Source organism: Coregonus lavaretus, assembly GCF_964263955.1.
Source record: "Coregonus lavaretus genome assembly, chromosome: 25".
NCBI classification, from domain to species: Eukaryota; Metazoa; Chordata; class Actinopteri; order Salmoniformes; family Salmonidae; genus Coregonus; species Coregonus lavaretus.
The window spans coordinates 8,531,448-8,599,269 of NC_140012.1; the positions used below are offsets into that span (position 1 = coordinate 8,531,448).

Here is a 67,822-nt window from a genome sequence, read left to right on the forward strand (position 1 = left end):
CAGTGATGCTGTACTCGATGCTCACCTGAAGCAGGACCCAGATGCCAAGGTGGCCTGTGGTGAGTGGAGGAGCGCATCTCACCACTAGAGAGCAGCCGAGGACAAACTTCTCAGCCTTTGATCAGGGAGCGTAATATACACTACAGTGGCAAGAAAAAGTATTTGAACCCTTTGGAATTACCTGGATTTCTCCATAAATTGGTCATCACATTTGATCTGATCTTCATTTAAGTCACAACAATGGACACCCAGTGTGCTTAAACTAGTAGCACACAAATTATTGTGCTTTTCTTGTCGATATTGAATACATAATTTAAACATTCACAGTGTAGGTTGGAAAAAGTATGTGAACCCCTAGGCTAATGACTTCTCCAAAAGCTAATTGGAGTCAGGAGTCAGCTAACCTGGAGTCCAATCAATGAGACAAGATTGGAGATGTTGGTTAGAGCTGCCCTGCCCTATAAAAAACACTCACACAATTTGAGTTTGCCATTCACAAGAAGCATTGCATGATGTGAACCATGCCTCGAACAAAAGAGATCTCAAAAGACCTAAGATTCAGAATTGTTGACTTCCATAAAGCTGGAAAGGGTTACAAAAGTATCTCTAAAAGCCTTGATGTTCATCAGTCCACGGTAAGCCAAATTGTCTATAAATGGAGAAAGTTCAGCACTGTTTCTACTCTCCCTAGGAGTGGCCGTCCTGCAAAGATGACTGCAAGAGCACAGCGCAGAACGCTCAATGAGGTTAAGAAGAATCCTAGTGTGTCAGCTAAAGACTTACAGAAATCTCTGGAACATGCTAACATCTCTGTTGATGAGTCTATGATACGTAAAACACTAAACAAGAATGGTGTTCATGGGAGGACACCACAGAAGAAGCCATTGCTGTCCAAAAAAAACATTGCTGCATGTCTGAAGTTCGCAAAAGAGCACCTGGATGTTCCACAGCGCTACTGGCAAAATATTCTGTGGACAGATTAAACTAAAGTTGAGTTGTTTGGAAGGAACACACAACACAATGTGTGGAGAAAAAAAGGCACAGCACACCAACATCAAAACCTTATCCCAACTGTAAAGTATGGTGGAGGGAGCATCATGGTTTGAGGCTGCTTTGCTGACTCAGGGCCTGGACAGCTTGCTATCATCGATGGAAAAATGAATTCCCAAGTTTATCAACACCATTTGCAGGAGAATGTAAGGCTATCTGTCTGCCAATTGAAGCGCAACAGAAGTTGGGTGACGCAACAGGACAACGACCCAAAACACAGAAGTAAATCAACAACAGAATACGCCTTCTGGAGTGGCCTAGTCAGAGTCCTGACCTCAACCCGATTGAGATGCTGTGACATGACCTCAAGAGAGCGGTTCACACCAGACATCCCAAGAATATTGCTGAACTGAAACAGTTTTGTAAAGAGGAATGGTCCAAAATTCCTCCTGACCTTTGTGCAGGTCTGATCCGCAACTACAGAAAACATTTGGTTAGGTTATTGCTGCTAAAGGAGGGTCAACCAGTTATTCAATCCAAGGGTTCACATACTTTTCCCACCCTGCACTGTGAATGTTTAACACGGTGTGTTCAATAAAGACATGAAAACGTATAATTGTTTGTGTGTTATTAGTTTAAGCAGACTGTGTTTGTCTATTGTTGTGACTTAGATGAAGATCAGATCAAATTTTATGACCAATTTATGCAGAAATCCAGGTAATTCCAAAGGGTTCACACACTTTTTCTTGCCACTGTATATACAAACGTATGTGGACACCCCTTCAAATTAGTGGATTTGGCTATTTCAACCACACCAGTTGCTGACAGCCATGCAATCTCCATAGATAAACATTGGCAGTAGAATGGCCTTACTGAAGAGCTCAGTGACTTTCAACGTGTCACCGTCATAGGATGCCACCTTTCCAACAAGTCAGTTCGTCAAATTTCTGCCCTGCTAGAGCTGCCCCGGTCAACTGTAAGTGTTGTTATTGTGAAGTGGAAACGTCTAGGAGCAACAACAGCTCCGCCACACAAGCTCACAGAACAGGACCGCCGAGTGCTGAAGCACGTACCGCGTGATAATCGTCTGTCCTCAGTTGCAACACTCCCTACCGAGTTCCAAACTGCCCCTGGAAGCAACGTCAGCACAATAATTGTTTGTCGGGAGCTTCATGAAATGGGTTTCCATGGCCAAGCAGCCGCACACAAGCCTAAGATCCCCATGCGCAATGCCAAGAGTCGGCTGGAGTGGTGTAAAGCTCGCCACCATTGGACTCTGGAGCAGTGGAAATGCGTTCTCTGGAGTGATTAATCATGCTTCACCATCTGGCAGTCCGATGGACAAATTTGGGTTTGGCAGATGCCAGGAGAACGCTACCTGCCCGACTGCATAGTGCTAACTGTAAAGTTTGGTGGAGGAGGAATAATGTTCTGAAGCGGTTTCTCATGGTTCAGGCTCGGCCCCTTAGTTCCAGTGAAGGGAAATCTTAACTCTACAGCATACAATGACATTCTGGACGATTCTGTGCTTCCAACTTTGTGGCAACAGTTTGGGGAAGGCTCTTTCCTGTTTCAGCAAGACAATGCCCCTGTGCACAAAGCGAGGTCCATACATAAATGGTTTGTCGAGATCGGTGTGGAACAACTTGACTGGCCTGAACAGAGCCCTGACCTCAACCCCATTGAACACCTTTGGGGTGAATTGGAACGTCTACTGCGAGCCAGGCCTAATTGCCCAACATCAGTTCCCGACCTCACTACTGCTCGTGGCTGAATGGAAGCAAGTCCCCACAGCAATGTTAAGCCTTCCCAGAAGAGTGGAGGCTGTTATAGCAGCAAAGAGGGGACCAACTCCATATTAATGCCCATGATTTTGGAATGATATGTTCGACGAGCAGGTGTCCACACACTTTTGGTCATGTAGTGTATCAAGCATCTCTGAGTAGGAGTGCTGGTCTAGGATCAGTTTTGCTTTATAGATCACAATGACTATGAGCCCCCCTATTGTGAGACACTTGATACATACAGCCCCAGATGCTGTTGAAGTGCTTCAGTCTTTGGCCTGAGCATGGATTATTTACGGAAATGACGGACCGTCTTTCTATCGCAACGAAAATACTATTTTCAGTTAAATGAATGTTGCATGATGATAAGGGATATGGTTAGTATTCTAACCATTGTGTGTTGTGAACAGAGACTGTGTGTAAGACGGGCATGGTGCTGCTCTGTGGGGAGATCACATCTCGGGCCAACGTGGACTACCAGACAATTGTGAGGGATACCATCAGGGATATCGGCTATGACAACTCAGATAAAGGTATGGTTGGACTTGTATAAATCATTCCCCTACCCAAGCATATATTATGATATCGTTTTTCCACTACCTTTTTCTCTTTAGGATGAGTTATCATAGCCCAGGTGTGCACAATGTTTTTAATCCGGCACGCAAGGCAGTTATAGCACGTTTCTCTCCCCTCAGGTTTTGACTATAAGACCTGTAACGTGCTGGTGGCTCTGGAGCAGCAGTCCCCTGACATTGCCCAGGGAGTTCACATCGACCGGATGGAAAGTGACATCGGAGCAGGAGACCAGGTGATTAAACAGATCCTTCAACAATTGGGGTTTGAGACAGCAGTGTGAGGTGATATCATTCTAAACTGCCTGTGCTTGGTTTGCAGGGTCTGATGTTTGGCTATGCAACTGATGAGACAGAGGAGTGCATGCCTCTCACCATCGTCCTCGCCCACAAACTCAATGCCAAGATGGCTGAACTGAGGCGAAATGGCAATGTCCCCTGGCTCCGCCCTGACTCCAAGACCCAGGTATGATGATGGAAGATCGATATCGTTACACTCTGACTCGAGCTTTGAGTCATCCTTGTTGTCATTCCATTATACATCAGTTAGATGTTTCCATAAATGGCCACTGAACATGAACCCTCTCAAAGCAACAGGAGCTTCCGTCTTTTGGAGACCCACTCTCCCTTCCTTTCCAGTGTCCAGTCTTATCTAAGAACTTTCTGACCTTCCACACACACAAGTAATCCACATTCACGTGCACATTCTTACAAGTCATGGTGATCGACTTTCAAGTCAGATAGACTGGAAGCTGTTCTGGTGTTTACATTGAACCCAGTCATCGATATTGCTTTACACCAGGGTTCTTCAATTCCGGTCCTGGAGGGCCGAAACACCTCTGTTTTTCATCCTCTCCTTCTAATCAGGGGCTAATTCAGACCTGGGACACCAGGTGAGTGCAATTAACTACCAGGTAGAAATAAAAAACAGAAGTGTTTCGGCCCTCCAGGACCGGAATTGAAGAACCCTGCTTTACACCGTGAGCTTGATGACATAGAGAACATGGATTCCAAGGCCTGGAATCTTTCCATGGTCTGCTTTTGCTCTCCTCCCACATGTTCCCATGGACAACTCATTAGTCTTCAGGCGAGTCCACTGTCCACATGTCCCGCCCCCTGCCCTTTGGAAAAGCTCTAGCTCTAAAATCATTGGTCCTCTTTGGAAACAGAGAACTCTCTCAAGGTGCTATTTGGAGTTCCTGGGGTTCAGTAGCGACCAAAGGGAAGTGCCACATTTCATCTTGGCGCAGGAGATCTATCACACCCCTCAACCCATGACACATTCACAATACAGAACACAGGGGTCCTGAAGAATTATAGGGTGTGAAGGCTTTTCTTCCAGCCAAGCAGTAACAATGCTGTCTCACACCCATTCGGATAATATTATGATTTTTCTTGGTCCCTCCATTTCGTATGATATGCTATGTCCTCCAATTCGTAGGATATGTTACGAATAGTCCGGTGGTGGAATAGCGGTCCTACAGTATCATACGTCTTAGCGGTCGTACAGTATCATACATCTTGTTGCGTTAGTATTTGTGGCTAACGTTAGCTGGCTAGGTTAGGGGTTAGGATTAGGGTTAGCTAACATGCTAAGTAGTTGCAAAATGCTATGGTTGTGGTTAGCTAAAGTTGCTAATTAGCTAAAGTTGTCGCCAAGATGATTTGAACACGCAACCTTTGGGTTGCTAGACGTTCGCGTTATACGCCCACCTATCCTCCCAGAGTCCAACCAACCTCCCTACTTTAGTTTCTGTCTTAAGTAACCTTCTGTCTTAAGTAACCAAATAATTTTAACATATCATATGTTTTGGAGGTACCCCCAAAACAATGTACTATACTACTAGTCGAAGCATCCAAGCTAGATGTAACTAAGCAGCATGGTTCAGAATAAAGCTTGTGACTTGATTAGAGATTCTTGTAGAGGTGTGTTAGTGCTGGGCTGGAACAAAAGCTGGTTTGGAGAACTCGATAATGTAGTTCCCACACACTCACTCCCCCAGCTCTCTCGCTCTTCATTTAACCTTCTCTTCACCTCTCTCCCTTGCTCCCCTCCTCTCCAGGTGACAGTTCACTACACCCAGGAGAACGGGGCAGTGATCCCTCGTAGAGTTCACACTGTGGTCATCTCAGTGCAGCACGACGACTACGTGAGCCTGGAGGAGCAGAAGGAGATCCTGAAGGAGAAGGTCATCAAGGCCGTGGTGCCCTCCAAGTACCTGGACGACAACACCGTCTATCACCTGCAGCCCAGCGGACGCTTCGTTATCGGTGGGCCCCAGGTAACAATTGTCATTGTCTCATTTGTTAGCTCAACCTGGATTGTTAGAACCTATCTGAGCTATCAAAGGACCTCACCTTTTTAGGACTAAGTGGATGTTCCTCCCTCCACTGAGGAGGTCTGGCCGACTACTTTATATCTACTTCCAGTTTGCTTCCAGTTATCAGTAAGAGTTCCTTCCTCTCCAGCAGCTCAATTAGGAAGGACGGCTGGATCTTTGTAGTGTCTGGGTGGTGATTCATGTGGAATCCACAGCCTGTGAACACACTGTCTGCTTGAATCATTTGATTTTCTTGATAATTTTGTATGAGTGAAAGCTACAACCTCTGGTCTTTGTCCGCTTTCACACATTCACACATTTCTGTTTATGACAGGGTGATGCTGGGGTGACCGGTAGGAAGATCATTGTGGACACGTATGGTGGCTGGGGTGCCCACGGAGGCGGGGCCTTCTCCGGTAAGGACTACACCAAGGTGGACCGGTCTGCCGCCTACGCCGCACGCTGGGTTGCCAAGTCCCTGGTCAAGTCCAATCTGTGCAAGAGGGTGCTGGTGCAGGTGAGAGATTCAACCGTATACTTCTCTAACCTTTGGACACTGTCAACCGAACCGAAGTAAACAATGCCAGTCATTTCTATTGGAACTGATGAGTTGATATCCTGTGTTTGTGATCCAGGTGTCCTATGCCATCGGAGTGGCCGCCCCATTGTCCATCTCCTTGTTCACCTATGGTTCCTCCCAGAAGACTGAGAAGGAGCTGCTGCATATCGTCAACAAGAACTTTGACCTCCGGCCTGGGGTCATTGTCAGGTGGGACACAATTCTTATTATCTATTTCCACTTAGTCATACATAGGGCCAGGAGTTATTCCTGATCACTCAACCAGGCCAGGAGAAACTCTGGGCCTTAGTTATAAGCACCAAATCTTTCCTAATCAAGTCACATGCCAAGAAAATCTTATTGCCCTAGTCTCGTATATGTATATATTCCCTGACCTTCAACACTAAGTTGCAGCAATGAGATTTGGCAGGAATACCTTGTTGGATGTTTGTCCACAGAGACCTGGACCTGAAAAGGCCCATCTACCAGAAGACGGCCTGCTACGGCCATTTTGGCAGGAAGGAGTTTCCCTGGGAGGTGGCCAAGAACCTCAACTTCTAGTGTGTGGCGCGTTGAGCATGGGGCAGCGGTGACATGGGCAGCTGTCTGTCTTGCTGTTACCCAGTACGTGACAGCCAAGCCGGCAGCTGTTAGGGGTACGGGGAGGGTGGGCAAGGGTGGAGTAGGGGGGAGTGTACTCTCTCTCGCTCTCTCTTTGGGTGAAAACTAAAACCCCAAACATCTCGGTCATAAGACAGGGGTGCGGAAGGGGCAGTGGCTATGATTCATAACCCCCCCCCCCCGCTTCACCTCAATGGTCATCAGATATGTGAGATGGCTGTTTGGTATTTTTAACATACTGTACACATCTATACATGCGGCTTGTCTCACGCACACAACTTCCTTTTTGGTGCAGTTTTCGTTTTTGTTAAGTTTTTCTTTGGTTTCAGTAATGCCTAAAGCAGTAAACTGGATTAAATACATTGTGGGTTGACTCCACTTTAGGCTTTTTGTATGCGCTAAAACCGCCTTTTGTTATAAAGTGAATGACCAAATCTAAAGGTAGAATAGCCATACTTTACGTAGCAGTGACAGGACCGAGTTTGAGAAACCATGATCTACCTAACCATCTCTCTCTCTCTTATTACTTTTACTGCTCTAAACCATGTAAACTCAGATCCTTCAGATACAGTTTGTCAATACTGGAAAATGTAAATAGGCTTTTAAACAATAAAACATTTTAACAAACATGTCTTTTCATTAGTCTCCACAAGAGTTAATTCTCAGAAAATGTTATTATTCTTTGCTATGGTATTGATAATGCTTACTTTAAGATACAAAAGCACTTTGGAAAATTATGAATTAGAAAACAGGTTCTAGGTGATAAATAGACAGATTTAGATTAAGTAAAAAATAATAGTCTATATTTGCAATTATACCTGAAACATTGGAAAGCATACATGAAATAACATTGATTAAAATATTTATAATAACATTTCTCATTAATGTAATCAATTTGGATCAAGGACACACTTTCAACAGCAAAGTGATTCATTTCTCTGGTTTGCTTCCCTTAACTTAAGGAATAATATATTTTCCACTGTAAGGCTCACCTCTGTGTCCGATGACGCTTCAACAAAACCATTGATCAGGGCGCCCCCTACTGGTTTCAATGCGTTACGCAACATCAAGTAAAACCTGCATAATCCTCACAAAATTAAGTAACTAGGGACACTGCACCCGGACAGAACCTCCGATCACTCTATTTACCTTTCATACAGTACAACAATTAAACCTACAACAATACAACAATTAAATATCTCTGAGCACAGAAAATAACAATTCCATATTGTTTGACTTTAAGAATGCTTTTCCCTTTAAGGTCCAGTTAAAAGGCATTGAGCAACAGTTGGTGATTAAACAGATTTTCCTGAGTAGAAACAATGCAGAGTTCAGAGTCTGAATGGCCAAACATAATGATCACACATACCCATATTCTGCTTAGTCATGATAGCTTTACATTTTTTTGTCATTTAGCAGATGCTCTTATCCAGAGCAACTTACAGTTAGTGAATACATTATTTTTATTTCCCCTGTGGGAATCGAACCCACAACCCTTGCGTTGCAAACGCCATGCTCTACCAACTGAGCTACATCCCAGCCGGCCATTCCCTCCCCTACCCTGGGCCAATTGTGCACCGCCCCATGGGTCTCCCGGTCACGTCTGGCTACTACAGAGCCTGGATTCGAACCAGGATCTCTAGTGGCACAGCTAGCACTGCGATGCAGTGCCTTAGACCACTGCGCCACTCGGGAGGCTTTACAGGCACTCAAGACATCGGATTTGGTACAAGGCAAGCCAACAAGTTCTCGTAATTAAGAGTGATCACATAATGATGAAAGGAAAGGACAAGGAAGGTCTGTCTGTGTGTGTGTGTGTGTGTGTGTGTGTGTGTGTGTGTGTGTGTGTGTGTGTGTGTGTGTGTGTGTGTGTGTGTGTGTGTGTGTGTGTGTGTGTGTGTGTGTGTGTGTGTGTGTGTGTTGTGTGTGTGTGTGTGTGTGTATGTGTGTGCCTGCCTGTGTTCCAAAAGGCACTAGTAACATCACATGTTGGGCAATCCACCCTGTACTATCTGCTGCAACGCAGTACAAATATGGCAATAACATGATATTAGTCATTGGTTAGAAAAGCTTTGGGTACTTTAGCTATCTGAAATACCGAGCAGGTCCATTTGCAGGGTCCGTCGTCTTCATGACCTCTGGTGGACTATGATCGGTCAGGCATCCACTCTTCCCACTTCCACCCTGTTTGTGATTGGTCAGTGGCCCCGTAGCCTCGCTTTGATAGGCCTACAGCATGGCTATGCCATCTGGTTGGTAGTGGTGGTTGGGCCCTCCTGCCTCCTCAGCCTTGTGGTCACTGCTAGAGAAGCCCTGGACACCCCCTCCTCTGGCCAGCACCATCAGGGTGTCCCCGGACATGTCCCCAAACTCAAAAGCAAAGGTCCCAAAGAAGAGCATGATGATGATGCAGAAGAGCCACTCAAAGATGGCGGAGGCGTGCTGCAGGGCAAAGCTCTCCTGGATGAAGAAGACACCGCCTGGGAGGGACAGGGGTTTAAGGAGAACAACAGAACCTATCTAGACAGAAGGAGAGCTGAGAGATAGCATGTGAACACACACACTTGGTCGATGACAGAACATACCACCCTGCATCCCAATGCTGGCTTGCCTCTGAAGCTAAGCAGGGTTGGTCCTGGAGACCAGATGCTGCTGGAAGTGGTGTTAGAGTGCCACTAGGAGGCACTCTTTCCTCTGGTAAAAAAATAAATATACATCCCAATGCCCCAGGGCACATTCCCTGTGTAGGGTGCCGTCTTTCGGATGGGACGCTAAACGGGTGTCCTGACTCTCTGTGGTCACTAAAGATCCCATGGCACTTATTGTAAGAGTAGGGGTGTCCTGGCTAAATTCCCAATCTGGCCCTCATCATCCCCAGCTTCCAATTGGCTCATTCATCGCCCCCTCCTCTCCCCTGTAACTATTCCCCAGGTCGTTGCTGTTAATGAGAATGTGTTCTCAGTCAACTTACCTGGTTAAATGAAAATAAAATACAAATGCATATACTCATCTCGACAGCATGTATGCAAAACATGTATTTATCCAGCAAGGGGGCCATGTAACACATAACTACTGTACATCCTTCCTTCATGTCTCGCTCTCACGGTGACAACCAGCAGAAAGGATACCGAGAACCAGGGTGATGAAGGCTAGCAGGCTCATCCCGAGTCGCAGGTGGCCCACGTTGTACTCCCCCTGGGTCTTGGCCAGCCGGTAGGTCAGGGCTGACTGCAGACATACAAACAGTATACTGGTGGGAAAAGCCACCCCTGCACCCACGTAGTGTAGCACTTTAGCATAATCCACCTGCAAAATAAATTCATAAATGGACTCTCGCAGGCAGGTGGGCAAGCAGGCATGCACACACATACGTATGTATAGTACCAGTCAAAAGTCTGGACACACCTACCCATTCAAGGGTTTTTATTTGTTTTACTATTTTCTACATTGTAGAATAATAGTGAAGACTTCCAGCCTATGAAATAACACATATGGAATCATGTAGTAACCCAAAAAAGTGTTATATATTATATATTTGAGATTTGAGATTCTTCAAAGTAGCCACCCTTTGCCTTGACGACAGCGTTTCACACTCTTGGCATTCTCTCAACCAGCTTCACCTGAAATGCTTTTCCAACAGTCTTGAAGGAGTTCCCACATGTGCTGAGCACTTGTTGGCTGCTTTTCCTTCACTCTGCGGTCCAACTCATCCCAAACCATCTCAATTGGGTTGAGGTCGGGTGATTGTGGAGGCCAAGTCATCTGATGCAGCACTCCATCACTCTCCTTCTTGATCAAATAGCCCTTACACAGCCTGCAGGTGTGTTTTGGGTCATTGTCCTGTTGAAAAACAAATTATAGTCCCACAAAGCCCAAACCAAATGGGATGGCGTATCGCTTCAGAATGCTGTGGTAGCCATGCTGGTTAAGTGTGCCTTGAATACTAAATAAATCACAGACAGTGTCACCAGCAAAGCACCCCCACACCACCTCCTCCGTGCTTCACGGTGGGAACCACACATGCAGAGATCATCCATTCACCTACTCTGCGTCTCACAAAGACACGGCAGTTGGAACCAGAAATCTCAAATTTGGACTCATCAGACCAAAGGACATATTTCCACCGGTCTAATGTCCATTGCTCATGTTTCCTGGCCCAAGCAAGTCTCTTCTTCTTATTGGTGTCCTTTAGTAGGGGTTTCTTTGCAGCAAATAGACCATGATGGCCTGATTATCCTCTGAACAGTTATGTTGAGATGTGTCTGTTACTTGAACTCTGTGAAGCATTTATTTGGGCTGCAATTTCTGAGGCTGGTAACTAATGAACTTATCCTCTGCAGCAGAGGTAACTCTGGGTCTTCCATTCCTGTGGCGGTCCTCATGAGAGCCAGTTTCATCATAGCGCTTGATGGTTTTTGCGACTGCACTTGAAGAAGAAACTTTCAAAGTTCTTGACATTTTCCGGATTGACTGACTTAAAGTAATGATGGACTGTCATTTCTCTTTGCTTATTTGAGCTGTTCTTGCCATAATATAGACTTGGTATTTTATAAAATAGGGCTATCTTCTGTATACCACCCCTAACTTGACACAACACAACTGATTGGCTCAAATGCATTAAGAAGGAAATAAATTCCACAAATGAACTTTTAAGAAGGCACACCTGTTAATTGAAATGCATTCCAGGTGACTACCTCATGAAGCTGGTTGAGAGAATGCCAAGAGTGTGCAAAGCTGTCATCAAGGAAAAGGGTGGCTACTTTGAAGAATCTCAAATAAAAATATATTTTGATTTGTTTAACACTTTTTTGGTTACTACATGATTCTGTATGTGTTATTTCATAGTTTTGATGTCTTCACTATTATTCTACAATGTAGAAAATTGTCAAAATAAAGAAAAACCCTGGAATGAGTAGGTGTGTCCAAACTTTTGACTGGTACTGTATATATGTACTTCCAACGCATGCATGCATGCACGCACACACACACACACACACACACACACACACACACACACACACACACACACACACACACACACACACACACACACACACACACACACACACACACACACACACACACACACGACCCAACAACACTAGTCACTGTTAACAGAGTATTACTCTATTATCTGAGAGACTGACACAAAATAACTTGTTTCCAGGAAAAGAGAACAATCTGCAGCAGGAGGATCAGAATAACACTCTAAAACAGAGGAGCTTCAGTATAACAATACAAAACGATAGAGCTAAGAAAATACATTGTACAGTATTCTTTCAGTACAGTATAAGGAATGTACAGTATATAAGATTTGATAGTAAAGTTGGAATCAAGGTGGGTAACATTTCACAAGATACCACAGTAATATGAATCCTCAAGCTTAGCCTCCCACACCAACAACACTAACAGTTACACCTCAAAATCTTCACACCTTCTCAATGTTACTGAACTATAATTCTTGAATCTAAATTGCTGACTGTTTTAAACTTGGAACCACACCCCTGTATTGACCTTTGAGAGTCCTCTCCAGTATTATGATTACACAAACACAATAAGGTAAACTGTATGATAGGCTGAGGTGGTGGAGATGTTCAGACAGGTGTCTCCATAATCACACGGTGGGGAACATGTGCCAGTTCTAGAGTACAGACCTTTAGCTGGGAGACAGTCTGCCTTCACTTAGCAAGGCTCAAGCCACCTGAGAATACAGCTCTGTTCAACTTTCGTTTGGCTGTGTTTGAGAAGTATATTGTAGCGACCCTCAGGGTGGGAGACATGGATTATGATGCAGGAAACCAGTGTGAATGATGAGAATGCCCACTCGCGGTTGGGAAAGAAGGCACGAGGTGAATGCTGGAGCCAAGGAGTCGGAAATGGCGGCGAATAGTGAGGACGAAATGGAGGAAATGGAGAAAAAGTTGGTGAAGCAACAGCTGTGCTGGAATGCGAACAATATGTCAGTTCTGATGGTATGGAGAGTGTGGATGAGGGTCAAGGACCGGAATGGTCAGTAGTGGAAAGATATAGGAAGAAGAGAACGTATAGTAAAGAAAGCATAAAGAGGGCCAAGGTAGGAAGCAAGAGTAATGATGTGTTGGAGTGGAAATGTGATAGTGTTTGATGAGACCGCAGGGCCTCACTTACACCCTATCCGACTAACTAATGCCGTAGAGAAAGAGGTAGGTTAAGTGAAATTAGCTCGGTTCATTGGAAATGGTAGATTGTTAATAGTTTGTGGTAGCCAGATTCAGCAAGAGAAGATTCAGAAAATGGAAAAGCTTAATGGGAAGAGGATTAAAAGCCATGCCCCTGGTGCTTATGCTGGATTGAGGGGAGTCATCATAGATGATATTAAAGAAAATGTGAAGGGAGTAAGAGTGATTGAGGCCAAAAGGTTGATCAGTAGGAAAAAAGGTCAAAGAAGTGAAAGCCTATCAGTGCTGCTGAGGTTTGAGAAGGTTATGCCAGGGAAAGTACAGATAGGATTCCTTAGTTTCAATGTCAGAGAATTTGTCCCTTCCCCATTGCGGTGTTTTAAATGCCAAAGAATGGGACATGTAGCTGTTCAATGTAAAGGAAGGAAAAGGTGTGCCAAGCGTGAAGGGGATCATGAATACGGTGAATGTGGGAGCAATGTGAAGGATATGTGTCGTAATTGTGGGGGGAACATAGTGCAGCATTTGGTGGATGCCAGGTGCAGAGAGAGGCTAGAGAGTCTCAGAGATATAGAATGAGTCATGATGTATCATATGCAGAGGCTGTACGACAGATTGGTGGAACTACCGTGTGGAATGATGGAGCTTCCATGGCTGCTCCTGTAGTAAGTGGACCTAATGTCGGGGATGGTGCTTCTGCTGGTCCTGGCATGGTTTGGAGGCCTGTTCAGAAATCTTGCGCTCATGAATGTGCGGTGTTAAAGGACACTTTGATAATGAATAAAGTTGACTTCATAGCTTTTATTGGTAAGGTTATCAATACGACTCGAGTTGTGGAAAGCAGAAATGCCAGGTATAAGGTTATTGTGGAGACGGCAAAAGAGATATTGGGGGTAACAGATGTTACTGTTGAAATGGTTGTTGACATGCTGAACAATCCTAAGGGTGGAGTGTTTCAGCATGATAGAAAACACATGTTTTTTGTTTTGTTTTATCTTTTACCAGATCTACTGTGTTATATTCTCCTACATTCATTTCACATCTCCACAAACTTCAAAGTGTTTCCTTTCAAATAGTATCAAGAATATGCATATCCTTGTTTCAGGTCCAGAGCTACAGGCAGTTAGATTTGGGTATGTCATTTTTGGTGGAAATTGAGATGAAGGGTCCTATCCAGAAGTGGTTAACATGCGTTTTCTATCATTTAGATGTTGTCCACAACAGGGCAACAGTGTGTGTGCAAAGTTTCAGAGTGGTGCATTCAAGAATGAGAGAGCTACATATATTTAGTATGAAGTCTCCCAGGTGTCCCTCACGAGTTTGCCCAAATGTACCCAAGTGGCCTCCAAGTGGCCGAATTGGTCAATTGATACATTTTAACTATAGACAACTATACAGGGCGTCCTGTAGCTCAGTTGGTAGAGCATGACGCTTGCAACGGCAGGGTTGTGGGTTCGATTCCCACGGGGGTCCAGTATGAAAAATGTATGCACTCACTAAAACTGTAAGTCACTCTGGATAGAGTGTCTGCTAAATGACTAAAATGTAAATGTATAGAGAACATACAAAAATGCTATGGTAATAAAAAATTAAAGTTTACACACTCCCAGGAATGTCATACATGATGGATCATTAGCTTCCCTACATAAAAGGTACTAACAGGAGACGCGACGAGAACGCTGATCCAATGCCTCCCAACACAGAAGTGAACTATTTAAGACAAGGGCCAAGTTAGCAGCCAACACTGATATAATAATATGCCATTTAGCAGATGCTTTTATCCAAAGTGACTTACAATCATGCATGCATACATTTTTGTGTATGGGTGGTCCCGGGGATCGAACCCACTACCTTGGCGTTACAAGCGCCGTGCTCCACCAGCTGAGCTACAGAGGACCACACATGATCTAATGTCATAAGTGCACAAACCACACACAAAGTGAAAAAAATATATATTTACACACTATTTACAATTAGAGTATTTAGAACACCCACAGTCCTCGACACAAGATTGTGCTGCTGATGCCAAGTCCCATAGCAGTCTCTTTCTGCTGTGAAGCAGAGGGTAACAGCACAAGTAGTGCAGCTGATGGGAGATTTCTTGTTGCACAGAGTACAACGACGCCTCCCTGCTGTGCTCTTTTGGCCCTGAGGCACATTCAGGTCTGCTGTTATGTATTTTGGCAGGTGAACACAACTGGTGGCAGGAGTAGAGGGGACAGAGGTAGAGGGGACAGAAGGTGCTGCAGGGGACTTTGTGCCGTAGTCAGCAAGCTCCTGGATGAGCAGCTCTCTGAAGGCTAGCTGTGTCATGGGGGTCTGTCCACAGCTCTTAGCCATTTCCTTCTGGAGGATGAATGCATTCACCACAGCAATGTCGATGAAGTGATAGAACAATGTCCATTTCATTGTCTTGTGGAGAACATTGTAGTAGCCTATCAGCGCATCTGACAGGTCCACACCTCCCATGCTCTTGTTGTAATCCTTTACAGCAGCTGGAGTGGGGACATTTTCCTTGGTCCATACCCCATTAGCGTCCTTCACACACCTGCTGACGTGATCGCCACTGTACGATTTGTGGATACTGGATCACATGACCACCTCTCTGGTATCCATCCACTTTACAAAGAGTAGGTCATCTTTACGAATCCATCGCATAGTACCCATATCAGCCCTCTTAGGCATGTCATTTACTTTTGTTTTGGGAAAACCCACTCTGTTGGGACTAATGGTGCCACAAGACCATACATTCAGCTTCCTCAGGTCTGTAAATAGGGTAAGGCTTGTGTAAAGGTTGTCCACAAACAGTTTGTAGCCCGTCCCCAGCAGTGGAAATTCCAATAATTCCATAACAGAATCATAACTAAAGTCCCTTACCAGTGGCTGAGATGGATTTCCCCTCGTAAACAAAAAAATGTAAACTGCCTTTGAGGCTACCATCCTCTCATCTATGGACAGGTTCTGGGCGGGCTGAAAATGGGTCCTAAAAGCCTCAGCAATGCTGGAGTAGAGAGGTTTGATTTTGCAGAGCCTATCAAAGCTTGCTGTGTTAGAAGACATGACAGTTGTGGGGAAAGGCAGTTGGTAGAGTCTTGAGCTCCATGTAAATGACCAGTGAGATGTAACAGTATAGGTCTTGGATGGAAATGGGCTTCCATGCCTCTTTCTTGCCTGCTTGCTTCTTAACCCCATACTTGTTGGTTTTAGACACCAGCGAACCAAGAACAGACAAGGAGAAAAACATTTGGAAAAGATGAAGGGGGCTATACTTCCAGTCATGTCCAGCTGAGGTCCTGGCTGCCTTTTAGGTCAAAATGTTGGTGGAAGTGGCTCCACATCATCCTCTAGCACATTGTGCCTACGGTCCTCTCCCTCAGTGGTAGTTGCCACTGGTGCACTGGCCCTCCTCCGCTTCTGGGCTGGCCTCTTAACACCTCTAGATGAATGTGGTCTCTTTTGAGTTGGCTCCCAGAGGGCATATGAGTCAGTCTCTACCACTATTGAGGATTTTTTTTTTTATCAGTGAGAAGTAAAGTTCACTATTACTTATTTTATTTAACCTTTATTTTAGCAGGGGGTGAGCCCTGCATCAATACTTTTACGGATGAGCCCTGCATCAATACATCAAATACACAACACAGAGTGGGGAAAAAAATATTTTGTCAGCCACCAATTGTGCAAGTTCTCCCACTTAAAAAGATGAGAGAGGCCTGTAACTTTGTTGGCAATGACACAGGTCAAACGTTTTCTGTAAGTCTTCACAAGGTTTTCACACACTGTTGCTGGTATTTTGGCCCATTCCTCCATGCAGATCTCCTCTAGAGCAGTGATGTTTTGGGGCTGTCGCTGGGCAACACGGACTTTCAACTCCCTCCAAAGATTTTCTATGGGGTTGAGATCTGGAGACTGGCTAGGCCACTCCAGGACCTTGAAATGCTTCTTACGAAGCCACTCCTTTGTTGCCCGGGCGGTGTGTTTGGGATCATTGTCATGCTGAAAGACCCAGCCACGTTTCATCTTCAATGCCCTTGCTGATGGAAGGAGGTTTTCACTCAAAATCTCACGATACATGGCCCCATTCATTCTTTCCTTTACACGGATCAGTCGTCCTGGTCCCTTTGCAGAAAAACAGCCCCAAAGCATGATGTTTCCACCCCCATGCTTCACAGTAGGTATGGTGTTCTTTGGATGCAACTCAGCATTCTTTGTCCTCCAAACACGACGAGTTGATTTTTTACCAAAAAGTTATATTTTGGTTTCATCTGACCATATGACATTCTCCCAATCCTCTTCTGGATCATCCAAATGCACTCTAGCAAACTTCAGACGGGCCTGGACATGTACTGGCTTAAGCAGGGGGACACGTCTGGCACTGCAGGATCTGAGTCCCTGGCGGCGTAGTGTGTTACTGATGGTAGGCTTTGTTACTTTGGTCCCAGCTCTCTGCAGGTCATTCACTAGGTCCCCCCGTGTGGTTCTGGGATTTCTTCAAACCAAGCTGCTTACCTATTGCAGATTCAGTCTTCCCAGCCTGGTGCAGGTCTACAATTTTGTTTCTGGTGTCCTTTGACAGCTCTTTGGTCTTGGCCATAGTGGAGTTTGGAGTGTGACTGTTTGAGGTTGTGGACAGGTGTCTTTTATACTGATAACAACTTCAAACAGGTGCCATTAATACAGGTAACGAGTGGAGGACAGAGGAGCCTCTTAAAGAAGAAGTTACAGGTCTGTGAGAGCCAGAAATCTTGCTTGTTTGTAGGTGACCAAATACTTATTTTCCACCATAATTTGCAAATAAATTCATTAAAAATCCTACAATGTGATTTTCTGGATTTTTTTTTCTCATTTTGTCTGTCATAGTTGACGTGTACCTATGATGAAAATTACAGGCCTCTCTCATCTTTTTAAGTGGGAGAACTTGCACAATTGGTGGCTGACTAAATACTTTTTTTCCCCACTGTATCTATAAACATACAATTGAAGTCGGAAGTTTACATACACTTAGGTTGGAGTCATTAAAACTCGTTTTTCAACCACTCCACAAATTTCTTGTTAACAAACTATAGTTTTGGCAAGTCAGATAGGACATCTACTTTGTGCATGACACAAGTAATTTTCCCAACAATTGTTTACAGACAGATTATTTCACTTATAATTCACTGTATCACAATTCCAGTGGGTCAGAAGTTTACATACACTAAGTTTAATGTGCCTTTAAAAAGCGGGGAAAATTCCAGAAAATGATGTCATGGCTTTAGAAGCTTCTGATAGGTTAATAGACATCATTTGAGTGGACTCCAATCAAGTTGTAGAGGTGTACCTGTGGATGTATTTCAAGGCCTACCTTCAAACTCAGTGCCTCTTTGCTTGACATCATCGGAAAATCAAAAGAAATCAGCCAAGACCTCAGAAAGATTTTTGTAGACCTCCACAAGTCTGGTTCATCCTTGGGAGCAATTTCCAAACACCTGAAGGTACCACGTTCATCTGTACAAACAGTAGTATGCAAGTATAAACACCATGGGACCATGCAGCCGTCATAACGCTCAGGAAGGAGACGTGTTCTGTCTCCTAGAGATGAACGTACTTTGGTGCAAAAAGTGTAAATCAATCTTGAGTTGAGTTCAATCTTGGTTTCATCAGACCAGAGAATCGTGTTGCTCATGGTCTGAGAGTCTTTAGGTGTCTTTTGGTAAACTCCAAGTGGGCTGTCATGTGCATTTTACTGAGGAGTGGCTTCCATCTGGCCACTCTACCATAAAGGCCTGATTGGTGGAGTGCTGAAGAGATGGTTGTCCTTCTGGAAGGTTCTCCCATCTCCACAGAGTAACTCTGGAACTCTGCCAGAGTGACCATCGGGTTCTTGGTCACCTCCCTGACCAAGGTCCTTGTTATTGAGTGCATACATTATTTTTATTTTTTTCATACTGGCCCCCCGTGGGAAACGAACCCACAACCCTGGTGTTGCAAGCGCCATGCTCTACTAACTGAGCTACACGGGGCCTCTATTGTATATTACAGTATAGTAATAATAATAATAATAATAATAATAATAATAATAATAATAATAATAATAATAATAATAATACAGTCATGTCTGCAAAAACACTACAGTGAATGCTACAGTAAAGTCCACAAAAACACTACAGTGAATTTTTACATTTTAGCAGACGCTCTTATCCAGAGCGACTTACAAGTGAGTGCATACATTATTTTTATTTTTTTCATACTGACCCCCCGTGGGAAACGAACCCACAACCCTGGCGTTGCAAGCGCCATGCTCTACTAACTGAGCTACACGGGGCCTCTATTGTATATTACAGTATAATAATAATAATAATAATAATAATAATAATAATAATAATAATAATAATAATAATACAGTATAATACAGTCATGTCTGCAAAAACACTACAGTGAATACTACAGTAAAGTCCGCAAAAACACTACAATGAATTCTAAAGTATACTACAGTCATGTCCGCAAAAACACTACAGTGAATACTACAGTAAAGTCTGTAAAAATACTACAGTGAATACTACAGTAAAGTCTGTAAAAATACTACAGTGAATACTATAGTATACTACAGTCATGTCCGCAAAAACACTACAGTGAATACTACAGTAAAACTCTCGTCGTTCCCTTATGCCATAGTTTGTACATCTCAATTGTCAGTAGAAACCACATTTGTTTAAGCAAGTCAGCTTTTTATGAGGCTGAATGAACTGTTTTGCTGCCAGACAAGGCTCCGCTGATAGCCAGGTGTAGCGGTGGTAAGGATTCACTCCATGGTGCTGAAAAGAAAGCTCTGCTGTTGGGACAGCTTTATGACGGCCTACACCGGGTTTGGCCGGTGTAGGCCGTCATTGTAAATAAGAATTTGTTCTTAACTGACTTGCCTAGTTAAATAAAGGTAAAATAAAATAAAATGTAGGCCCTAACAGTTTGTGGGCACCGTTTGTCACCGTTATAGTGCAATTCATATATTGTTTGGTGTTGTGTTGTGTAGTGGCTTTGCTGGCATGAATCCCCCCCAAAAATATGGGATCATGACGTCAGTGATCTTCAGTTTAGAGCTCTAGAAAGAGGCCCGAGTACCCGAATTGGAATTCCGAGTTGGATGACCGTTCAAAAAGTATTTTCCCAGTTGGAGCTAGTTTTTTTCAGAGTTCCCAGTTGTCTTGAACTCACTGAAGTCTGAGATTTCCCAGTTCCGAGTTTCCAGTTGTTTTGAATGCAGCAGAAGTCATGCTGGATTGACAGCATGGCCAATGTATTCAACCTTTTCTGGCCCATGGCGTGTGAATGTTTATCCTTTTAAGCTTGGAAAAGAGACCCTTAAACCCAGACTTGGACCACACACCCATTCCACTGAATAGCAGGCTAGTGATTGCTTTGCAATGCTTGCAGTTAGCACTGATTCCCTCCAAATCACTCATTGTTGAATTTGCCATTTCCAACTTGTGTAATGTTTATGTCCAATGGCTGATGAGCACCGATACATCTATAATTTCTCTTCATATGACAATCATTGAAAAGGATTTGCCAGTAGATTGTCGACTTGATTCATGATGATTCATGAAGATGACTGCTTGTCTAGCTTGCCAGCTAAGATTTTGAAAGTATGATGTTGACATGATCAGTCCAATCAAAGCTACGGTAGATATAACGTGATTTGACATCATTTTATCTGTGGCCAATGACCTTGAGCCACTGAAGGGGTATGAATTTTCGAGCTCTCCCCAAAGATTTCACGGCGACGTAGTGTCCCCATGAGTGACAGAACACTGAGCCAATCACGGCGCAACCAGAGAACATTATCAACCCCTACGCTCCGTATTTTCTGCTGGCTGCCCCACCACCACAGAAAGCACTGAGCTAGGCTGAAACACCTGCATTTTTGAGCTGCCTTACTCAAGAAAGCAAAAATGAGACCATGTTTGTATGCGCCCTTATAACTCAATTTATTTATTTTTTTACACTAAACAGGTGGGGCTCAGCCCCACCTGCCCTGAATGACGGGTCGCTGCTGTGTAAGTGTGTGCGAGTGCATGTGTACGTGTGTGTGTGTGTGTGTGTGTGTGTGTGCGTGTATCAGTGTTGTTTGTGTAAGTGTGTGACTGGAGCATGTAAATAGGTCTTTGTCTGGCCCATTCCTTACCCACCGCTCTAATTTGAGGTGAATACAAAACAACCTGTGATTTGTCACAAACATTGTCGACCAGCCACACTATCCATCACATTCATCACACGTACAGAACCTCAGAATCCTGGGGTAGTAGGTAAAATAAGGACAACTATCTCCGTCACAAGAGCCCAAGTCCTGAGATTGACCTCAAGAAGCCTACAGAGTGTAGGAACGCAGCAGCTTGCCAAAACCTCCTGTTTACAAGACCTTTCCAAAGGCCTTTCCAGAGGCCTGCCTCAAACTGACTATCTCCAAGAACATCAAGAGAGATGTGTTTGGAAGGCCTACAAAGAGATGAGTAGCTGTGGGGGAGATGGAGATCAGACGCGCTGAAAGACCACACCAGGACAATGTGTTACTGAATGAGACCGCACTCAAAGCCAGGCTGTGGAGCACCCAGAATTCACATAGTTTCCAGGTTATAGGGGTGATACTAGTTAGAAGGAACATTTATTCTCTACTCCCCTCTGTCATTCTACAGTCAGGAAATCACAACTTGAGGGGAAATGATTTATAGGTGCGCTTTGTACCAGAAAGATGGGCCTTGGTTCAAAGTAACAGACAGCTAGGGATGTTTTTCGGAATCAGCATGTGATGTTGGAAATCCACTGCTTGAGTTTGAAGATAAAGGAAACACTTGAGTAAATGAGGGATACAAAGTATATTAAAAGCAGGTGCTTCCACACATGTGGTTCCTGAGTTACTTACATCCCTAACCCTAACCCAAACCTTAAACTTTACCTTAACCATTTGGAGGTAATGCCTAACCTTAAAAATTCGGAGTAAATGACTAAACTTAACCTTAAGCACATTTTCTATCGCTGGATTTGAACTTGCAACCTTCGGAATCAGAGGCAGATGCTTACGCCCATCCGCCATCCCCGACCATAACACCCTAACAAAACCGAAACCTACTTGAAGGTATTGCCCCTAATGGCCTCTTTTCACGTCATCTCCCGACGTCCTCAGACATGTATGGACGTTGAATACTGACTTGTATCACGGATGACCTGGCTGGCCAAGGTGCATTGAAGCTGTTCTGATGGCTAGTGGTGGCCCAAACACCCTGTTAAGACACTTTATGTTGGTGTTTCCTTTATTTTGGCAGTTACATGTATGTTAGAAAGAGGCCAAGGAGACCTTGGGTTGCCATCGAACCCACTTACAAAACACTTCTTGCAGTTCATCATCCTGCACAGGGGTCAGCTAGCTGTCAAAGTAGCATGTTTACTATAGACTACAGTACAGAGCACCTAGAGGAGACTATTTCCCATTATTTTGGGCATTGTCATGATTTTTTTTTTGTAATTTATTGAACCATTAAAATTATGACCAAAATATGAGTAATGGCGCCGTGCAGCAACAAAAGCCCCCCTCAGAGTTACTACACCACACCTGAGGGAACTCCAGCTTACTGGGAACATCAAACACTCTGCACGGCTTCAATAAAGTCATTGTGATTTACAATGCCCGGATGTAGTGAAAATCCCACATGCGAAGATAATGATTACAAGTGCCTTTTTGGAAATAAAAGTAATTTTCAATGTATGTAATACTGTAATAAAATTGTATGCAATCATACATACAATGGACATGCTGTCTTAGTTTAGAAGTGTGGAGTTGCATCTTGTTACTATCTACCACAGACAGTAGCCTACACAGCCTATACGGTGGTCAAACCTGAGCACAGGCCTCTAACAGTTAAGCACATTTCACCTTCATCCTACACCTCTCAAGAGCTTAGTGAGAGAGATGCTCCACTGAGGGAGTGACGTCACTTCTGTTCTTACCTGGAAGTTGCCCACCATGATGAGTCCTGCAGCACAGATCCAGCCAGTGGAGAGGCTGGCCGTGTTGAGGACACAGTTCTGGTGCTTCTCTATGACGTGGGCATACCGCAGCAGCCCTATCAACATCACTGGGGGAGGGAGGAGAGAGGGAGAGGAGAATGAGAGAGAGGGAGAGACAGATGAGGAACAAAACAATGATTTTCATTTTCACCTATCTATCAAATAGAGAGAGCCACTCATCTGTTGATGGTTCACTATCAACTCTGCTAGAGCATGGAAGCAACATCAAACAAAACACTCTATATGTGCCTCTTGCAGAGTAGGGAGTAACCTAGTACACCCTCTTCCCAATCCACTACATATTCCCCCACTTTTGGTCATGAGATGCAAGATGGAAAAGATGATAGAGAGTGCACATCACTAGGGCCAAGACGTGCCGACTTTGCCAAGTTGTTAAGAACTGGAAACCATGTTGTGTGCCAATTCCTAATGGCTGTGTACCAAACTGCCCAATGAAGGCTTCTCTGCAGTCGCACAACACTTCCAAGAGCAGCAAACTGTTCTCCCACAATTCCATTGGATGCACATGGTGGTATTCACATCTGGTGTCCATCTCACCACCAAGCGAGTGAGTGTGTGAAGACGTGTGTGTCGTCAGTGAGATCACGGGCTGTTCTTTGATTATACAGTGGATAATGCAATAAAAATCCCTGTTTGCTAGTGATTCTTAGGCAAATTCACTAGTTAGAATCTACTTTGTGGTTGATCTACTTTGTGGTTGATCTACTTTGTGGTCAGTGAGGTTTTAGACATTATCATTCTTCTCATCTCCACGCCACACCTCAGAGTTAAGTAAACGCTCTCACAGCATGTGTGATCAAACAAAAACAGTGTTTTGTTTGTGGGAGTGGGAAGAATGGGGGAAAGCTTTGATGGGTGGGAGATTTCCGAGGTGTGTGTATGTGTGTCACCTGCAGTAAGTAAAACAAAGAACACAAGTTCACTGTCAGAGTATGCTAAAAGCCTGCTAAAAGAACAGTAAACATGACCCTTTCCTTTTCTCTCTGACCCCTGACCTGCCTGGTTTTAAAAGGGTTAACAAATGGGTCTCCCAGGACTGGATGACCTCACAGGTTCTGCTTGTCATACTGGCAGTGGTGTAAAGTACTTAAGTAAAAATACTTTAAAGTACTACTTAAGTAGTTTTTTTGGGTATCTGTACTTTACTTTACTATTTATACTTTTGACAACTTTTACTTTTACTCCACTACATTCCTAAAGAAAATAATGTACTTTTTACTCCATACATTTTCCCTGACACCCAAAAGTACTCGTTACATTTCGAATGCTTAGCAGGACAGAAAATGGTCCAATTCACACACTTATCATGAGAACATCCCTGGTCATCCCTAGTTTCCAAATTCCTGCGTTTTCTCTGAACAAAATTATAGGAAACAGGTGTGCCTTAGAGGCTTGTTCATGTTTAACCTTACCTGATATATCACACAGTGAGCTATGCCCTATGGCTTCCAAAGGTCCGAGGGAATAACCGTAGGGTGTAACTGAATGAATTATGTTGCACCATATTTCAAGACCCTCAAACCACTAACCAGCCCTTGGTGGCTTTTGGTGGTGTGTTCTGTTAGTCTGTTTGAGTACGTGATCGCTAGCTCTTCAACCCGCAAGCAGTTCCTCTAACCGCTACTCGGCATAAGAGAGGCCTGTTCAAACAAACTGAACCATGGGGGGTATTACATGTACTGTTTGATAAGACTGTTATGTAATTATCACTTCAAAACCAGCCCTAACTTTGTTCTAACTTTGAACTGGGGAGGGGAGAAACTTGTTTTGTGTGGATCAACAGCACAAATTATACAATTGCAAATACTGTACATAATTCAACCTGAAAAGAGACTATTTGAACAGGGTTCAATAAGCTAATCATAGGTTTAAGGTCTCCAGTCCTTATATGGCAAATTCCTCGACAGTTAAGGTTTCTGAGGCTGAATATTCCAAAAAGGCACATCGTCTGCAGCAATGAGGCAGCACTGCTGTAGTTGCCCACGGTCGGGCTGCTGCTTTTAGTTCATGCGGGAGTGGGGGACACATACAAAAAGTGCTCCTTTCAGAGAGTGGAGTAGAGGGGGTGAGCGGGGACCATGGAGGGGCCTGGCATAGCTTTCTGTTTGTGGAACAGAGACCTGGTTGGAGACACAGTCACAGCTGAAAAAACATTGACCTGGAGCTTTAACAACTACATTTAGGGAGGCCCAGTGAGGCCACTCTTTAACTTCTACAGTAAAAGTATAAGAAGAGGACGACAGAACTACAGAAATACTGACAGTTATGTACAGTGTACTGGGTATGACTAAGTTGATAGCTACCATCAGAAGTAGTCATCGATCTGCATCGTATAACAACTTGCTGCCCTACAAATCATTTTAACTGGCCTTAGAGCAGTCAGTCCATTTAGAATTATGATACTGCAAGCTCATAATGGACTTAATTAAGCATCACTCTTCCTTCCCAAAATAAACAGGAAATGTACTGGTACATACCCATGAAGCATCCAGTACTGCAGATGAGGCTGAAGAAGCAACTCTCAGGGGGCAGGGTCCCACACTTACTGCAATGGAAACAGAGGGATCAGTTAGTCTGAACTCTTTGGCACTGAAATAGACCCGGACATGTTTCCTCTGGGGAAGAGTCTGGCAGAGACAACAGACCAACTCATGTAGATCAAATCAAATCAAATCAAATTGTATTTGCCACATGCGCCGAATACAACAGGTGTAGACATTACCGTGAAATTCTTACTTACAGCCCTTAACCAGCAATTCATTTATTTCTTAATAAAAAAGTAAAATAAAACAACAACAACAAAAAAGTGTTGAGAAAAAAAGAGCAGAAGTAAAATAAAATAACAGTAGGGAGGATATACAGGGGGGTACCGGTGCAGAGTCAATGTGCGGGGGCACCGGCTAGTTGAGGTAGTTGAGGTAATATGTACATGTGGGTAGAGTTAAAGTGACTATGCATAAATAATTAACAGAGTAGCAGCAGCGTATAAAGATGGGGTGGGGGTGCAAATAGTCCGGGTAGCCATGATTAGCTGTTCAGGAGTCTTATGGCTTGGGGGTAGAAGCTGTTGAGAAGCCTTTTGGACCTAGACTTGGCGCTCCGGTACCGCTTGCCGTGCGGTAGCAGAGAGAACAGTCTATGACTAGGGTGGCTGGAGTCTTTGACAATTTTGAGGGCCTTCCTCTGACACCGCCTAGTATAGAGGTCCTGGATGGCAGGAAGCTTGGCCCCAGTGATGTACTGGGCTGTACGCACTACCCTCTGTAGTGCCTTGCGGTCGGAGGCCGAGCAGTTGCCATACCAGGTGGTGATGCAACTAGTCAGGATGCTCTCGATGGTGCAGCTGTATAACTTTTTGAGGATCTGAGGACCCCATGCCAAATCCTTTCAGTCTCCTGAGGGGGAATAGGCTTTGCCGTGCCCGCTTCATGACTGTCTTGGTGTGTTTGGACCATGATAGTTTGTTGGTGATGTGGACACCAAGGAACTTGAAGCTCTCAACCTGTTCCTCTACAGCCCCGTCGATGAGAATGGGGGCGTGCTCAGTCCTCTTTTTTTCCCTGTAGTCCACAATCATCTCCTTTGTCTTGGTCACGTTGAGGGAGAGGTTGTTGGGTAACATGATGGGTAACATGGTGAGCAGATTCTCAACCACACAGTTGGATATATTGGCTGCTTCTCAATACTCTCTAGTTAGCTAGCTAGCTCAAGTTGACACAAGCCATTTCGGTCTGCTCTTAATTGCTCGTAAATATATTTTGTATTTGTATTTATTCCGGATCCCCAAGGCAGCAGCTACTCTTCCTGAGGTTAAATTACAATTACATACAATAAAACAATACATAACACAACACATTATTACACACTGTTCTGTCTCTCTCTGTGGCACTTGACCATATGACAGTAGTCCAGGTGCGACAAAACTAGGGCCTGTAGTGCTTGTTTTGTTGATAGCGATGTCAAGAAAGCAGAGCAGCGCTTTTTTATGGACCTTTCCCCATCAAAGCTACCATTGCCTCAATATGTTTTGACCACTTCAGTTTACAATCCAGGGTTACACCAAGCAATTTAGTCTCCACAACTTGCTCAATTTCCACATTATTCATTACAAGACTTAGTTGAGGTTTAGGGTTTAGTGAATGATTTGTCCCAAATACAATGCTTTTAGTTTTTGAAATATTTAGGACCAGCTAATTTCTTGCCACCCATTCTGAAACTGACTGCAGCTCTTTGTTAAGTGTTGCAGTGATTTACATTTTACATTTTAGTCATTTAGCAGACGCTCTTATCCAGAGCAACTTACAGTTAGTGAGTGCATACATTATTTTTTATTTTTTTCATAATGGTCCCCCGTGGAAATTGAACCCATAATCCTGGCGTTGCAAACGCCATGCTCTACCAACTGAGCTACATCCCTGCCGGCCATTCCCTCCCCTACCCTGGACGACGCTTTGCCAATTGTGCGCCGCCCCATGCTGTGGTAGCTGACGTGTACAGTGTTGAGTCATTAGCATACATAGACACACAGGCTTTACTCAGTGCCAGTGGCAGGTCATTAGTAAAGATTGAAAAAAGTAAGGGGCCTAGACAGCTGCCCTGGGGGAATGCCTGACTCTACCTGGATGATGTTGGAGATGCTTCCATTAAAGAACACCCTCTGTGTTCTGTTAGACAGGTAACTCTGATCCACAATATAGCAGGGGATGTAAAGCCATGACACATATGTTTTTCCAGCAGCAGATTATGATCAATAAAATCAAAAGCAGCACTTAAGTGTATCTTAATCTTCTTATTATCAATTTCTCTCAGCCAATCATCAGTAATTTGTGTAAGTGCCATACATGTTGAATACCCCCTATAAGCATGCTGAAAATCTGTTGTTAATTTGTTTCCTGTGAAATAGCATTGCATCTGGTCAAACACTATTTTTTCCAAAAGTTTACTAAGGGTTGGTAACAGGCTGATTGGTCGGCTGTTTGAGACAGTAAAGGGTGCTTTGCTGTTCTTGGGTAGGGGAATTATTTCACTTCCCTCCAGTCCTGAGGGCACACACTTTCCTGTAGGCTTAGATTGAAGAGATGGCAAATAGGAGTGGCAATATAGTCCGCTATCATCCTCAGTCATTTTCCATTCAAGTTGTCAGACCCAGATGGTTTTTCATTGTTGATAGATATATATAACAATATATTTTTCACCTCTTCCACACTCACTTTACAGAATTCAAAATTACAATGCTTGCTTTTCATAATTTGGTCAGTTATGTATAGATGTGTAGGTTCAGAATTTGTTGTTGTCATGCCTAAATTTGCTAATCTTGCCAATGAAAAAATAATTAAAGCACTTGACAATATCAGTGGGTTTTGTGATGAGCCATCTGATTCAATGAATGATGGAGCCGAGTTTGCCTTTTTGCCCAAAATTTCATTTAAGGTGTTCAAAAGCTTTTTACTATCATTCTTTATATAATTTATTTTAGTTTCTTAGTACAGTTTCTTCTTCTTTTTGTTAAGTTTAGTCACATGATTTTTTAATGTACAGTACCTTTGCCAATCGGCTGTGCAGCCAGATTTATTTACTTGAAAGTACTACTTAAGTCATTTTTTGGGGTATCTGTACTTTACTATTTATATTTTTGACAACTTTTACTTCACTACATTCCTAATTCAAATGATGTAGTTTTTACTCCATACATTTTCCCTGACACCCAAAAGTACTCGTTACATTTTGAATGCTTAGCAGGACAGGCAAATGGTCCAATTCATGCACTTATCAAGAGAACATCCCTGGTCATCCCTACTGCCTCTGATCTGGGGGACTTGCTAAACACACATGCTTCGTTTGTAAATGATGTCTGAGTGCTGGAATGTGCCCCTGGCTATCTTAAAATAAAAAAACAAGAAAATGGTGCCGTCTGGTTTGCTTAATAATAATAAAAATAATAATAATAATAATAATAATATTAAGCAAACCAGACGGCAAGGAATTTGAAATAATTAATACTTTGAATGTTACTTTTGATTTAAGTATATTTTAGCAATTACATTTAATTTTGATACTTAAGTATATTTAAAACCAAATACTTTTAGAGTTTTACTCAAGTTTTACTCAAGTAGTATTTTACTGGGTGACTTTCACTTTTACTTTAGTCATTTTCTATTAAGGCTTTTTCTATTCACTTTTACTCAAGTATGACAATTGGGTACTTTTTCCACCACTGATGACCATCTTATGCAGGTACCATCTGTCCAGTAAAATAAAAAAGCAAATTATTTCAGTTCAGCTGTGCCTCGCAAGTGTTAGAACAACTGATCTATTCTGTTATCAAAGCTCGAGTTTTGAAATATAATATGGTCTGAGAAGAACAATATTGGCAGGCCGGGCATATAGCCAATATGCTGTGATAATGTATTAGGCCTACTGCACAAACCTCATTCCTACAGAACTGTTTTATTAGGTTAATGTAAAAAATGTTAAGTCAAGTGAAAAAACAATTCTGAGCGGTAAATCTCTGCTTGCTTTTTGACTGCGAAAGTGACCTTGACTGAGAAAAGGTTGGTGACCACTGCTTTACAGGAATATGACTCTGAATATAAACAGCAATACCTCCGCTATTGGCATTCCTGTCTCTTCTGTAGATGTTATAACCATACAGTATGTTGCTACCACTGTATCATCAGAGGAATTTGAGTTCAACGTTAGCCCTACCAGCCTGCTAACATTACATTAGCACTGAATGAGTCAGCCAATTGCTATCAAAACCTAGCTTACAGCTACATTTAAAGTAAACCAAAGTTTTGGAAATACATATCAACAAATGTTAGCTATATGCAGTATTAGCCAGCAAGCTAGCCATCCAGCTAATGTTAGCTATTTACCCAACTAGCTATTAGCCTAGCCAGTCTAGCAAACCAGCATAGCTATGGTCAGCATGCTAGAGGTCAACTACTGGAGACCAGTTAGAACACAACTAACACAACACAACTAAAACATAACCGCAGATTAAAAGAGCAAAGATTTACAGATTGATGGCTGGGGTCCATCCGATGGTAAGAGTCAGGCAAAATCCAATAGCTATAGCGAGAAGAATCCAAAATAGATAGATTCCAGATGTCAGTCAGCTAGCGCGCTAGCACTAAGCCAAGGCGCACTAAGCCAAGGTGGAAAAAGTTACAAAACTCCCATATCCTACTTCCCAGAGAACATGCTGAAGATTTGACAAAACATAATGGAGAAATACGAGGTACCACTGTTACAGAATTAGAGCAGGCAGATATGATTTTCTCTTTTCTTTTGAGCCCACGGCAAGAAGGCACCAGAGCCTGCAGTGCTAACGGGTTCTCACTATATAACGCAGCCACAAAGTCTGTGAAGATCATGAGGTGTGGCTAAAGTTAGCCAGTTTGAGCTAGCTACCGAGCTAGCATATTAACTTGGTAGCACAAAGTAGATCCTCCATATGACGTTGAGAAATAGTGCATTGTGGGTAGTTCCGAAGATATCCGAAAATAAGTTAATAAATATGTAAAAAAAAAAAAAAAAAAAAATGTTTGTAGTTATGGGTAACCAGATCGTGACTACAACTTTAGATAACCAGATCGTGACTTTAAAAAAGGTATAATCTTCGTAAATGATATCATCGGTAGGACTGGTGGAGTTATGTCGCACATGCAGCTAACAAAAACATATGGAAATGTCTGCTCTACCAAAAATTACAACCAAATAAGCTTCCGGGGCGGCAGGTAGCTTAGTGGTTAAGAGCGTTGTGCCAGTAACCGAAAGGTTGCTGGTTCTAATCCCCGAGCCGACTAGGTGAAAAATCTGACGATGTGCTCTTGAGCAAGGCACTTAACCCTAATTGCTCATGTAAGTCGCTCTGGATAAGAGCGTCTGCTAAATGACAAAAAATCTATAATAATAAAAAATAAATAATTGCAGCATTACCGCAAAAATGGAAGAGGAAAGTAGAAGGGCGAAAAAGTAAGGAACTTGTCTGTCGGCCTGTAGTGTCTAAACAGTTTATGACTTTGTTGATGTTTGCAAATGGTGTGTTAGAGGAAGTCTGTTAGGTGGCCTCCTGGGATTGGTTTATGGGAAAACACCCATATTATGTTACATAGGGCATAGGATATAAATACCATGATTAAAACAAAGGACGGGTAGTAACAACATATTAGATCGGGTCGGTTGTTCTCCAGATGCCTGCAGAAGTCTGTAAATTGACACTGAAATACTTTGATATAATAAACCTTTATAATCAAAGTACAGTGTCTGCGGATTCCTTGTTCTCACAGCATAATTAGCATCATTATTTAATTACTACAGAATGGCGACGAGGACCTTTGGGACTGTTGCGTCTCTCCAGCGTTCCATTCATGAGCTACGAAGTGACTCCTGCTCAAGACGCCGGCACATAAGGTGAGATTTCTCACAATTTTGTGCGCTGGTCGGTTCGTTTGCTTATGTGGGTGTGTGCGCTGGGGAGATGTACCGTTTGAAAGACTTATGTGTGCATTTTGCTGTTATTTGCTGTGGGATAAGAGTCCGTTCCAAAATTTCTAAATTTGTTTGCGTTGGAAGCAATGCAAACAGGGGGGAGTGTCTATAGGTATTGAAAATACTGGACACAGGGATATTTTGCTTGAGGAAAATTGAAAAAGTATAGAATGAAGGAATAAGGCCAAGGAAAATGTATACAAATTAGGACATCGCGAATCTATGGCAAGCCCTCAAACGAGGCGATCATTAGGATGGGCCGAAAATTCTGAAAACGTATTAGGTTGTTTTTAGGTCAGTCCCGGGGACTGGAGTTTGTGGTAGATACATTCGGTTGCAAGTTACCGCTCGACTTATAGTTGACGAGGTATATGTTCGATGTAACCTCTCATTTTGAATATCTGGAAACTCGAGGTAGCATAAATTTAGGAACAATGAAAAAACGGCACGATGGGGGTAGAATGCTGCCTTAGAGGTCCGTAGGAACGGATATAAGCCTCTTAAACTGCGTATGTGTGTGTGTGTGTGTGTGTGGGGGAGAAAAAAATTATAAAATAAAGACGTCTCTGTTGTGTTTAAACTGTGTGTCGACTTATGTTAGGATAAGATTTATGTTAGAGAACAGGGGTTTTTGTTTTTTGTAATGAAATATGTAAGTTAAGGTAAAAAAATCTTATGAGTCTCCGTTGGTGAGAACGTTAATAACTGTTAACTATATATGAGCCCCCTGGAAGGACGTTAAGGTTAAAAATCTTATGAGTCTCTATAAAAAGAGAACGTTTACTAACTATTAGAATATCATGAGCCTACAGGGAGGAGTTTTTAAGAGTGTATAGAGATGTTTTGTAATGGATAAGAAAATAACTATAAATCTGCAGATTAGGATAAGTGAAGTTAAAAAACTTCAAAGTAGGATTTGTGTTCTATGTTTTGTGTTGGTTTGTGAGTTCTGTTAAGTGTTACTGTTTGTCTGTTGGGGGAAATAACGGAGGGACAGCTGGTCTGTCTACTTTCTGTTGTTTAGCTTGGAGAGAGCTGCTTGGGGCTTGGAGAGAGCTGCTTGGGAGCTCTTCTCACTCTGAAATCGCACTGGTGAATGAACTACGCATGCGTGGGATTTTATGAGTTTAGAGTTACGAAGAGCAAATATGCCACTCCCCTGCCTGCACTGAGCTGCTGGGAGACGCAGACTCAGAGCAGACAGAGAAGGAGGGGGAGACTTACACACTAATAAAGTATTCTGTTTGTTAAATTGTCTGTTGCTTAACAATGAAACTATTTGATTGAGACCTATTGAATTGATAAATTAGAGATATGTTGACAGATTAAAAATAAATAAAATAAAATGTTATTGAGCTATCTATAATATACCTGAGTTAAGCTGTTTGCTTATTTCTTAGCGCGAATGTGAACAGAGGAGTATTGCATGGTTGAAATAACCCAGTGAGTGCATAAAATACTAAATTCTTGTCTGTTCTTTGTTCTTCTGTGATATGAGAGACGATAAGGAGGAGACAGAGAGAGAGAGGAGGTGCTGACGAGTGCATCACGCGACAGGGTGTGCTGCAATGGATCAAATCAAGGCTAGTACTGTTCTATTCACGAAACCTACCTTCCCATAGAGGATATTTTGGGTGCCTAGCATTTTTCATGTTGTGACAATTTGACAGGGACTTGGCAACAGACTGATCAATTGATGTAATTAAGAATTGCATTTTGGAGTTTTTGTGCATGAGTTGGTTTGATTAGAGTTGTGTGGGAAATCGAGCACTGACATTTTTCTGTAAAATTAAGGTAATTGAGTGCTTATTAGGCAATTAACCCTGACGTCATCAACATAATGAAAGTGCTTCTGTCAATTTATAAGGCAGATCAAAAGAAGGGAAAAAAAGGGAACAACATAAAGAAAAGAGACAAAGAGAGCTGGGTGTTCTTAAGCTGTTTGAAAATGAAGGACAAAAACTGATGAAAGATACCAACGATAAAAGAAACAGAGGTATAGAGAAAATGGTAAAAGAGGTGAAGGTGACAGAAAAACTAATGGCAGAAGTCAATACACCTTTCTCACATACGGATTCAGCAAAAAGACCCCCACCTTATGAGAAAGAAGTAGAGTTTAAGGACGTCTATCCTCAGCTTCAAGTGATCATTCAGGAGGGTGATTATTGCATCAGAGATGAAGATGAACGAATAATAGAGAGAGGACAAGGAGAAACGACCATAAAGATGAATCCAAACTCCCAAAGTAAGAAGAAAACGAGATGTCTGGAAACTAAGGGTGGAGTGAGGTTCAGGAGGATGGAACTTGAAGATGATGATGATGATGATCAGAGTGATTCAGAAGAGATCATGGGTGGATATGACTCTGTGATCAGAAGGAGGTTGGCAAGAGACGAAAGAAGGGGTGATGGAAGTTGAAGGAAGAAGAAGGATACTAGAGATTCGATCTCTGATGAAAGTGAAGATGGAGAAAGCGATAAAGATTTGGAGATTAAAGGTGCTTTATGTTCAGGAGGATTTTATCCTACAATGATTAGCACAAAATAAATAGAAAGAGATATAGACCGATGCGTATCATGCCTGGATAAGGCAAATAATTTAGAAGAAGTAAGAGAACAGGAAGAACAACTCAAGAAGCTGAAGATACAGAAGAAAAAACTGCGGAGAAAAGGATCCCAAGAATTGGAGAAGAAGTATACATTGAGGCCAAGGAAAGAGGGCACAAGTAAGAAGATGATGCCAGTGATATTTCGAGGACAGAACCTAGAATATAAGCCTTTGAAGAATACCGATATGTCAGATATACTTGAGAAGTTGGAAGAAATTACGGTGGGAACACAGTCTGCCATCGGAGACATTAAGAGACTTTTGGCTAATCTCCTTGGGATTCCAGATATGGAATACATTTTTCAGAGAGCTGGACTTAATAGATATGTGGGGACTGCGGTGAATGACCCTGAATTGTTGGCTGCAAGTAGAAATTGGCTGTGGAGAGCACTGAAAGATACGTTTCCAACAAATGTGCATCCTGACAACATTCTGATTGACCCACTAGGACAACAAGAAAATCCGAGAGCCTATGTGTCAAGAGTTCATCAAGTGTGGAGAAATATTACCGGAAATTATCCAGATGTGAGTCAAATTGAGCAGTCAATTTTGAGAGCTACACTGCAGATGGGACTGCCCTCACCAGTAAGGAGCAAACTGGCAGAGGTTGTTGGACTTGGAAGCATGACAAAAGGCATCTATACAGATCATATAGCCCATCAAGTGGATCTGTATAGGAAAAAGGAACACAACCAGAAAGAACAGGACCAAGAAACTCTCAGAAAACTCAATCAAATACAACTGGTGGAGAATAAGAAGGAGAAGAAACAAGCTTTGGTTATGCAGAATCAGTGTGCACCAAATCAACAATCACTGCCACAGCTTCAACCGGACCAGTTCCAACCGCAATTGTACCAGCCACCAATAGCGGTACCAGTTGTTTCATATCCACAGCCAGTCTCTGGACAGAAACATAATTGGAGAGGAAGAGGACGAGAAGGCTTAGAAAGAGGAAGAGGAGGAAGATTTAAGCCATACTTCCAGCAATCTTCAGAAGTGTGTTATAATTGTGGACAGGTTGGTGACTTTGCCTGTGAGTGTAATGGGCCAGGAGGGAACATCAGAGGGAATTTCAGAGGATATACATGGGCCAGTCAAGATCATCTGGAGGACCGGTGAACCCCTATAGGGGCCCGGAGCAAGGATTCTAGGGGTGCCCAGAAGATCCGAAAGGGGGGTGTCAGCTGGTAGCACCAGTTAGGGGAAAAAGATCCAACAATTGAGGTGAAAATAAACAACCGACCATTGGAAGTGATGGTGGATAGCGGAACTGCTTTTATCTGTGTTCAGCCTGAAGAGGTTACACATTTCACTATGTCCAATCAACTAATTAGGACAGGGATTTGAGGGAGTAAAACAGCTGATTCCTCTTACGGAACCAATTGAGCTCTGCTATAAAAATCAGAAAATTACAATACCCATACTGGTATCAGAACATACACCTATTGCATTGTTGGGAAGAGATGCATTGTGTAAGTTGAACTGTACAATAAAATGTACACCAGACGGCTGTCTGGTAGAAGTGCCAAAGGAAAAGGTTTACCAATTGTTGATGATGACAGATGGATTCGTCTTCAGTATTCTGGATTGGAAATCTCAGTGAAGATTTTTTGAAGCAGGCTAAGATATGGGAGAAATTTAAGGGGGAAAAATATGCCAGATGCGAGGCTTCCGGAATATCCATTTCAACTCAGCTCAAGTATTTCAAGAATGCTGCCCAATCGAACTCAGGGGAATGGTTGAGTCATCAACCAAAGAAAGTTCAACTCAGCTCATGTTGCATAATTTTAGGACCACAAGGAGCAGCTATGAAGATAAACACAGACGATTATCTGGATAAAGAATTTGAGATTGACCTTGTTGGTTTCTGAAGGCTATGAGCAGAAGCAAATAGGAGACATGATGACAGAAGCAGAGAAAGCTGTTTTTGTACTGATGAAAGAGAATTTGGGGATTTGGAGGAGTGAAGATCAGCGATTTCTCAAAATAATGATTTCGGCTCAAGGACAAGGAGAGCCATAAGCTGTACGGATGACACATGAATCTATTTGCAGTGTGAAGATGGATTAAAAATCTATGAAAGAGGAGATGTTGCAACAAGTTCAAGAATGTTTGTGGTCTCAACACAGTACCGATATTGGACTTGTGAAATCAGCCCGATTGAGGTGAAAGTTGAACTTCAACCAGGAGCCAGACCTCCTTGGAAGAATCAGTATCCATTGAAAGATGAAGCAATCCAAGGGATTGAACCACAAATTGAAGGACTTTCGAAAGCAGGTGTTTTAAGGACAACAAAAAACCCTCAGAGTAACACGCCTTTGTTGCCTGTGAAGAAACCAGATGAAACTTATCGTGTGGTTCATGATTTGAGAGCAGTGAATGAGGTAGTGACTGACTTTCCAGCAGAAGTGCCAGACCCGCATACCTTGTTAGCCCAAATTCCTCCTGATGCGACACATTTTACGGTGTTAGACTTATGTGGTGCATTTTTTAGTGTTCCACTTAGTGTAGAAAGTCAGGGTTTATTTGGGTTCACATATAAGGGACAGTTCTATGAGTACAGTCGTTTGCCACAGGGGTACAAGCATAGTCCCCATATTTTCAATAATGTACTGAAGGATGATTTGGTAGGGATAGATCAGATATTGCAAAGCACTGTCATTCAGTACGTAGATGATATAATTATCTGCTCACAGAATAAGGAAACATGTCATAGAGACTCAATTAAATTGCTACAGGTATTGGCAGAAAAGGGGCATAAGGTTTCACAGAAAAAGTTGCAATATTGCCAGGAGAAGGTTGTTTATTTGGGTCAGAAAATAACGCATGGACATAGAAACATTTCGGACAGTCAATTGGAAGCTATTCGTAAGGCTCCGAAGCCTAGAACTATCAGAGAGATGATGACATTTCTTGGTATTGCTGGTTATTCCTCAGCTTGGGTGGAGAGCTGTACTAGTTTGATGGGACCTTTGAGAGCTATGGTTAAGGATCCTGGAAGTGATCAACTCCATAGCAATCTTTCCTGGACACAGGAAGGCCATGTGGCATTTGAAACGATCAAACAGAGGTTGCAGGAGGCACCTGCACTTACACTACCAGACTACTCTAAGAACTTTTTGCTATATGTGTCTACTTCTACTGGAGGTAGATATGCATGTGCAGTTCTTTGTCAGCCGACAGGCACAGGGACGAATCCTCAGCCTATTTCCTACTACTCTACTGCCTATTCAGAAGTAGAACTAGGGCTACCACTGTGCTACAGAGCAATGGTGGGAGTATATTCAATGTATGACAAAGCATCATCTGTTACGATGGGTTACCCAGTAACAATTCTTACCCATCATAGTCTCAGAAATCTTCTGAACTATGGGAAATATACATTGACTATGCCTAGGCTCAGAGACTATCATAGGCTCTTAGAGCAGGAAGATGTCACCCTAGTGAGGTGTGATACGGTGAATCCAGCTGAGAATTTGCCAACTTCAGAGGATGGTGAGCCACATGATTGTGTCCAAGAAGCAGAGAAATACTCGAGGCTTAGATCAGATTTGAAAGCCTTTCCATTACGTGAGGCAGACCTGGAGTATTGGACTGATGGGTCTTGTTATCGTGTGGGAGATAAATTGTGTGCTGGCTATGCAGTAGTTAAAGCCCAAGGAACTGGATTTGTTGTTGAAAAGGCTGAAGTAATACCACAGCCTGCGTCTGCACAACTTGCTGAACTTGTGGGGCTAACAGAAGCATATTTGTTAGCAGAAGGAAAGCGAGTGACGATATACACTGATTCAGCATATGCACATAGTGTATGTCATTTGTTTGGGTCAGTATGGAAAGGTCGAGGGTTTAAGAAAACGGATGGTTCTCCGATACAACATCATGCGCAAATAATGAAACTGTTGCATGCTATGATGAAGCCTAAAGAGATAGCGATAGCTAAGTGTGCAGCTCATAAAACAGATGTGTCAAAAGTCACACAAGGGAACAAAGCTGCTGATGAAGCTGCAAAAGCCGTCACAGGAGCGGACAAATTAGGAAAAGTTTTTCTGGTCACTCATGGAGTGGACTTGGAAGAAAAAATTACGCTTAAGGATGTGATCTTGATGCAGGAAGCTGCTTCTATGATCGACAAACAGCTATGGCTAGACCGAGGGGCTGTCAAAGATGCTACTGGTCTTTGGAGAAACCATGAGGGGTTGATAGTAGCGCCGCTAGACCTATTAGGTCTGATGATTTAGGAAGCTATGGGTTAGCTAATGTTGCAAGGGGGGAGGTTAGGAGAAAGATCACAAAGGAGTATGGTTTTTGGGCACCATATTTGCTTGAACAGGTTGACTATGTCATAGGCAGGTGCACAATCTGTCTGAAAAATTATGTTTGCAGGGGTGTGACTGTTATTCTTGGTTACATTCCTACACCAAGAGGTGCATAAGATGTCAAACTAAGCTAAAAGATGCTCAATCGTTTGTCAAGTTTTTGTGTAAAGAAGTCATAAGCAGGTGGGGACTTCCCGATCAAATATCCTCAAATTAGTGGGAAAGGAATTTGTGAATAAATCAGTGAAATGGTTTTTGAAAAAATTAGTGGGAAAGGAGTTTGTGGATAAATCAGTGAAATGGTTCTTGGAAAAAGTTAGGAGAAAAGTCAGACTAAAAAGTTATGAAAACTAGGGTTGAAGTAACTCTAGGACAGTCAGCTCAGCTTCAATGTTAGTACGAGAGAGAGAACAGTGGTGAAGGGACATTTAGAGTTCAGTGGAGAGAGAATTATGGAGAAGAAGTGTTGTTATCAGGACCAGAAGTAGAAGCTGTGCCCCCTAGTCAAAGGAAGTATAATTTGTACAACGATATGAAGTGGAAGACAGTTATGAGTTATTACTCACTTATTTTGCGTAATGTTACATGGAAAGATCAGGGAGAATATATGTGTACTTATTTAGTGCAAGCATTAAAATTTGTTCCGGTTAAGAATTATTGGTTAAAAGGCTATGTAACTCATAAGGTGACGCTTATGATAGAAGATTTAAAGTCTGTTGAAGCTTCCACAGTCACCAAAGGAGCAGATGGTAGTAGAGAATGATGTAGATTCATCTGAAATAGTGCAGAATACTATCATGGAGGTACAGGATGAGTTCTTTGATTTTGATGGAAGACAAGAAGATATATCTGATCAATACCGCTCGTTAGGGAAGAGAGAAACTAAATGGAAGGCATATGGATTTGATTCTTCTGTTTTGAAAATTAAAGATGGATGGGCAGGTAGGAATCTTTGGTTCCAGCAGTTAACTCATTCTATAAGATCAGTGAGGAATCTTGAGGGTCAATGTCTGCTGAGAATTCCAGCACCAGGAACATGGGGTTGAATCTTAGAGAAGGTAGCTCAACCTCTATCAAGTATGTGTAAATCTTATGCTTTATCATGGCTGTTGTATCAGCAACAATCATTAACAGATACAATAATGTTGTTGTGGAAGCATTTGTTTAGGCCTAGGTTTAAGTGTTCTTGGTTAAATGAATTACCCTATGTGAATTTGTTAGATCGGAAGGAAAATCAGTTAACAGCGATTCCTGAAGCATTGGAGGTGAAACCCGTGAGGGCTAAAAGCTGTTTTTGTTCAAATAAAACATATGATGGAAAGGGTAAGTTTATGGGAATATAAGATTGTGATGATTATATGATGACTTTGGGTAAGCATGACTTCTATGTATTTACACTCCATAGAAACATTTGTTTTGGGTTTATTGCTAAAGTTACTCAATAAGAGAAATTGTTATTTGTCATAATCCTATTATTTTTGTTTTCGAGACTTAATTAGTCTCGAAGAGGGGAAATATGTAGTGTCTAAACAGTTTATGACTTTGTTGATGTTTGCAAATGGTGTGTTAGAGGAAGTATGTTAGGTGGCCTCCTGGGATTGGTTTATGGGAAAACACCCATATTATGTTACATAGGGCATAGGATATAAATACCATGATTAAAACAAAGGACGGGTAGTAACAACATATTAGATCGGGTCGGTTGTTCTCCAGATGCCTGCAGAAGTCTGTAAATTGACGCTGAAATACTTTGATATAATAAACCTTTATAATCAAAGTGTCAGCGGATTCCTTGTTCTCACAGCATAATTAGCGTCATTATTTAGTTACTACAGGCCTTGCATTAAAGAACATAATTGGTTAAAGAAAACTGTGATAAATAAAAAAGTATATCAGTTTCATTTAAGGACCAAAGGATTGACAGCCGTCCCATATAGATTGCAAAATAGTTGGGAAGAGATTTTTGACGTACCGATCCCATGGCATAGTGTTTATGAACTGATACGCAAAACGACGCCGGATTCAAAACTTAGAATTGTTCAATTTAAATGGTTATATAAAATTATTGCTACCAATAGAATGTTATTTATATGGGGGATACAATCTTCCCAGCTCTGCAGATTTTGCTGCGAAGAGACAGAATCATTAGATAATTTGTTTTGGTACTGTCCATTTGTAGCTTGTTTTTGGACACAGGTCCAGGAAGGGCTAATGGATTGCAATATTTACCTGGAGCTAACCCTGCAGATAGCATTACTGGGTGATCTGAAAAGTCATAGTCAATCGATCAATACTTTTAGCAAAAATGCTATTTTCAATTTACAATCTGTAGACACAATGAGAATAGAAAGGTTCAGAACTTTTGTAAAACATCACAGTACTGTTGAAAAATATATGGCAAATAGAAATCCAATATGGATGGTGTTAAGAGATAGATGGGTGGTGTTGAATGGAGTTGAAGGATGGGTCTAATAACAACTAACAACAACTAATAACAACAAGATAACTAATAATGTAAGCATACTGTGTCCATAATAAGTATATAGGTTATAGGTTGAGAGCTTTTGTGAATGAGCACAGTTAGAAAGATATGGCATATAGAAGCAAACCGGATAGACATCGTGAAAATGATCAGAGAGGTTGAGGGTAGAGGAGGTTCAGGAGTAAAAACAAACAAAATAGAATTACTGTAAAATTGACTGTGTCCATAAAATGTATATAGTATGTATAAGCTGGAAGTAGAGGCCTAAGCATTGTTGTTCATTAGTTTACTCCAATTAGGGAAGGGGTGGTGGGGTTGGAAAGTAATAAAGGGAAATATATCATTTTTAAAGGATATGTATATGTATGTGTATATATGTATGTACAGTGGGGAGAACAAGTATTTGATACACTGCCGATTTTGCAGGTTTTCCTACTTACAAAGCATGTAGAGGTCTGTAATTTTTATCATAGGTACACTTCAACTGTGAGAGACGGAATCTCAAAAATCCAGAAAATCACATTGTATGATTTTTAAGTAATTAATTTGCATTTTATTGCATGACATAAGTATTTGATCACCTACCAACCAGTAAGAATTCCGGCTCTCACAGACCTGTTAGTTTTTCTTTAAGAAGCCCTCCTGTTCTCCACTCATTACTCGTATTAACTGCACCTGTTTGAACTTGTTACCTGTATAAAAGACACCTGTCCACACACTCAATCAAACAGACTCCAACCTCTCCACAATGGCCAAGACCAGAGAGCTGTGTAAGGACATCAGGGATCAAATTGTAGACCTGCACAAGGCTGGGATGGGCTACAGGACAATAGGCAAGCAGCTTGGTGAGAAGGCAACAACTGTTGGCGCAATTATTAGAAAATGGAAGAAGTTCATGATGACGGTCAATCACCCTCGGTCTGGGGCTCCATGCAAGATCTCACCTCGTGGGGCATCAATGATCATGAGGAAGGTGAGGGATCAGCCCAGAACTACACGGCAGGACCTGGTCAATGACCTGAAGAGAGCTGGGACCACGGTCTCAAAGAAAACCATTAGTAACACACTACGCCGTCATGGATGAAAATCCTGGAGCTCACGCAAGGTCCCCCTGCTCAAGCCAGCGCATGTCCAGGCCCGTCTGAAGTTTGCCAATGACCATCTGGATGATCCAGAGGAGGAATGGGAGAAGGTCATGTGGTCTGATGAGACAAAAATAGAGCTTTTTGGTCTAAACTCCACTCGCCGTGTTTGGAGGAAGAAGAAGGATGAGTACAACCCCAAGAACACCATCCCAACCGTGAAGCATGGAGGTGGAAACATCATTCTTTGGGGATGCTTTTCTGCAAAGGGGACAGGACGACTGCACCATATTGAGGGGAGGATGGATGGGGCCATGTATCGCGAGATCTTGGCCAACAACCTCCTTCCCTCAGTAAGAATTGAAGATGGGTTGTGGCTGGGTCTTCCAGCATGACAACGACCCGAAACACACAGCCAGGGCAACTAAAGAGTGGACTCCGTAAGAAGCATCTCAAGGTCCTGGACTGGCCTAGCCAGTCTCCAGACCTGAACCCAATAGAAAATCTTTGGAGGGAGCTGAATGTCCGTATTGCCCAGCGACAGCCCCGAAACCTGAAGGATCTGGAGAAGGTACGTATGGAGGAGTGGGCCAAAATCCCTGCTGCAGTGTGTGCAAACCTGGTCAAGACCTACAGGAAACGTATGATCTCTGTAATTGCAAACAAAGGTTTCTGTACCAAATATTAAGTTATGCTTTTCTGATGTATCAAATACTTATGTCATTCAATAAAATGCAAATTAATTACTTAAAAATCATACAATGTGATTTTCTGGATTTTTGTTTTAGATTCCATCTCTCACAGTTGAAGTGTACCTATGATAAAAATTACAGACCTCTACATGCTTTGTAAGTAGGAAAACCTGCAAAATCGGCAGTGTATCAAATACTTGTTCTCCCCACTGTATGTATATATGTATGTATGCATGTATGTATATATATATATATATATATATTTGCGAGAAAAAAAAACATATGGGGGATTGGAAATGATGCAGACAATTACATTGATGGAAGTTACAATCTATCTGCAATATTAAAGCTGATCTACGCCCTAAAAAAATTAAATTAATAATAATAATAATTTCATATATATATATCTAAATAATAAATACAAACCAAATCGTGACTACAACTTTTACCACACTGTGTTGTTACTTCAAATCAAATCAAATCAAATTTCATTTGTCACATGCGCCGAATACAACAGGTCTAGACCTTAAAGTGAAATACTTACTTACAAGCCCTTAACCAACAAAGCAGTTTCAAGAAAAATAAGTGTTAAGTAAAAAATTGATAACTAAAAAATTAAAATTAAAAATAATTAAAGAGCAGCAGTAAAATAACAGTAAATAACAGTAAAATAACAGTACTTTGGTGACCTTTTAAGCAGACGCAGGTTGAGGTGGCAATGCAGATCTCTTCCCACAAACCCGGCTCCGGTGTGACCGCTATCTCCTCCTGTAGCGCAGCTTGGTATGCCGAGAGCACGGAGGCGTTGCTGAGAGTCCTCACCGCTGTGGCACCCAACTTGTAGACCTTTTCTGTCGCGGATGACTGGAAGGTCTCATACTTGGTCGGTAGGGTGGGGCCAATCGAGGTCATGGAGGACTTCTGGCTGGGGTGTAGATGGGAAGCCACCCGGGGTTTGATGGGGGACATGTGGGCAAGCCCTTCAATGTCAACACAGTCCAACACTAACCCACTTTGGACAGGGTTCTTGCAGGAAAAAGGTGTACTCCAGGTGCAGGTAACCTCCTCCAGGCATTCTGGGAAGACTGGAAGGAATTGCCTGGCTGCCTGTTTGGCTTTGGGTAGCCTCTTACCCTCGTAGTGAGACGTGGTGGTCTCTCCTACTGCGTTGGGCCAGGGAATCACCAGTTTGTCCACTGCGGGTTTGCACGCGTCCTGCAGGTCCACACCGAGAGCTGGTGGGGATGGTGCCCCGTCTGGTTCTCCGGTTTCAGATTCCCCGGCAGGAGGCTTGGAAGCCTGGCCTGAGGGGATGAAGGAGTCATCATCTCCGTCCGATGATTCAGAAAGGAAGCTGTTTGACAGCCCGTTGGAGTCATTGTCGTCTCCAATCAGGATGCCCGGCATGACAGCCGCAAGGTTGTTGCTGGTTTCCTCCAACAGTGGGGCAATGGCGTCGAGCTGGTTGCCCCAGCTAGTGCTAGCCATTGCTCTGGGATTCCCCGTGGGGATATCCATCGACTCTAGTGAGCCATCGGGATGTCAACCCCCATGTTAGGGTCCTGTTGACTCAGGCTAGCTTGGTGTGCTAGCCTGTGACGGAGACTCTTCACCGTTAAGGGGTCACAGTGTGGACAGAAGCCAGGGGAGGCTAACACTTCCTAGGCATGTTGCAGACCAAGGCAAGCAGGACACACCGAGTGTGTGTCCCTCGCCGATATCTATTTTCCACAGGAGCAGATTCGCGCCAGGAGCTTCTCATCATTTGGAGTGGGAGATGCTTTTGTTGCCATAGCTGGGATGCTATTTATTTAGCCGTCAGAAAAACTACCATGGTAGGCTAGTCAGGTAGCTAGCAATTAGTGGGTTGTCTCCGGCGGTGGCACTCGGTGTGATGGCCGGATACAAAAAAAAAGCAAAACCACAACATTTTGAAGCTAACTAGTGTGGTGGCTAGCTTACTAATGACTAGTCACTGGCCATGTCCGAATACCCATATTTGCGTCCTAAATAGTAGTCTGTTTGAGTATGCGAAAAAATAAAGTTCAATAGTATGTGAGATTTTGAAAAATGTAAGTTTAAATGCTTTTCATCTAGTAGAATTCGCTATACACTATTTGGGAATTTCACAGCCACAATCCATTGGAAGAGGGCTGCGAGTTTTGATAGCTAGATCTATTCAAGTAAACAACAAAACTTGGAAGATGGGGAAGCTGCTGCGGTGGTGTTCAAAAGTAAGTAGTTTTTGTTCTCCTTCAAATTATGAATTTTTAATCATACATCTTTGAAAACAGATTTGCAGCCTACTGCCTGCCGTGCCTTTAGCTACGTGCTTTAGTTGGACTAGAAGTTATAACTATTCAAAGAGTAACTTCAGCTACATGGTTACTTGTGGTTGAGCGACAACTTCATATTTAATGTCAGCCTAGTTAGCTAGCTAGCACATAGGGGTGTAATCATTACTCCAAACAGTTGCAAAACAATCTGTTTTCTAGTGTTTCTATTGGACAGATTCAGGTAGGTCCCTCCCTGTTTGCTGTCCAATAGAAACGCTCGTTTTCGTTGCAATATGGAACATTTTGCAACTGTTTGGAGTGATGATTACACCCCTGTTATGGTGAATGTAATGGTAAGCTGCACTCATTACTGTTTCACCTTGGCACTCCAATTTGATCAAATATGTGGCAGTCTAGCTACAGAACGTTCACACAACTCTACTTTGCTCTTGTTTTGGTTAATGTTGTACTTCATCTTATGTCTTTTCAGGATCTATGTGAAGGACTGTGAGCTGGAGGGGCAGTTGTCACCTGAAAATACACTGCATCTGTGGGCCCCTCTCGCTCCCAGAAGGGTCCAGATGTGGAGGTGGGAGAAGGAGGTGACTGCCAGGGAGGCAAGCCTTATGGCCATTTTAGAGGCCATGATGAAGATGAAGTTTTATATCATTTGTATGTATTTCATTTATAGCTATTCATTTTTATTCATTTTCTACTGTTTTTGGTGAAGTCCTTTTCTATAATCCAAAGTGGATTTCTGTTTTCTCATTAAAAAGTGTTTATACCGGTACATCTACTGTTGGTGTGTTTTACTTTCAACATTCAAAAATGCATTCACACATCTGAACTATCTTGTTGTAGGTGCATGGTAACCACTAGATACGTTGAAAAAAGCCAGAAAGCTCACCACACACAGTTCAGAGTAGTAGCCAGTCATCCTCATTACGAGCCCTCTGACTCAGCACTGCATTCCTCTACTGCATCTCCCATTCCTCTCAAGCTTCAGGTGACTCTTCAATTGATACATGCGTAGACCTACGGTGTATCTGGGGGGGGGGGGGGGGGGTTCATATGTGAAGCCGACACTGATAGTGTGGTCAAGACAACTCTGAAAAAACATGTGGAACTCTGAAAAAACATGCTTCAACTGGGTAAAATCATTTTGAACGGTCATCCAACACGGAATTACAAGTCAGAAACTCGTGCATATTCCTAGAGCTCCGACTTCTCCTACCTAAAGATCATGACGTCACGATTTTTTCCCAGTCTGAGCTTGTTTTGTTTCCAAATTCCCAGTTGTCTTGAACGCACCAAAAGTCATACATTTTGGCCGTGGCATACTACATACTTTTTTACTAAACATACGTGCTAAATAGTACGCAGTACGTAGTACGATTAGTACACAGTATGCAGTTTAAGCAAATGTTGGACATGGCCACTGTTTGGATACAACTAACTTGGTCGTGAAACAAGTTAGCCGTGTTACAGCTGCACCCGTTCCTCCCTCGAAAAATCTTCCTCTAACTACGGTGAAGGAAAAGGAAAATTGCCACCACTCCAGAGAATAATGCCCGGTGAGTGAGTTGTAGGCTCACGTCTGTGGACAGTTTAGCTAATTCCGGAAAAGGCTGTCGTGTCGAGGTAAGTTTTCTGATGAAAAGCAAGAAGTGTTTAAATGACTTGAAGACGCTGTCTTGGAACTTTTACAGGGTAGGAGGGACGCCCCTACCCGACGCACACGTCTCAACGTCTGGCGTAGTGTAATAAAGGCTTCTGATGAATACGCTGGGAGTGTACCCCATAAGTGAAAAACCTAAACGAATACTTGAAAGAGAACTAGGCTACAGAGAGGAACAAAACAAGGAGAACAGAGAGGTGAAAAAGTGAAGAACGAAAATATACATAATAGGAGATTCTTATTTTCCTTTTCTGCCCGTTATGTACAGTGCCTTTGGAAAGTATTCAGACCCCTTTACTTTTTCCACATTTTGTTACGTTACAGTCTTATTCTAAAATGAATTAAATAAATACAAATCCTCATCAATCTACACACAATACCCCATAATTGACAAAGCGAAAACAGGTTTTTAGAACAGAAGCTCAGGTGCATCCTGTTTTCCATTTATCATCCTTGAGATGTTTCTACAACTTGATTGGAGTCCACCTGTGGTAAATTCAATTGATTGGACATGATTTGGAACGGCACATACCTGTCTATATAAGGTCCCACAGTTGACAGTGCATGTCAGAGCAAAAACCAAGCCATGAGGTTGATGGGAAAACCTTCCAGAAGAACAACCATCTCTGCAGCACTCCACCAATCAGGCCTTTATGGTAGAGTGGCCAGACGGAAGCCACTCCTCAGTAAAAGGCACATGACAGCCCGCTTGGAATTTGCCAAAAGGCACCTAAAGACTCTCAGACCATGAGAAACAAGATTCTCTGGTCTGATGAAACCAAGATTGAACTCTTTGGCCTGAATGCCAAGCGTCACGTCTGGAGGAAACCTGGCACCAGTATGGTGGTGGCAGCATCATGCTGTAGGGATGTTTTTCAGCGGCAGGAACTGGGAGACTAGTCAGGATCGAGGGAAAGATGAACGGAGCAAAGTACAGAGAGATCCTTGATGAAAACCTGCTCCAGAGTGCTCAGGGCCTCAGACTGGGGCGAAGGTTCACCTTCCAACAGGACAATGGCCCTAAGCACACAGCCATGACAATGCAGGAGTGGCTTCGGGACAAGTCTCAATGTCCTTGAGTGGCCCAGCCAGAGCCCGATCGAACATCTCTGGAGAGACCTGAAAATAGCTGTGCAGCAACACTCCCCATCCTACCTGACAGAGCTTGATAGGATCTGCAGAGAAGAATGGAAGAAACTCCCTAAATACAGATGTGCCAAGCTTGTAGCGTCATACCCAAGAAGACTCGATGCTGTAATCGCTGCCAAAGGTGCTTCAACAAAGTACTGAGTAAATAGTCTGAATACTTATGTAAATGTGATATTTTAGTTTTCTAAAAAACAGTTTTTGCTTTGTCATTATGGGGTATTGTGTGTAGATTGATGAGGGGAAAAAACTATTTAATCAATTTTAGAATAAGGCTGTAACACACAAGTCAAGTGGTCTGAATACTTTCACCTCATGCACACCAAGTGCTTGTTTTCACTAACGGTAAATGACAGAGGCATTGATCATTAGTTTAACACAATGGATGACCTCGACCTTGACTTAACAACATGCAGCTCAACTCGTGGGGGGCAAAGTTGTTTATTGGTGTGGTGTACGTATGTAGGCTACTGTTAGTGTGGTGAGGTAAATGTGACTGAAACTGTAAAGTACAGCATGGTACAGACAGTGTAATACGGTACTGACCTGATGAGTGGGACATTGTCCAGGGTACAGCACAGCACAGGACCCCTCTGTAGAGACAGCTTCTCCTCACACGACTGATTATACAGCCTGGATGGAAAAACAACATAGACATTTACTTTACACTTTTGCTGTCAAATGGATCACACTTTAACTTCTCTGATGGAATTGCATTACTTTACCACTTCAGATGTCATGGATATTTGAGCCATTTTCCCATTACTACGTCAAGGGAAATATAGTATTATTTCTAACAAGGATATCTACATATATTTCAGGATGTTGTGTACCCCTGGAAATAATCAGAATTCATGTCAACATAACAGTTTTGAAAACATAGCTTGTCCAAAAAAAAGTGGTCTCTTGGCACAACTTACCCCAGGTGTGGGGTAAATTGAGCATAGGGACAGGGTAAGTTGAGCCGCCTTGGGGTAAGTGGGTAGGGGTGTCTTGTGACAGTGGGTGATGGTGCTGGTAGGACTAAGTTTAAATCATGGAATGGGGGTGTAGTATATTGTATATCTTAAATGTCTGCACTCAGTTTATTAGGTACACCCACATAGTACTGAGTCGGACCCCCCTTTGCCTCCAGAACAGCCTGAATTCTTTGGGGCATGGAAACGTTGCTCAATTGCTATCAAGGGACCTAACATATGCCAGGAAAACATTCCCCACACCATTACACCACCGCCACCCGCCTGTACTGTTGACACCAGGCAGGATGGGGCCATGGACTCATGCTGCTTATGCCAAATCCTGACTCTGCCATCCGAATGAGGCAACAGGAACCGGGATTCGTCGGACCAGGCAATGTTTTTCCACCACTCAGTTGTCCAGTGTTGGTAATCGCATGCCCACTGGAGCTGCTTCTTCTTGTTTTTAGCTGATAGGAGTAGAACCCAGTATGGTCGCCTGCTGCAATAGCCCATCCGTGACAAGGACCGACGAGTTGTGCGTTCCGAGATGCCGTTCTGCACACCACTGTTGTACTGTGTCGTTATTTGCCTGTTTGTGGCCCGCCTGTTCGCTTGCACGATTCTTGACATTCTCCTTCGACCTCTCATCAACACGCTGTTTTCGCCCACAGGACAGTCGGTGACTGGATGTTTTTTGTTTGTCGTACCATTCTCGGTAAACCCTAGACACTGTCGTGCGTGAAAAGCCTAGGAGGCTGGCCGTTTCTGAGATACTGTATCCGGCGTGCCTGGCACTGACGATCATACCACACTATAAGTCGCTTAGGTCACTTGTTTTTCCCATTCTAACGTTCAATCGAACAGTAACTGAATGCCTCGATGCCTGTCTGCCTGCTTTATATAGCAAGCCACAGCCACGTGACTTACTGTCTGTAGGAGCGAACCATTTTTGTGAACGGGGTACCTAATAAACTGTAGATCTCTCTGTTCAATATAACTTACCTTTCCATTTCTTGGCCAGTTGTCAGGGACAGGGATGTTGTTTTGATGTGCCAATTCATAGGCAAGTTCTCTGCATTTGAGGCTACTAAGCCCATGAAACTGGTCTGTGAGATTCTTGATATGTTTAGCAAACTCAGTCTCCATGTCATCAGATAAAACCATCTGTGCCTCTGCTGCTCTATCATAGACTATTTTTCACACAGGTACATGTTCGTTGTATTTTATGTTGTTGTACCTCTTCAGTGTCATTCAGTCTATTCTTTCACCCCTTGTTGCTGCTAGAATGGACTTATTCCCTTCTCTCATCCTTGGTTGCTCTCTCAGGAACCTCAAGGGAGGCTAGACCCATGCTTGTTTTATGTATGTATACATGCGGCATGATGATGTCTGCTCTGTAATAATAAAAATGCACGATCTTGAGTTCATATGCATAACACATTGCAAAAATACTATTCATATTATGGATAAAACTGACAAAATGTAATCATAATTTGCATGGGGTATGGTGGCCATTAGCTCAACTTACCCCATGGCCATTGACTCAACTTACCCCAAGGCAACCCATACAGCTACGAGGATGCACTTTCATGCTAGGTTTAGGACCTCATATTGTAGCTTATAGACACCCCCAACTGATGTATAAAACAATCCTAAAACAATCTACTTTAGTTTGGATACAAGCATCAAAATCAAATCAAATCAAATGTTATTGGTCACATACACATACAGTGGGGAGAACAAGTATTTGATACACTGCCGATTTTGCAGGTTTTCCTACTTACAAAGCATGTAGAGGTCTGTAATTTTTATCATAGGTACACTTCAACTGTGAGAGACGGAATCTCAAAAATCCAGAAAATCACATTGTATGATTTTTAAGTAATTAATTTGCATTTTTTTGCATGACATAAGTATTTGATACATCAGAAAAGCAGAACTTAATATTTGGAACAGAAACCTTTGTTTGCAATTATAGAGATCATACGTTTCTTGTAGGTCTTGACCAGGTTTGCACACACTGCAGCAGGGATTTTGGCCCACTCCTCCATACAGACCTTCTCCAGATCCTTCAGGTTTCGGGGCTGTCGCTGGGCAATACGGACATTTAGCTCCCTCCAAAGATGTTCTATTGGGTTCAGGTCTGTAGACTGGCTAGGCCACTCCAGGACCTTGAGATGCTTCTTACGGAGTCACTCCTTAGTTGCCCTGGCTGTGTGTTTCAGGTCGTTGTCATGCTGGAAGACCCAGTCACGACCCATCTTCAATGCTCTTACTGAGGGAAGGAGGTTGTTGGCCAAGATCTCGCGATACATGGCCCCATCCATCCTCCCATCCATCCTCCCCTCAGTCGTCCTGTCCCCTTTGCAGAAAAGCATCCCCAAAGAATGATGTTTCCACCTCCATGCTTCACGGTTGGGATGGTGTTCTTGGGGTTGTACTCATCCTTCTTCTTCCTCCAAACACGGCGAGTGGAGTTTAGACCAAAAAGCTCTATTTTTGTCTCATCAGACCACATGACCTTCTCCCATTCCTCCTCTGGATCATCCAGATGGTCATTGGCAAACTTCAGACGGGCCTGGACATGCGTTGGCTTGAGCAGGGGGACCTTGCGTGCGCTGCAGGATTTTAATCCATGACGGCGTAGTGTGTTACTAATGGTTTTCTTTGAGACTGTGGTCCCAGCTCTCTTCAGGTCATTGACCAGGTCCTGCCGTGTAGTTCTGGGCTGATCCCTCACCTTCCTCATGATCATTGATGCCCCATGAGGTGAGATCTTGCATGGAGCCCCAGACTAAGGGTGATTGACCGTCATCTTGAACTTCTTCCATTTTCTAATAATTGCCTTCTCACCAAGCTGCTTGCCTATTGTCCTGTAGCCCATCCCAGCCTTGTGCAGGTCTACAATTTGATCCCTGATGTCCTTACACAGCTCTCTGGTCTTGGCCATTGTGGAGAGGTTGGAGTCTGTTTGATTGAGTGTGTGGACAGGTGTCTTTTATACAGGTAACGAGTTCAAACAGGTGCAGTTAATACAGGTAATGAGTGGAGAACAGGAGGGCTTCTTATAGAAAAACTAACAGGTCTGTGAGAGCTGGAATTCTTACTGGTTGGTAGGTGATCATATACTTATGTCATGCAATAAAATACAAATGAATTACTTAAAAATCATACAATGTGATTTTCTGGATTTTTCTTTTAGATTCCATCTCTCACAGTTGAAGTGTACCTATGATAAAAAAGTACAGACCTCTACATGCTTTATAAGTAGGAAAACCTGCAAAATCAGCAGTGTATCAAATACTTGTTCTCCCCACTGTATTTAGCAGATGTTATTGTGGGTGTAGCAAAATGCTTGTAAATCATGAAACCTATAACACAATAAATTCATTTGACTTTGTGAAAATCTGTTTTTTGGACCTAACTTGCTTACCACTTTTTCCATGTGGTTTCTTCCTTCACAGACTCCATGAAATGATGACCTCTTCCTAAATATCTGGTCACATGATTACTTTTGTGTATGGTTTCCTAGAAACAATGGGTGGCTCAACTAACCCTTTGGCTAAACTTACCCCACTCTCCTTTATTTGCATATGGAATTATTGCACAATGCACATAAGACAAGTGGCTATTCTGAATGGACTGTGTGACGTTTGTGAGGTGAGATAAGTCCATAAAGTCACCTATTAGTTATGCTTCGACACATGCTAAATCTTGACCAGAATGTGTGACCATGCGTCCCCACCGAACACCCACTACTACTAAAGTAAACACACCTAGTTTAAACTCTGTTAATGTGTCAGCATCGAACTACACATCCAATCCACACATCAAGGCTCTCATGCTGCCCAAATAAGGATACACGTTTTTACACTAAATAGTAGGTTAAAGTTCCCACTTGATGATTGACTGCATGTGTGCATTGAAGAACATTGTAGAACAACTATGACGCAGGTACTGAGGCAGCTGCTGTGGTATTGCATGTGTCGGTCTACTGTTCAAAGAGTACACTTTATCTTGTATGATTTCTGGAATTCCCTGTTTGAGGAGTGTCAGTAGAATGCTCCTTACAGTGGAATAGCCAAACCTGCAGGTACAGTAATGAATGTGTTTGGAATGGTTGTTTGTTTTTTCTTGGGTAGGTCTGCTGCTAATGGGAAAAGCTTGGAATGAATGGAGCCCCCAGGCAGTTTTAATACCTGTTTATTTCACACATACCACAGAAGTTATTCTCCCACTCTTAAAGGAATCCGCAGGCTGCTGCCTTTCCCCAAAAAGTTGCTACCCATCCTTGACTTCCCACCATTTTCCCATTACTCTCTCTGTCCCCCATACAGTATGTATTTCTTATATTTTCAATCTCTCCCATGATTATACTCCTCTCTCTCTGTCCACGTGATCTCGTTTCTACCCCTCTCCCCTTCTTCTCTCTGTGCTCTTCAAATTTCTCTCCATCTCCCTCTCTTGCGAAACAAGTCGGCCATTAATTATTTAATTTCTCCCGAATGAATGTTGAATAAACAGACTTGTTGAGAAGGAACTTTTTCTCTCACCCGTTTGCGGTTCACATTCTCACTCTAGCTCACAGTGTGGAGATGAATAACCGTTCATAATCAGTTTGCTGGTTTGACATTTATATCATGGATGTCAGCAGGAATTGAACGGTTTTGACAAGGATGATAGAATCACTGAACTTGCGTCTCATTTTCACAACTGTGTGTGTCAATGAGAGAACAAAATGGTCCCCAATCATGGTTTGTTTAGGACCTGCTGACATATTGGAATACTGAATCCCCCTTGTTTCAGATTATCCAAGTAGATACACACTCTATGTCGTAACTTATCATACACTACTACCCTACAAGCCAAAAGTTAATACCTTTTCTGGGGTTATCACCTTTGCAAACAAATCCATTTTCAATAACAAACCAAACCAGTGATTTTACGCAACAGTTATCCTTCTCTATCTCTGATCCCAAACACTTGACATCAACTGAAAGATTACCAGTTGTCTTTGTTATAGAAAATGACATGTGATTAGTTCATTCTGTTATAAATAATGACACAGTGATTATGGGTGAGTCAGAATTGACATTAGAGAGTTGATTATAGAGTACTGTACCAGTTATCCACGGGGCAGACATGCTGGTTGTAGAGGGCCATGGCATATCTGAAAAGATATTAGAGACAAGTTTTGATCAAAGGGTTACATAGTTTTTATCTTGTCGTTCTATTGACTAAGTGCTCAGAGAGAGTAAAATGGCAAAGAGTCGTAGCCTGACTTCACACTAGCTGAGGGAAATTCTAGAGGTGTATTGCACTATACATTACTACTTTTTTATATTAGTTGCAATATAATGGGATTGAATCCCCTTTAAAAGAGCAATAGCGTTTACAGATCATGCAATAGCTACATATTCAACGGTATGAACCTCACGGTTCTGCTGACTCATCAGTTGGTGGTTCCAATGCCTTTTCACTTAACATATTCATAAGGTGCACAGTCACCCCCATGGCCAGTGATCTCTTGTACGTGTCATGTGGACATCGTTTGACAGCAGCAAATTGGGTCTGTACTATGCATTCCTCTTCTGTCAACCGCTAACCAACTCCAAACACGTGACCAGAACTCCAGAGAGTTCATCTCTCAGGGAAGCGGTCTCTTATCTGAGGGTTAAACAGCTACTAGAGAGAGAACATTGGGTTTCAACCACTGGAGATCAGGATCAGATCACGAGGTGTTCATGTGTACACTATGTGACACTGACACTGATGGGACACTGGGTTTCGTATGGTCTGATAAGATAACAAAGAGGATCACCTACAAAACATGCTGACACAAGAACATGAACAGAAGTTTCAAGTTTCAACAAACGGTTTGAGAACCTCTATTCAATTTCTATTGTTTGCAAGGGATGACAATCTGGAAACGCTTAGGTAATGTCTATTGATCCCCCTTCGCTTAGGTGAGCAAACAGATATAGGGGGGTTTGACCTTCTGGGAAAAAGCTGATATCCGGACAGAAATCCAGTCAGACCGAAAAGGGGGGGCACCATCTTCTATAAATCTAAAATGAATGCAACTCATTGGCTAAAACCATGTGGCCTAACCAGTAAAAATTCCCTATATAATTGGTCAGGAAAACTTGGGGCCCTAATGATCACACATCACATAAAATGGGATAGCATACTTCTGTTGTGCTTAACTTAGTTACTCAGATGAAGTCTATTTTAAAACATGATTAAGACCTTCTTTAAAGACATCTCTCCTACAGTAAATACACAACCCTTTTTAACAAAGGACTCATGCTGTGCCCAAGCTAAACATACTATAGTGTATGTGTCAGTGGAGGCTGCTGAGGGGAGGACGGGTCACAATGATGGACGGAATTGAGTGAATGGAATGGTATCAAACACATGGTTTTTATGTGTTTGATACCATTCCATTCCAACCATTATACTCCATTCTAGCCATTATTATGAGCAGACCTCCCCTCAGCAGCCTCCACTGGTATGTCTTTGGGTTACATAAGGCAGTAGTAGACCCATAAACTCACAAACAGGCAGGCATTAAGTGTCTATGAAACAGCACGTCTGGAAACAGCCTGGCCAAGGGGGGGCCAAGAAGGGTTACTACCGCAGTCTCAGACAGAAGCGCCCATGCTGCAAGGTTTCCATAAGGTTTTTAATGCCCAAAGGTACAGTAAAAGGTACTGTGTCTTGTCACACTGGACAGAGAGAGAGAGAGGGGGGGGGGGGCGCGAGTTGAGGGTGGTCATAAACAGTAACCAATCAGTGCGAATGAAAAAAAGGGTGTGCCTGCGTCCTCTGGAATACAAGGAAGCCTTTATGCTGCAGCCAACAGTCCCCAATTCTGAATTGATAGAAGTTGCCCTAACTGCTGGTACAGGGTCAGATATTATTAGGGCTTGGGTTATCTGATCCTAGATCTGAGAGGTGACGTTCTTGACTTGGCTGGGTTGAAGTGAGCCAGGCAGTGGGTCAAATTGTCTAATGTCCATTTGATTTAGCGTGCCTGTGCACCTTGGCCTTATCCAGGGGTTTACTGTAGAGCCTCTCACTCATTAGCAATGACCTACAGTCATCAGTTGTGGTCTATAGTGCTTCTGTGAAATTCCCAGAGTTGATTGACCTCAACAATAACACTCTTTAATTTCAAGGAGCACTAGAGAGTGCTGGCGAAACAACACACCTCACAAGTATAACCTGATACTCCACTCGGTCCCTGGGAAAAATAACTAAGAAATTCTGAAAATAATCAATTGAATATTGATTTGTTCAAAACAATTGTATCTATGGCCTACGGCATAGATGTGTGCGTCTACTGTGCAAGTGTGTGTGTGTGTGTGTGTGTGTGTGTGTGTGTGTGTGTATGTGTGATGACATTGAATCAATGTGGAAAACGGATTGGATTTGCAAAAAGTCATCAATATGTCGGAATCTTTCTATTTTTCACCCAACTTTGACATGGTGACATTTTCGGTTGATTTCATGTTAAATTCAAATTAGTTGACAACTCAACCAAATGTAAATCAAAACTAGACGTTGAAATGACGTCTGTTCCCAGTGGGATGGCTGTTCTCAGACTACTTTGGAACTAATATCATGTTCAGGAGTTCAGGAGGTCTCTCTTACAGATTTTTTATCTCAATGAGACTAACCGGGTCAAATACAGGCAAAATAAGAGGTAATGGTCTCTACTGCTCTGGCCCTCAGGCAGTGAATTCCACTGTAGCAGTGATCACAGAGAGTCCAGACATCCCCGCCATTGAACACCAACAACACACAGCTGGCGCTAACCTGTGGGATGGTACACCACCGCTTTATTTATTTACCTCCCTTTCTTTAAATTAACTTGTTACCCCTTTACTTACTCTTTCACTCAATCTCCAACTTAACTTCGTACTGAACTGTTCCTCTCACTCTTTTTCAACCATCTTCTTGGGTTTTGCATTGCCTTTCTCACAAACTACATAAGGGATTGATACAAATGTACAGAACGCTTATCTGGAGGAAAATGGGGGAGGGTCATGCTTTTTCAATTTCAGTCAAGGGCAGGGTTTAGTATTTTTTTTAAATCTAGTCTAGGGAGGGTCATGTCATTTGTAATGGATGAAATGTCAATATTTGTGTGCTGCTTAACCAATAGATGTGCGGTGTAGGGCTATGGTGGCAGATCAGGAGGAGAGTCAAAGGTTTCTTCAGGTTATAATTTTTTTATTAGGCCTAGTACAAAAAAATGCAATATCTTGCGCGCGGACCAGCCTATAGCCTATGTTCTGTTCAGTTTGAGAAGGAGAGCGTGAAGATGAGACGGAGGACCGGAGGTCAACATTGGTAGCGTGCTACTACTATAATTCATTTTATTAAAAACAATATGTTTCTTGCCCTTTATGTATTTATCAGAGTTACTGACCTCACAATAAGCCAGATTCTAATAATTTACATTGTGGTGCTGAAACTTGAATCAGCAGCCGTGGCACAATCAATCGGAAATGGACAGCTCATGGTGCTGAAAATAAGCAAATTCGAGTAGGCATAATTCACTTAAACCGTCTTCATTTAAACCTTTTACTGCAGTGGGTTAAATCAGGGTCACACAGAGTGTTTCTTGGTAGTCTTAAACAAATCTACTTTCATACAAAAGTATACACTAAACCTGGTTATGGGTTTAAAAAAAGAAGTGACCTCTACCATGTCAGATATAGAGTTGAAATGTATTCAAATGTAAGTTTGCATCCCAATATTATACTTTATATACATCACAGAAGAAACATAACAAATCCGTTTGACATAGAAACACCGGATTTTCAGCCGGTTTTCCGAATTTTGAAAATGTTTAATTACATTCCACCCATGAGGCCACTAGGTCAAATGCTACTTTACTAACAACAAGAGTGCTTTGTGTTGGAGCCTATTTCATCCTATTTCAGAAGTAAGAGGTATGCCTACATGTTAGATTCTGCTAATATGTACAATTATGTACAATTGCATGAAATGTTTATAAAAGGCAATTTTTTCTCTGACCTGCAAATACGATCATAGAGTCATGCAGTGCTTTTATTATAAAGGAGATCTTTCCACCCTTACTCTTGTCAACGGTGGTCTGCGAATCCACAACCTTCTGGCCCGCAGCCCTGTACGCTATCAAAAGTCCTGCGTTGCCATGTAATGCTTACAGGACGAAGAACCGTTTTTAAAACTGCATATCTAAGGCTCTGGTCTGTCCAACAAGTGAGGGTAAACGATAGACATGTTCTCTGCTATCCACTTAGTTTTAATTATTATTTGGCGTGTAGTGGAGGGTCACTTGTTTTTTTTTTCAAGTGTTCAGGGAGGGTTTAGGTCAAATATAGGGAGGGCCATCCATTTTCATTAAAGAGAGGTCCGATTTTCTCCATGTACAACTTATTACAAATAAAGTTCAGTCCCTAACCATCTCTAAAATTACAGCTAAAGGAACCTGATTCGATGGCCACCTCAATCCAACCCACAGACAGATGCAAAAGGGTACATCAACCCATATCAACAGCTTTTACAGCTCATTTCATCCATAAAGGTTATCTTTATTGCCAGTTGTTTCAATGTAAAGGGTAATTAAAACTATTGTGGCAGGAGTGTAATTAAGACACTAGCTGAATAGAGGGATGGGGAGGCCACACAGGATTTGCTTGAATTTCGATGTTTGACTGCATATCAGTCAGCCTACAAGTTTATCCATGGCCCTAAAGAGAAATGTTGGCTTTCCATCACTACAAGGTGTCGAAAGTGTTCCACAGGGATGCTGGCCCATGTTGACTCCAATGCTTCCCACAGTTGTGTCAAGTTGGCTTGATGTCCTTGATGCACACTGGACACTTTTGAGCGTGAAAAACCCTGTAGCGTTGCAGTTCTTGACACAAACCGGTGCGCCTGGCACCTACTACCATACCCCGTTCAAAGGAACTTAAATATTTTGTCTTGCCCATTCACCCTCTGAATGGCACACATACATGTCACAATTGTCTCAAGGCTTAAGAATCCTTCTTTAACCTGTCTCCTCCCCTTCATCTACACTGATTGAAGTGGATTTAACAAGTGACATCAATAAGGGATCATAGCGTTCACCTGGATTTACCTGGTCAGTCTATGTCATGGAAAGGGTTCTTCATGTTTTGTATACTCAGTGTATACTCACAACACAACAGCGAAATCTAACTGGAGTTCCTCAAGAATGCACAATACAATACTTTTCTTGTTGACAATCAGAAATGAAACAGAACACTTTTACTTGTACCTCTTAGATATACTTACACAACCCATATTCCAGTGATGGTGAAGACAGGTAAACTGATGGGTAAGATCACCCAAATAGACATGTTGACCACTTTGGTCTCTGTGGTCCACTAGTGACCTGTGCCTCCCAAAAAAAAAAAAAGGATAAATCCACTTCTCTCTCCCGCTTCAACCTCAGTGATTAAAGTCCTTCAGGCAGTCCGTAACCGGCATGCCTTCCATTGCAAACATCAGGACTGATTAAGAAATAATCTGTAATGACAAATGTGTATTATGGTTATTTCATTATAATGTAATAACATATATGTTTGAATAAAGGTAGCCTACAGTACAGTAGGATAGCAAGGACAGAATAAGTTGTCGTCATACCTTTACACCTCTCTAGGCAATATGGTTCAAGATCTGTAGGTAGTTTTCCCAAATCCGAAAAAAGTGGAATCCTTGAAAAAAGCAAAGTCCCAGAGCATTTTCCAGCAGTCTGATGTCTTCTCTGGTCGTTTGTTAAACGTGTTTTGAAGCAAATCCTATAGAATTCATGTGTTAAAGCAAGGCACAATCAGGTGTGTTGCTGCTGTTCATTTGTCCCCTATTCTTTTTCATCATGAGCGTGTCTGCTGTGTCTGTCTCGCAGCGAAAAAGTCTGAACTCTATTAAAGGGAGCCAGATGTTGCACCTAACTCCTCCCACCAAGAGGAGCTTTTTGTTTGAACAATTATAAGACAATACAGCACAGTAGCCTATCGGTGACTTTCAAAATCATGGTTGTTTTCTTCTTTATTTCACACTGTGCTGTACTCTGATGTTTTTCAAATACTACTTCACTACAATAAATTATCTTTCTCCCATGCATTCTCCCCATATGTCATTGTTCAAACAGATGCAGTTATTCAAACTCAAAAAAGTGTGATAAAATAAATACATGAACAATTGTGTGTGTGTTTGTGTGTGTGTGTGTGTGTGTGCTTGAGACTATCATCATTCTCAGACGTCAGAGAGTGGGAGCCTACCTAGGCTACTGGCTTGTCAAAAAGTTGCAAAATGTCTGTTCATCATTAAGAGCTCTGCATACAGTGCCTTGCAAAAGTATTCATCCCCAATGGCGTTTTTCCTATTTTGTTGCATTACAACCTGACATTTAAATTGATTTTTATTTGGATTTCATGTAATGGACATACACAAAATAGTCAAAATTGGTGAAGTGAAATGAAAAAAAGAACTTGTTTCAAAAAATTCAAAATAATAAATAACGGAAAAGTTGTGCGTGCATATGTATTCACCCCCTTTGCTATGAAGCCCCTAAATAAGATCTGGTGCAACCAATTACCTTCAGAAGTCACATAATTAGTTAAATAAAGTCCACCTGCGTGCAATCACATGATCTGTCACATGATCTCAGTATATATACACCTGTTCTGAAAGGCCCCAGAGTCTGCAACAACACTAAGCAAGGGGCACCACCAAGCAAGCGGCACCATGAAGACCAAGGAGCTCTCCAAACAGATCAGGGACAAAGTTGTGGAGAAGTACAGATCAGGGTTGGGTTATAAAAAAATATCCGAAACTTTGAACATCCCACGAAGCACCATTAAATCCATTATTATATTATTAAAAATGGAAAGAATATGGCACCACAACAAACCTGCCAAGAGAGGGCCGCCCACCAAAACCCACGGACCAGGCAAGGAGGGCATTAATCAGAGAGGCAACAAAGAGACCAAAGATAACCCTGAAGGAACTGCAAAGCTCCACAGCGGAGATTGGAGTATCTGTCCATAGGACCACTTTAAGCCGTACACTCCACAGAGCTGAGCTTTACAGAAGAGTGGCCAGAAAAAAGCCATTGCTTAAAGAAAAAAATAATCAAACACGTTTGGCATGTGGGAAACTCCCCAAACATATGGAAGAAGGCACTCTGGTCAGATAAGACTAAAATTGAGTTTTTGGGCCATCAAGGAAAACGCTATATCTGGTGCAAACCCAACATCTCTCATCACCCCGAGAACACCATCCCCACAGTGAAGCATGGTGGTGGCAGCATCATGCTGTGGGGATGTTTTTCATCGGCAGGGACTGGGAAACTGGTCAGAATTGAAGGAATGATGGATGTCACTAAATACAGGGAAATTCTTGAGGGAATCCTGTTTCAGTCTTCCAGAGATTTCAGACTGGGATGGAGGTTCACCTTCCAGCAGGACAATGACCCTAAGCATACTGCTAAAGCAACACTCGAGTGGTTTAAGGGGAAACATTTAAATGTCTTGGAATGGCCTAGTAAAAGCCCAGACCTCAATCCAATTGAGAATCTGTGGTATGACTTAAAGATTGCTGTACACCAGTGGAACCCATCCAACTTAAAGGAGCTGGAGCAGTTTTGCCTTGCAGAATGGGCAAGGATCCCAGTGGCTATATGTGCCAAGCTTATAGAGACATACCCCAAGAGACTTGCAGCTGTAATTGCTGCAAAAGGTGGCTCTACAAAGTATTGACTTTGGGGGGGGGGGGTGAATAGTTATGCACGCTCAAGTTTTCTGTTTTTTTTGTCTTATTTCTTGTTTGTTTCGCAATAAAAATTATTTTGCATCTTCAAAGTGGTAGGCATGTTGTGTAAATCAAATGATGCAAACTCCCCGAAAATCTATTTTAATTCCAGGTTGTAAGGCAACAAAATAGGAAAAATGCCAAGGGGGGTGAATACTTTCGCAAGCCACTGTAAGTCACTGATATGTGGCATTGTGGCAAACCACTTTCTACTAAGCTAACATATGGAATTGTTTTAAGATGGTCATACCATGGGTCATTTAGCTATTTGATTTACAACCTGTAGGTATAAAACATATATATATATAAAAAATTATTTGATAAAATATTGTATTTGGCTTTTACTAATATAGCCCATAGAAACGCATTTAATAACACATTATTAAATAGCAAAACAGACAGTCAAAAAATGTATAATAAGGAATAAGGTTTTGAAGTGTCTGTCCTATATTTAGAAGATATAAGAAAGTCCAGGAAATATATATATTGTTTTAATTAACCCCCTTTTTTTGTTCGCAAAACTACTTCCATTCATTTTTTAAACCGATACTGGGTTACCTTCAGACGAGTCCCGTGACACTTGTCAGGGTCGTAGAGCAAAACGGAGTACATAATCGTATTCGTGAGAGTCTCATCTTTCCATAGAGTGGTCATATTAGTAGGCCAAAGCATCTGGACACTACAGACGTTTTCATGAGGTCAAATGCTACTTTACTAACAACAAGAGTGCTTTGTGTTGGAGCCTATTTCATCCTATTTCAGAAGTAAGAGGTATGCCTACATGTTAGATTCTGCTAATATGTACAATTATGTACAATTGCATGAAATGTTTATAAAAGGCAATTTTTTCTCTGACCTGCAAATACGATCATAGAGTCATGCAGTGCTTTTATTATAAAGGAGATCTTTCCACCCTTACTCTTGTCAACGGTGGTCTGCGAATCCACAACCTTCTGGCCCGCAGCCCTGTACGCTATCAAAAGTCCTGCGTTGCCATGTAATGCTTACAGGACGAAGAACCGTTTTTAAAACTGCATATCTAAGGCTCTGGTCTGTCCAACAAGTGAGGGTAAACGATAGACATGTTCTCTGCTATCCACTTAGTTTTAATTATTATTTGGCGTGTAGTGGAGGGTCACTTGTTTTTCGTGAGAGTCTCATCTTTCCATAGAGTGGTCATATTAGTAGGCCAAAGCATCTGGACACTACAGACGTTTTCATGAGAAGACCGATTTTTGGGATGTCTCCTGGTCTGACGAACAGCAATGTAGCTCAGCCATACAAAAAAAACAAATATCTCTAGCTTAAACAGACAGATTTTGATGGGGATTATTTTATTATGCTAATAATACTTGCACTGGTGCATCAATCGATACTTGGGGATTAAGGAGGAAACTGACGCCTTTGCAGCCTGAATGGAGGATGTTTTATGTACTAGCCGGTCCATGGGGGACACAAGTGTATTGCCGGCTGAATACATTAAAGTCGGATGTAAAATGACAAATGAAGTAAAAGGAATAATAGCACCATCTTGCGGCAGGTTGGGCTAAAATGACTCATTGTTGTTGTGAGATGAGGTGAAGTTCTTGGATCACGTCTGGTTCTGGGAATCGTTGTCACAACTGCATTCCAGGCATTTACTCAGTCTGCAGAGTGCTAGAACAGACCGTCCGTCTGAGAAGTAGGGGCTTTTTTGTTTTTGTAACGGGTCGCCAAACGACCTATGGGAACTCCTTCCCCTTCACGTGATGTGATTGAGATGCTTAATATCAAAGATGTATACAGTCACGCCACACCCTTACTGTACCCACGTGACCTGACACTATAAAAGGCGGTGTGGCTTGACATACGGTCTTTTTCTTCACTCTCATGTGTTTTACATTACGAGATTGCTATTAATCCCCTTTGGATTACTTCTTACGGTTACGATTCTTCCACGACTCTAGGAGGTGCCGTGAGTAATTCATTTTATCTAATCTACTCCCCCTCTCTCTCATTATTGTGCCTGCCCATACTAGTTAACTTTTATTGCTTTTTGTCTGGCATTTCCATCCTTGTGTGTTAGCTTCTGGTCTATCCCGTTACCTCAGAAGTTAGCTCATAGCTAGCTAGCTAAATTAGCAATAAATAACTACCTACCGTAGTTAAATTGTTGCAGCTACCTGTTGTTGGTGCTTGTTGACCCACGGTGTAGTGCCAGTCCCCGCTTGACTGCCACACCAGCTTGTTGATCCACCATTACCACTCCCTCACTTGGAGTTTTGCTGTGATCACAGAGCTCAGCTGTGCTGTAGGCTACCAGTCCTCACTTGACCAAGTCCACCAATGCAGAGACTTACAGTCCACGCTTGACTGTGCCAGTCAGATAGGAAGGATTTTCGAGCTCGGATCTTAATACAAATTTAGGCGTGAGTCTCGACCCCGAAGCACTATGGATCGGAGCCAATGGTAAGTATAACATTCTCTCGAAGCAGCCGAAGCCTATATGGAGGCAAATGAAGCATACACCGAGACACATTGAGACTAAAAGCTATTTTTGTTATCTTTTTCTTGGAACACACACTTGTGTGAAAATCCGTTCTTTGCATACTGATTCAGTGCTGCACACAGGATGTAATTCCACCCATGTCATCAGTGTGAAAAACAACTCCCAGCCTGAGCATGCTCACTGTCAGAAATCCAAACCGAGAGCATTGAAATCTCGACTTGCGCACTTTGGGGGCGGAGCCTCTGGATTCTCATCAGATGAGTCTGACAGACAGATCAATGATCATTCCAAACGCTCCAGGTCTAATGACGGTCTCACTCCCCTCGTGGTCGACCACCCAATAAACGCCATTGCTCATCCTCGCCTGGGCACAAATCCCGATGCACTGAGATGCACAAGGAGATTAAGTCACTTGACAGTCATATGGCAACCATTGAGTCTGCCCTCGAGCACATCCTTGCCAGGCTTCCCCCGCCGGTACCAAACCCAACACCTACCTCTGAATGGAGAATGGTTGTTGAATTGGACGACACTGACGTACTGTCCACAAGAGCCTCCCACAAGAGCCTGAGCACTCTGATGATGATGATGATGATGCTATGTACCACAGCTCTAGCATCATCCAGTCCCAGCCTGCCGGCCTGACAGTGAAGGTCGACCAGAAAATATCCTTGTCTGACTTCTTTGAGAGGGCAAGCAGAAACCTCAATGTGGAGCATGCACCTTCTGCCCTGGCATCCACATCCAAGTGATGAATTCCGTTCTTAAAAAATGGAGACGTTCATCCCATTGTTCAACGACTTCGTGTGTGAACTCCAATGCACTTGGCACACGGAAAATGACAGAACCCTTGCCATGCCAAGCATATGCACTCGCTTAGTTACAGTTCATGGTGCAGATGAGAAGGGTTTTGGCCATTTCCCCCGTATGGACAAAACATTTACTTTGCTTGTGCTGCCTGCTTCTCTCCGTCACAGTTCAGACCAAGAGCTGCCTAACAAACGATGCAGGACATCTGATCACTTCATACGCAGGACACATACACAACTATGCCTCTGCCTATCCCTGTTCTCTCCTCTCCGCACAGGCTACACAAACGCCTCACACCGCGTGGCTGCTGCCTCTCTAACCTGGTGGTCCCTGCACGCACGACCCACGTGGAGTTCCAGGTCTCAGGCAGCCTCTGGAACTGCCGTTCTGCTGCCAACAAGGCAGACTTCATCCCAGCCTATGCTACCCTCCAGTCCCTCGACTTCTTGGCGCTGACGGAAACATGGATTACCACTGAAAACACTGCTACTCCTGCTGCTCTCTCCTCGTCTGACCATGTGTTCTCGCATACCCCGAGAGCATCTGGTCAGCGGGGTGGTGGCACAGGAATCCTCATCTCTCCCAAGTGGACATTCTCAATTTTTCCCCTGACCCATCTGTCTGTCTCCTCATTTGAATTCCATGCTGTCACAGTCACTAGCCCATTTAAGCTTAATATCCTTGTCATCTATCGCCCTCCAGGTTCCCTTGGAGAGTTCATCAATGAGCTTGACGCCTTGATAAGTTCCTTTCCTGAGGATGGCTCACCCCTCACAATTCTGGGGGATTTCAACCTCCCTACGTCTACATTTGACTCATTTCTCTCTGCCTCCTTCTTTCCACTCCTCTCCTCTTTTGACCTCACCCTCTCACCGTCCCCCCCTACTCACAAGGCAGGCAATACGCTTGACCTCATCTTTACTAGATGCTGTTCTTCTACTAATCTCACTGCAACTCCCCTCCAAGTCTCCGACCACTACTTTGTATCCTTTTCTCTCTCCCTCTCCTCCAACACTACTCACTCTGCCCCTACACAGATGGTAATGCGCCGTCGCAACCTTCGCTCTCTCTCTCCCGCTACTCTCTCCTCTTCCATCCTATCATCTCTTCCCTCTGCTCAATCCTTCTCCCTCCAATCTCCTGATTCTGCCTCCTCAACCCTCCTCTCCTCCCTTTCTGCATCCTTTGACTCTCTATGTCCCCTATCCTCCCGGCCGGCTCGGTCCTCCCCTCCAGCTCCTTGGCTTGATGACTCATTGCGAGCTCACAGAACAGAGCTCCGGGCAGCTGAGCGGAAATGGAAGAAAACTAGACTCCCTGCAGATCTGGCATCTTTTCACTCCCTCCTCTCTACATTTTCTTCATCTGTTTCTGCTGCTAAGGCCACTTTCTACCACTCTAAATTCCAAGCATCCGCCTCTAACCCTAGGAAGCTCTTTGCCACATTCTCCTCCCTGCTGAATCCCCCCCCCCCCCTCCCTCTCTGTGGATGACTTCGTCAACCATTTTGAAAAGAAGGTTGACGACATCCGATCCTCGATTGTTAAGTCAAATGACACTGCTGGTCCTGCTCACACTGCCCTACCCTATGCTTTGAATTCTTTCTCCCCTCTCTCTCCAGATAAAATCTTGCGACTTGTGACGGCAGGCCGCCCAACAACCTGCCCGCTTGACCCTATCCCCTCCTCTCTTCTCCAGGCCATCTCCGGTGACCTTCTCCCTTACCGCACCTCGCTGATCAACTCATCCTTGACCGCTGGCTATGTCCCTTCCGTCTTCAAGAGAGCGAGAGTTGCACCCCTTCTCAAAAAACCAACACTCGATCCCTCTGATGTCAACAACTACAGACCAGTATCCCTTCTTTCTTTTCTCTCCAAAACTATTGAGCGTGCCGTCTTTAGCCAACTCTCTTGCTATCTCTCTCAGAATGACCTTCTTGATCCAAACCAGTCAGGTTTCAAGACTGGTCATTCAACTGAGACTGCTCTTATCTGTGTCACAGAGGCTCTCCGCACTGCTAAAGCTAACTCTCTCTCCTCTGCTCTTGTCCTTCTAGACCTGTCTGCTGCCTTTGATACTGTGAACCATCAGATCCTCCTCTCCACCCTCTCCGAGCTGGGTATCTCCGGCGCGGCTCACTCTTGGATTGCATCCTACCTGACCGGTCGCTCCTACCAAGTGGCGTGGCGAGAAGCTGTCTCCGCACCACGTGCTCTCACCACTGGTGTCCCCCAGGGCTCAGTTCTAGGCCCTCTCCCATTCTTGCTATACACCAAGTCACTTGGCTCTGTCATATCCTCACATGGCCTCTCCTATCATTGCTACGCTGACGACACACAACTAATCTTCTCCTTTCCCCCTTCTGATAACCAGGTGGCGAATCGCATCTCTGCATGTCTGGCAGACATATCAGTATGGATGACGGATCACCACCTCAAGCTGAACCTCGGCAAGACGGAGCTGCTCTTCCTCCCGGGGAAGGACTGCCCGTTCCATGATCTCGCCATCACGGTTGACAACTCCGTTGTGTCCTCCTCCCAGAGTGCGAAGAGCCTTGGCGTGACCCTGGACAACACCCTGCCCTTCTCCGCTAACATCAAGGCAGTGACCCGATCCTGTAGGTTCATGCTCTACAACATTCTGAGAGTGCGACCCTGCCTTACACAGGAAGCGGCACAGGTCCTAATCCAGGCACTTGTCATCTCCCGTCTGGATTACTGCAACTCGCTGTTGGCTGGGCTCCCTGCCTGTGCCATTAAACCCCTACAACTCATCCAGAATGCCGCAGCCCGTCTGGTGTTCAACCTTCCCAAGTTCTCTCACGTCACCCCGCTCCTCCGCACACTCCACTGGCTTCCAGTTGAAGCTTGCATCTGCTACAAGACCATGGTGCTTGCC

At 43.0% G+C, this 67,822-nt stretch overlaps 2 protein-coding genes across 2 annotated transcripts; one reads left to right on the forward strand and one right to left on the reverse strand.

Annotated features, from left to right (window-relative positions):
- The first annotated feature begins 1,745 nt into the window (after positions 1-1,745).
- On the forward strand, positions 1,746-6,749 carry LOC311101120 (S-adenosylmethionine synthase-like). Its single transcript, XM_084142181.1, has 2 exons — positions 1,746-3,812; positions 5,410-6,749. Exons 1-2 carry the CDS (start codon positions 3,675-3,677, stop codon positions 5,710-5,712), a joined length of 441 nt encoding a protein of 146 aa, XP_083998307.1. The 5' UTR covers positions 1,746-3,674; the 3' UTR covers positions 5,713-6,749.
- Positions 6,750-8,720: 1,971 nt separating this feature from the next.
- Positions 8,721-59,689, reverse strand: LOC311100665 (transmembrane protein 150A-like). Its single transcript, XM_084141598.1, has 8 exons — positions 59,458-59,689; positions 59,107-59,340; positions 53,915-53,962; positions 48,380-48,466; positions 25,539-25,606; positions 22,981-23,108; positions 9,976-10,153; positions 8,721-9,327 (listed from the first exon to the last, which is right to left on the reverse strand). The coding sequence occupies exons 2-8, from the start codon at positions 59,169-59,171 to the stop codon at positions 9,077-9,079; spliced, it is 825 nt and encodes a 274-aa protein (XP_083997724.1). The 5' UTR covers positions 59,172-59,340; positions 59,458-59,689; the 3' UTR covers positions 8,721-9,076.
- Positions 59,690-67,822: the final 8,133 nt, after the last annotated feature.

Coding starts and splice junctions, on each gene's coding strand:
- LOC311101120 (XM_084142181.1), top strand. CDS start 3,675: ATGTTTGGCTATGCAACTGATGAGACAGAGGAGTGCATGCCTCTCACC. Junction 3,813..5,409: donor GCCCTGACTCCAAGACCCAG/GTATGATGATGG, acceptor CCTCCTCTCCAG/GTGACAGTTCACTACACCCA.
- LOC311100665 (XM_084141598.1), bottom strand. CDS start 59,171: ATGTCTATTTGGGTGATCTTACCCATCAGTTTACCTGTCTTCACCATC. Junction 53,963..59,106: donor ATCACTGGAATATGGGTTGT/GTAAGTATATCT, acceptor ATATCTTTTCAG/ATATGCCATGGCCCTCTACA. Junction 48,467..53,914: donor GTCTGCCCCGTGGATAACTG/GTACAGTACTCT, acceptor TTTTCCATCCAG/GCTGTATAATCAGTCGTGTG.